This window comes from Lathyrus oleraceus, chromosome 1, assembly GCF_024323335.1.
Source record: "Lathyrus oleraceus cultivar Zhongwan6 chromosome 1, CAAS_Psat_ZW6_1.0, whole genome shotgun sequence".
NCBI lineage: Eukaryota > Viridiplantae > Streptophyta > Magnoliopsida > Fabales > Fabaceae > Lathyrus > Lathyrus oleraceus.
Window position 1 is genome coordinate 124,610,942 of NC_066579.1, and position 72,089 is coordinate 124,683,030.

At 40.0% G+C, this 72,089-nt stretch overlaps 1 protein-coding gene and 1 long non-coding RNA gene across 2 annotated transcripts; both read left to right on the plus strand.

The window, feature by feature from the left end:
- Positions 1-23,374: 23,374 nt before the first annotated feature.
- LOC127121510 (uncharacterized) lies at positions 23,375-25,539 on the plus strand. The gene is made up of 2 exons (XR_007803474.1): positions 23,375-24,288; positions 25,001-25,539. It is a non-coding gene; the product is annotated as an uncharacterized LOC127121510 (long non-coding RNA).
- Positions 25,540-29,921: 4,382 nt separating this feature from the next.
- On the plus strand, positions 29,922-31,911 carry LOC127121517 (7-deoxyloganetin glucosyltransferase). Its single transcript, XM_051052001.1, has 2 exons — positions 29,922-30,610; positions 30,737-31,911. The coding sequence occupies exons 1-2, from the start codon at positions 30,091-30,093 to the stop codon at positions 31,672-31,674; spliced, it is 1,458 nt and encodes a 485-aa protein (XP_050907958.1). The 5' UTR covers positions 29,922-30,090; the 3' UTR covers positions 31,675-31,911.
- The last annotated feature ends 40,178 nt before the right edge of the window (positions 31,912-72,089 follow it).

The following is a 72,089-nucleotide window of genomic DNA, read 5'->3' on the forward strand; positions in this document are numbered from 1 at the left end:
TGTCATCACTGCACCTATGCCTAACCATGACAAGGCTGTTAATGCTATCGATGACAATTCTCACATCACTACTGTAGCGGACTTAACATCTCCTCTCCTGACCATCAAGAAGAATCTATTGCAAGCTGGTTTATTTCCAGGTTGTGCTGAAAATTGCGATCGCTGTATACTCCGACCCAATGAGTGCTTGAAGTTGAGGAATGGTATTCAACGGCTGATGGATGATCGCACAATCCTCTTCGAAAAGGTTCCTAAGGTGGAAAACCCTACTGAAGAAATATCTGTGATTGCTAGGTCCAAAGTTCCAGTGAAGATTACCGCTACTAGAGTACCTGTGAAGATTATTGCTGAGCCCAGGGTAGCTCACCTAATCATTATTGCACCTGGCCCAGTACCGTATTCTTCAAGCAAAGCCATTCCGTGGAATTATGGAGGTGATGTTTACATCCATGGCGTAAAGCAAGTTAGTAATTCTGCTAATCCTAATGACATTGTTGGGACTAGTAAAGTTACTCGAAGTGGAAGGATCTTCTCTCCAGAAATCTCACCTCTCGCCCCTGAAATTCGAGGAAAGGAACCAGTAACCAACCCTTCTCAGTCAAAGACACCGGTCGAAGTTACTACTGAAGATGTTGCCAAGCAGGAAGTGGAGGAAATGCTGAAAATCATCCGTAAGAGTGATTTTGATGTGGTAGAACAGCTGGGGCATACTCCGTCTAAAATTTCGATGTTATCCTTGTTGTTATCTTCTGAATCTCATGCCAATGCCTTGATCAAATTCTTGAAGACCGCTCATGTACCTCAGGAGACATCTGTCGATCAGTTCGAAAACTATGTTGCTAACCTGACTGTTGACAATGGCCTAGGCTTTTCCGACGCTGATCTGACACCGGCAGGAAAGAATCATAACAAAGCTCTGCACATCTCCATTGAGTGTAAGGGGATCACCTTGGCTCATGTGTTGATCGATAATGGCTCTTCTTTGAACGTGCTACCGAAAGCGGTACTCGATAAGCTTGACTGTAAGAGCATCGAATTAAAACCTAGTGATACTGTGGTGCGTGCGTACGACGGTGCAAAAAGTGTTGTCCATGGTGAAGTGGTTCTCCCTATCAAGATAGGACCTCAAGTCTTCAACACTACCTTTCACGTGATGAACATCCGTCCTGCCTATTCATGCTTGCTGGGACGCCCTTGGATTCATGGGGCAAGTGCCGTAGCTTCATCTCTCCATCAAAAGCTGAAGTATCCAATAGAGGGTAAGATTGTCACTGTGTGTGGAGAAGAAGAGTATATTGTCAGTAGTGTGCAGGCCCTCAGATACGTCGAGATGGATGGCGAATTCTTTGAGACTCCCACTCAGTCATTTGAAATGGTTCACCCGCCCAGTCCTGTCCTTAAGCCGACTCCCCTTGTGCCCAAGGTTATTCGCGCTCCTCCTGCCATGATTTCTCTGAAGGACGCTCAATCCGTGGTTGAAAATGGTGGTCGTACTGGTTGGGGTCAACTGATCAACGTACCATACAAGTCTGACAAGTCTGGTTTAGGATTTAACTCTGAAAGGATGGTCAAAGATCAGATTAATGCTGTAAAGGATGCTGATAGCGATTGCGACCTGGATAGCTGGATTTTCCCAACAATTGGTGACGGACTCAATAATTGGAAGGCTGAAGACACTATCCCGATTTCCTTTAGTCAGGAGTAATTGTTATTGTCTATTTTAGTGTTGCAATTTTTTTTTTTTTACAATTGAACTTCTTAAAGCATTGTGTCTATGCCCGGGGCACAATAGCTAATTTGTTAAGGGTTTTGTCATTTTCATAAGCATATTCACATTCAATATATCAATGGACTTTTTGCATTCAAATATTGCGCTCTTTATCTTTCCTGTCATCTTCCGAAAAAGCTATGTTTTCTTACACACACTCACGTAACGAATTGCAGATCCATACCCACTCTGGATCCTGTTGATAATAGTTCTACTACTGTTCATTATGACTTTGAAAATCCGATCTACCAAGCTGAGGATGGAAGTGAGGAAGATTGTGAAGTACCTGGAGAACTTGCCAGACTGTTACTGCAAGAAGAAAGGACTATACAGCCGCATGAAGAGTCAATCGAAATTGTAAACCTGGGTACTGAAATGGACAAGAAAGAAGTCAAAATAGGAGCAGGTTTGGAAAACAGTGTCAAAGGAAGATTGATTCAGATGTTACAGGACTATATTGAGATTTTTGCTTGGTCTTACGAAGACATGCCAGGACTGGATACTGATATAGTAGTGCATCGTTTGCCGATGAAGGAAGATTGTCATCCTGTTAAGCAAAAGGTTCGTCGCATGCGTCCTGAGATGTCCGAGAAAATCAAAGCCGAAGTTATGAAACAATTTAACACCGGTTTCCTAGCCGTTACTTCTTATCCTCAATGGGTTGCTAATGTGGTACCAGTACCGAAGAAGGATGGTAAGGTACGAATGTGCGTCGATTACAGAGATCTGAATAAAGCGAGTCCCAAAGATGACTTTCCACTTCCGCACATTGATGTTCTGGTAGATAACACCGCTCAACACAAAGTATTCTCCTTCATGGATGGATTCTCGGGTTATAACCAGATTAAGATGGTACCTGAAGACATGGAGAAAACTACGTTTGTGACGCAATGGGGCACTTTCTGTTACAAAGTAATGCCATTCGGTTTAAAGAACGCCGGGGCAACGTACCAGCGTGCTATGGTGGTTTTGTTCCATGATATGATTCATCATGAAATAGAGGTATATGTGGATGACATGATAGCCAGATCTCATACTGAAGAAGAACATCTCGACCACTTGTATAAATTGTTTGAGAGGTTGAAGAAATACAAGCTGAGATTGAACCCGAACAAATGCACATTTGGAGTAAGATCCGGTAAACTTTTGGGCTTTATTGTCAGTGATAAAGGAATTGAGGTTGACCCGGCTAAGGTGAGAGCTATTCAAGAAATGCCAGTTCCCCGTACAGATAAGGAAGTCAGAGGTTTCTTGGGACGTTTGAATTACATCGCCCGATTTATCTCCCATTTAACTGCTACCTGCAAACCCATCTTCAAACTACTGAGGAAAAATCAAGAGATGATATGGAATGACGAATGTCAAGAAGCTTTTGACAAAATCAAGAAGTATCTCCAGGAACCTCCGATCCTGATACCACCAGTTGAAGGAAGACCTCTAATCATGTATTTGACCGTGTTAGAAAATTCAATGGGGTGCGTGTTGGGGCAACATGACGAGTCTGGTCGAAAAGAGCATGCCATATACTACCTTAGCAAAAAGTTTACCGACTGTGAAACAAGATACTCACTGCTCGAGAAAACTTGATGTGCTTTGGCCTGGGCTGCTCGCCGACTAAGACAGTATATGTTGAATCATACCACTTTATTGATTTCTAAGATGGATCCTATCAAATATATATTTGAGAAACCTGCTCTCTCCGGGAGAATGGCAAGATGGCAGATGATCTTAACAGAGTATGATATCCAGTATACTACCTAGAAAGCAATCAAAGAAAGCGTGTTGGCCGATCATTTGGCTCATCAAGCAGTGGATGATTACCAATCTATGAATTTTGAGTTCCCAGATGAGGATGTCATGCTTGTTACTGATTACGAAGAACCTGGACCGGATGAAGGACCCGAACTGGGATCCCGATGGACTATGGTTTTTGATGGATCTTCTAATGCATTGGGCAATGGTGTTGGTGTTGTAATCGTTTCCCCCAAGGGTGGCCATACTCCTTTCACTGCTAGACTATGTTTTGATTGTACCAATAATATGGCCGAGTACGAAGCATGTATTTTGGGACTCAGAGCTGCTATAGACCTGAGAATCAAGTTTTTAAGCGTGTATGGAGACTCAGCTTTGGTAATCAGTCAGATCAAAGGAGCATAAGACACTAAACATCCGAATCTCATCCCTTATCGAGAGCGGGTGTTGACATTAATCCCATACTTTGAAGAGATTACATTCGAACATATTCCACGAGAGGAGAATCAGTTGGCAGACGCCTTGGCCACCATGTCATCTATGTTCAGAGTCAGATGGGATAATGAAGCTCCCAGGATCACCATTGAACGACTAGATGAACCAGCATATTGTTATGAACTTAATACTGAGGGAGTAGAACAGAAACCTTGGTTCCATGAAGTAAAAAGATATTTAGAAGCTCAGGAATATCCTGAAGGGGCATCCATCAATGACAGAAAATTCCTGAGGAAGTTCTCCGCTAAATTCTTTTTGAGTAATGGAATATTATACAAGCGTAATCATGATTCGACTTTGCTTCGTTGTGTGGATAAAAAGGAAGCAGAAAAGATTATGGAAGACATGCATGACGGTATTTTTGGGACTCACTCTAGTGGACATACAATGGCCAAGAAGATTCTGAGATCAGGGTATTATTGGTCTACCATGGAAGCTGATTGCCACCATCACTCCAGAACTTGTCACAAGTGCCAGATCTATGCGGACAAAGTACATGTGCCTCCTGCTCCATTAAACGTGTTGACAGCCCCTTGGCCTTTTGCAATGTGGGGCATTGATATGATTGGGGAGATTAAACCTACTGCTTCCAACGGACATCGTTTCATCCTCGTGGCTATTGATTACTTTACAAAGTGGGTAGAGGCAGCCTCATTTGCTTCTGTCACCAAGAATGTGGTGGCACGGTTCATCAAGAATAGTCTTATTTGTCGATATGGCGTCCCTGAAAGAGTTATCACTGATAACGGCACTAATTTGAACAACAAGATGATTACTGAACTCTGCACGCAGTTCAAGATAAAACACCATAACTCTTCTCCATACCGGCCAAAGATGAACGGCGCCGTGGAGGCTGCTAATAAGAATATCAAGAAGATCATACAAAAGATGACAGTAACATACAAAGACTGGCATGAGATGTTACCCTTTGCTCTCCATGGTTATCGCACTTCAGTACGCACTTCAACAGGGGCAACTCCTTTCTCTTTAGTCTACGGAATGGAAGTCGTCCTACCGGTAGAGGTTCAGATTCCCTCTCTAAGAATCATGAAAGAGACAGGTGTAGACGAGGATGAATGGATTCAGACTCGACTCGATCAGATAAATTTGATTGATGAAAAGAGACTGGCGGCTGTTTATCATGGGCAGATATATCAGAAGCGCATGACCCAGGCATTCAACAGAAAGGTCAAGAGACGGGTGTATCGAATCGGCGACTTAGTTATCAAGCGTATCATTCTACCACAAGGTGATCCCAGGGGCAAATGGACTCCCACATACGAAGGGCCATTTGTAGTTAAGAAGGTATTCTCTGGTGGAGCCATGATACTTGCTACGATGGACGGCGAAGACTTCCCACATCCCGTGAATGCAGACATAGTCAAAAAATACTACGCATAAAAGAGACCCGCTAGGTCGATATACCTAGGCAAAAGTAAGGGCATCCCGGCGAACCAAAAGGGTTCGGGCAAAAATTAGGGATAAACATATAAAAATGTACACCCGGCAAGTCGAAAACCTGAAAAGGCGGCTTGGGCAAAAAAGGGTATCCTGGTGGACTGAAAACCTGAAAAGGCGGTCCAAGCAAAAATTAGGGATTAAAAGCGTATGACTATGTCCCGTTCTCAGTCAGCTTCACCCAAGTCAAAGGGACTGAACAAGCCAATCGCTTCTGTTCGACAGCAGGAGATGAGATGCTTGAAGACATAATGACAGTAGCAGAATTAGAATTGATAGGACTTTTCCTTCATAGCTTTTTCTTTATGTCCTCGACAATTTCCTCTTACTAGGATTTCTGTCTCTTTGTACACCAATTGCCTGTTTATAGGCCCTCTTTCAAAATCAATACAATTTTATTTCCAAAAAGATGCTTTTGTTTTACTTTTTCTGTTTTGTTTGCATAAACGTCCATTGATTTAATTTGAATTGATATGTGCATTTGAATATGATCGTTGTGTACCAAAAATGCATAAGATAGAAATAGCGATTACTACAAGACTTCAGGATCGAGAAGAAGGTCTAACCATGCTTTCCAATGAATCCGTTGCTGATTCTATTCCCCAGCAAAGCCAGTTATTCCCCAGAAGCAATTGGCATTACTAGACAAATTGGTCATCTATTCCACCCCCAGCCAGGCTTCTGTTAAATATTTCTACCATCAGACGGAAATCAAGTATCCCTAGCTAAGAAAGGGTCATCAATACAAGTATCTCCAACCAGAAGATGGGGATTTATTTTCCTCAGGGAGTCGCCAGGAAAAACTTTTCAAACGCATAATTCATTCATTACATCATTTCACAGCATACGCATGCATACATTGTTTGCATTCATTTTCGCAAGCATAAAACATCTCATGCATCATGACATGGCATGAAGCTAACTTTTCTTTTCAGGTTAATTATCCTCCCGGTATTGTCAAATTAAGAAATTCATTCAGACAGACACCGTTATCAATCACATCCAAGATTCAGATACATCTTTCAGATATAATCTACATGAACGTCCATTCCGACAAGCACATCCCAGACATTTGCTGCAAATACAACATATACGAATAATATCAGATGCAGCCTAACGTACGGTTCATTCCGATTCAGCCCGACATATGATTGCCTCAACTACTCCAATATGGCCTAACGTACGACCCATTTGGATCTTCATTCCTCAGATACTACCTAGCGTACGGTACATTCCGAGGTGTAGTCTAGCGTACGACTACTTTCTTCAGATACAGCCTAATGGACAGCTCATTCTACGATTCAGATGCGATCTGGCATACGATCCATTCTGATCCTTATTCCTTCAGATACAGCCTAATGGACGGCTCATTCTACGATTCAGACACAATCTGGCATACGATCCATTCTGATCCTTATTCCTTCGAATACAGCCTAATAGACGGCTCCTTTTGCAACTCCAATACGGCCTAGCGTACGACCCATTTGGATGTTCATCCCCTCAAATATGATCTAGCGTACGATCCATTCTGATCTCTCATCCCCAGTGAAGTCACCCGCCTAATGGACAACTCATTCTACTATTCAGATGCGGTCTAGCGTATGATCCATCCTGATCCTTTATCCCCAGCAGTATATAACACACTCCGACTCCCCAGCGAAGTCGACAGCCTAATGGGCGACTCACTATCCGGTCTAACGTACGACCCGGTATGACACCCATGTCTTCAGATATCGTCTAACGTACGACACAATCTGAAGCCCTCATCATCAAACTTCCTGGATGGCATCTTTAAGCTCATCTCCATCAAGACTAATTGACAAGTGCAAATTTTTGGGGCATTCTAGTGTTCAATAATCTTCCACCTCCAGACCACGAATGGCATACTTGCCATCCTAACTCTCTCGGTTCAAGAATATTGAACAGGGGCAGCTGTCATACCCCAAAATTTGCCCATTAATCTTGCAAAACATTTCTCGAAGCACTCCAACTTATTCTGCAAGGCACTGACCTTAAAGGAACAAAAGCCCAGCTCACAACAGACCCAATCCAGAAAAAGGCCCAAACTAGCTTGCTCGCTAGGCGAGCAATTCCTTCACCTAGCGAACCCTTCGCTACAATACTCGCCTAGCGAAGCTTGCGAATACCAGAAAATTCTGGGCTTCATTCTGAGCCCATTAGGTCACCATAATCACTATAAATACCGACACTTTAGTCACGAAAATGGACAGACGAAGACGGACAGAAACCCTGGCATAGAAACCCTGGAGACTAACTCAGAGAATTCCGAGTAAAGAAACCCTGAAGGCCGCTCATCCGCATCGAAGTTACCTCCGCCCCAACACCATCCGATACCAAGAGTGGTCAGTCCCTTCAACATCGCAGCTCAGTTGCAAACAGGTTTGCACATCACTACTGTTTTATGCTTTTAATCGGTAATCTCTACATACATAAAGCATCATGATTAAATTTTCGGATATGTAATTTGATTTCACATGTGAATTTAAGTATGCCTGAATATCCTGAATGTTTGTCCATGCTATTCCTGTAATTAAATGCCATAAAGTTCAGGGTTCCGGAGATCATGCTGCTATCAAACTCAAAACCCGTAGCCGCTCGCTAGCACATCGCTAAGCGAGCCTGTAGCGAGCACTCGCTAAGCCTTCGCTAGGCGAAGCAGGAGCGAACGGGACAGTGGCTGTTTTGTTTCTTTTCTGTTCTGCCTTATGTTTATCTAATCAAGATTTATTATAATTCTGCATTATTTGGCCTGACCTTATGACTGTTGTGTTTATTTTGTGGTGCAATTTTCAATTGTACTTTATCTCGATGTTCTAACCCGTGTGCTGAATTGTGTAAAGGCTTACATATTCCCGAAGAAACGGCCGACTAGGTATTCCACTTTATTTGTGGGATACCCTTATGGAGATGGATTCTGAATTACTTAATTTTAATGTGGAGATTCATCCTAATTGCCTAATTAATTTTAACGTGGAGATTCATCCAAATTACTTAGTTAATTTTAATGTGGAGATTCATCCTAATTATTTAATTAATTATAATGCAGACCTAATTACCTAATTGATTACAACTACCTAATTGATTGTAAAACATTGTCTTTGAATACGTGATCTTGGACCTCTCTTTGTTGCCTTACGATATTACGGTACTACGGTCATGTCCCACGAATGTGGGGATACGCTTAGCAAAGACCCTTCGGTTAAATCATCATGTCCCTATAAAATAAATCATAGTCCCTCGGGTGTTGCCTTCGAATATATGATTTTGTCCCTCGATGACCCTTCGGTGTAGCCTACGGTTAAATGATGATCGTCCCTTCGAATGCTAAGGTATCCTTACAAATGTTGCCTTTAATGACCAATCGATGACCCTACGATGACCCTTTTACATCCAAAGGGATAAAACTACTTACTTCTCAATAGTAAGGACAGTTTTACCCTCATAAGGATAGGAAATACCCATAAAGACCTTGGGTAGGTATAACTCTTAATTGCTTACTCACAACTTAAAATACTTTTCATACCTCACACTTTGCAAATACTAGAAAATCACCACTTGGTATACATTCGTACTAGAATCATTGCCAAGTTATATTTTTCTAAACTGCTTTCAAAATTAAACGAGATAAATACTTTGTATACATTCGTACAAGAATCATTACAAAGTTAAACTCTCTTTTCAAAACATTTTTTAAGCAATTCACAGACACTTTTTTTCAGACAAACATAAGTGATCAAGCAATTAAGAGCCCATGGATAACCATGGATACAAAGGGTGCTAACACCTTCCCTTTGTATAATATACCTCCCGAACCCAAAATCTAATTAAGGTCTTTCCTGTTCTTTTCCACCTTTCCTTATTGGATAAAAGAAAAGTCGGTGGCGACTCTTGCTAACCGCGACATTTGCTTTCCAAAGCAAAACACACAAAGTCAGTTCACCGTATGACACAATCGCTGGACTTACATCCAACTCCTAACACACACAAAAAAGGTTAGCAAACAGGCAAGCTAATAGGGAGTCTGGAACTCGAGCCTGATAGCTGTCAGGCAAACACACACAAAAAAGAAGAGGTTGCAAAAGAAAAAGGGTGCCCGGAGAGATCTCGCGCGATCTCCTGCCTACGTACCTCATCTGGTATGAGGATCAGGGCGACGTAGTTCCCCTTAACAGGGGAGAAACCCTCTCCTAACCAGAGACCGGGAAATAACAAACTAATAAGGAGACTGACTCGAGCCTAAAAGTTGTCATGCAATCCACAATAGTCCTAGGTTGAGGTTTCTAACATAACCTAACTCGCACAGGAAGCAAGCTAGCCTAAACATCAAGTAAGCAAACACAAGCACAGGAGAGCAAGCACACACACTATATGCAAACAAGTGGCTCATACAAGGCTGGGCTTTAGTCAAGGGGTCAAATCAACCTCGACAAACAAACCGGTTCTGTTATGGGTGTTTTGAGCTCTTAACCCTAACATTGAGAGTTAAGGTGAAGCAGATGAAAAGGTAATGAGGGTAAGACCTCATAGCTCTTAACCCGGTCCTGGGTGAGCTTCAATCAATGAAAACATGGGAGTCCAGAATATAGGACTCTGCTCCACTTGACCGACTCTATACACAAGGATCTTGGGTGTTTATTCAAAATGCATCAGCACATAGTGCGAGCAAGATGAAAGACTCAACTGAATAGCAGGGGATGGATTGCACATCCCTTCTATCTGCCAATGCCTCTTCACTTAGGAGGTCTTTACATGTACAAGGCACAAATATAAACAATCAAGAACATTGCCTCTTAAGGAGGGCTTCAGACAGGTGCCTGCCAAAAGAACATGACAGGTCTTCCAGACTACATGGAGAGTAGGAAGTTACCTAGGTGGTATGCCAACCACAAGCAAAGCAAAGCAACTCAAGCAATGAGTTAAAGCTACTAAAGCACCTGTGTAAACAACCAATCAATCAGTATGGTATTCAGACAAACTATTAACATACACACAGACAATGGTTCCAATAGACACAACAAGTCAAGCCAACAAGTAAACAACTCAAATGATTTCATCTCCAAGGAACCTACAAAACAACAAATGTTAGTGGAACACATCATTTTGCATCTCAATTTATGAGATCAACATCATCCATCAAGACTAGAAGCTTGAACCTGAAATGCACAACTCAAATGTGAGTACAAACCCCTAGGGCAAAGCCTAGGGTCAAAGGTGAATCAAAAAGTCAAAACAGAACTCAATATTCAACATGAAGCAACTACATTCAATCAAGAACATGTCCTAAAAAGGACCAAATCAAAATCATCAAGCAAAGTCATCATTCAACTAAGAGAAGGCAAGGCAAGCAAAAGGTGCATACAATTGGTCATCAAGAATGAAAATTTCATATCAAAACAGAAATGACTCAAACAATTCTGGAAATTTTTATGTGCACACAACATGTCAAATATAATCATCATGCCAAAAATCATAAATAGAGGAGCTCATTTGACCTAGAAATGAAAATGCACAAGTATGACATCAAATTGTGTGACACACATTGTCACACCAAAAGTTTATGTGTCTAAAACAGGAATGAAAAATGAGAAAAATACCAAACCAAGCCTCAAAGGTCAATCATCATGTTAGGAATCATCACACAAAATTTCATGGCAATTGGATCATTTTTAATCATTTCATGATAGAAAGAATGGAGCAATGTCACAAATGGATACATATTCAATTAGTCTAACACAATTCAAATTCCAGCCAGGCACAATTCCAGAAATCCACATCAAAAAATAGAAGACATTCATATGATCATTTTTCAAAAAATTTGGATTGAATTGGATTAATTTTCAAATTGATACGAATTTTTGAAGTTGGCAAAAATATTTGAAATGAAAATGATCAATGTACATAAAAATGGAGGGAAAGGTAAATGGAGGAATTAATTTGAAAACATGTTGCCAGGCGAAATCGAAGCGTGGCAAGGCGCTGGAAACAAATAATAACCAGAAATGATGGAGCTGGGAATCGAACTGAGGGAAAGGCAAAACGCATAGCTTCATTTAATATGTTGGCGCGCTTACATCAACGTTCAAATGCCACACAGATTGGTCAAAAGAGCGCTGGCCAATGGAATAGCCAACAATGCGCTCAAGTGGCATCTACAGGGACAAAGCCCTAGCGCCAGCAAGGCCTGAACCAGACGGCGGTTCACACGGCCAGGCAGGGAAGAAACAACCGTCTTCTTCGCGAAGACGGCGGAGTGAACAGTGACCGCACACTAATTTTTTTCCAGAATTGCACAAATTTCATATCATTCGAAAGGTCATGGCATGAGGAACTCAAATCTATCATTATTTCACATTAATTCATCACATCTCATGCAAATCGAAGAGAAAATCATCATGCATCCAAAACTTCAAACACATATATCTCACTCAATAATCATCCAAATCACATGAAATTTAGATCAGAATTTTCAGCGTGCAAAGATCTACTTAAACATGGCAATATAATGGAGAATTAAGAGATGCGAAAATTTGACCTCTTGAAGCTCCAACAATGGCAGTAGTGGATTCAAGTGTCTAGCAGCATCCAAATCTCTTCTATCAACCTTGTTATCACTTCTGAAGCACAAATCAACTCTTGGAATGGCTTGGATCTAGCTAGATCTTCAAAACTCCATGTTCATGTTCATGTATGGAATTGCTTGATTCTTCACCAATTTCTTCAATCAATGGCTTGAATTCTACTAATTGAGGATCAAGAAAGCAGAATATGCAATAAAAATCAAGTGTTCTTTGAAGAATTTTTGAATTTGGAAGAAGAGAAAATTTGGAGGGAAAATGAGATCTAGATCTAGAATGATGAATAATGAACAATTCTGTTATGATTTACCTTATATACCATGTGTTAATTATATCCAAATCACAATTAGTCATGAATTAATTAGGATTAGGCAAAAATAAGGTGTATGACAAATTTTGGAAAATTGGTGGTGCCATGAAAATGCATACGTGAACAGTACCAAATGGGAGCTCAAATTCACTTAAAATCTTCTAATGAACACAATGGCAATGGTGATTTGTTCCCATGATGCACCAATTTCAAATTTGCAATTTTCCCTCCAAAATAAGCATGAATATGCAAATGGTCATGTGATGAAATTTCATGCAATGTGATGAATGATTTGGAAATTATAGGTTATGAGGAGCAAAGTGCAAAAAGAGCCACTCAATTTGGAGTTTTGGTTCAAAAGTTATGGCCTTTTGAAGTTTCAAGCACACTTGGCAATGATTTGATCATATCTCCTCAACCATTCATCATAAACTTATGATCTTGGACTTTTTGGAAATGGGAGAAAAATATCTTCAACTTTCATGTTGGACAAAAATTCATTTGAAGCTTTTTTGATGATCAAAGATCAAGTTGAATTTGGACCAAAATCTTTCCATTTTTGGAAACTTTCAATTATAGGTCACTTTCCATTTTTAGAAACTTTTGATCTGACCTCAAATTCTTCAAGATATGTGTTTATAATGACAAATGAACCTCTTTTGAATATGAATGAGATGTTGAAACTCATTTTTCCACCTCACAACCCTCAGTTGACTTTCTGTTGACTTTCTGGTTGATAGATGACTTAGAAGTGCTCTGATCAGCTTGAGCCTTAACCACTTGAGGAATTGGCTTCAAAATGAACCTTGGCTCATATAAACTCAATAATATAACCAGATGATCTCCATCCAAGAAATAAACCCCATCTCCTTGAGAAACCCTGACTGGTAGAATGACACTGATTAGGGTTGACCAGAGGTCAAAACCCTAATCCCAAGGCACCTGAGCATGAACAATGAGCCCCCTAGAGGATGACATAACCATGATGATGATGATGTACTCTTGCAAACAAGATAATGCTCAACCTTTTGAAGAATCAAGAAAACCCTAATTGAAGCACAAACCCTCAGATGGTTGGTGATCAATTCAATAAGACCCTCAGGCTTGAATCTCTTAACCTCTCTATCTCTAACAAGACCTTAGAGGATGACTTGCTTGTTCTCACATGATATGCAATATGCAATGACTAATGCCCTAAATATGAAATGCAATACGCTAAGCTAGTCCCAAGAAGAGGAGGGCAAATTTTGAGGTGTTACACCACCCTTCGACCTGAAACCACTATGGACCCTAGATGTAGAGTCGAGTGCCTTGTTGCTGATCAAACGTTGTCCGTAACTGGATGACCATAAAGACGGTTGATGGGTGCTCCACGAAGCATGCTAAGGGACATGAGTGACCTAGATGGAATTTGCCCATCCTGCGTAACAGGATAAATGTCTATGGCCCAATATTGAACTGGACAAGGATGACACGGTCTATGCCTTGTGTTCAATATAGACATAAGGGCAAAAGGGTAATTATACGCATAAGTATTATCACAGAAGGATTTGTCAGATCACATGACATTTTTGTGTCTTGGGTAGCAGTGATGTGTTGCTAGATACCGCTCATTGTTTATTATGTTAAATGCGTGATTTAATATAATTGCCAATGCCGTGAAAACCTACAGGGTCACAACAAAAGGACGGATTGATGAGAGATAGAGTAACTAAGGAACACCGTAAGGTACGGTGCACTTAAGTGAATTGTAGAACATCGTAAGGTACGGTGTACTTAAGTAGAATACGAAATATGGTAAGGTACCACGCGCTTAAGTGATTTTGGCATATTATAAAGTATGGGCCACATACACTTAAGTGGATTTTTTAGCTTGCAGCCCACACAAATGGTTCTATAAATAGAACCCTTGTGCAGAAGCATTTTATACAGTTGCAATTTTGTTTTTCTCTCTCTCTCTCTCACTCAAAGCCTTCATTCGTAGCAGCTAGAACTGAGATTGAAGGAATCCGTTCGTGTGGACTGAGTAGAGGCGTTGTCGTCATTCAACGTTCGTGATCGCTCCGTAGATCTGCATCAAAGGTTTCAATCGTCACAAGAGGTAACGATTCTATCACTGATCATGCCCATTCGTAAGGATCACTAAAGGAGAAATTTTTAAATTCCGCTGCGTTTTAGATCGCCATTCTCCTTCAGTGGTATCAGAGCCACTTACGAAACCATGCATCTGATAGCTGTTTATTTTCTGTATTAATATGATTAAAATACAGAATGAATCAAAGAATAAACGAGTAATTAAATTTGGCATCATGTGTCTATGATTTGGATGATTGATGTTGACTATGCTTCGGAATCCGACATTAGTATGGTGAAGCAGCGATACATCGATCGTCCATAGGTTACGCAATTGAGATCGATCAAGTTATATATATGATATAAGTAATCCTAATGCAAAATACGGTATATATGATATACTGTTTCTATTTCGTTCATTCAAACACTTAATGATTGTTTTCCTTTGAGCAATCAATGGTCATTTGCTTCGGAATCCGACATTAGTATGGTGAAGCAATAACCTGTTGATCAATCATACTTAATCAACAATCGAGGTGTGTTTGACGGTCTGAAATTGGTGCATTAGGGTAGTGACGGCACAAGGGTTGTGCTGTTAAAGAGTTGTGAATTGAGGGCTTGTTGGATCACGTCTGTTAACTGTTTCAAAGCGCTGATTTTGGCCGCATGACATTCGTCATGGGCCTGTGACGGTTGTAACAAGCAAGATGTGACGGTCGTAACATGCTTTGTGACGGTCGTCACATTCACAGAGTCAGAATCCTCGGCGTTTCTGTTTTGTGACCGGGCAGCGGACCCCGGCTAACTCTGCATAGTGTGATCGATCGCCGAAATTTAATTTGGTTTTAATAAATTTAAGGAATTAAAATTAATAATAATAATGTGTTTATTATTATTGTCTTGTGGTGATCGATTCTGGCCTTAGTTTTCCTTCATTTTGTCTTGGGTTTTTTAAAATACGACCTGCGTGTCATGCCTCTCTTTTAATCTCTTAATGTAACTTCTTCTCTCATCTCACTCCCTCGTATGTAAAACGAGTTTCTTTTATGTAATGTAATGTTATGAAGAAAGAGAAGAATTCAATATCAAAGGAGGACAACCTTGAAGATCTTGCTTGGAGAAGCTTAGCTCGTTATTAGGTTAGCTTAGGTTCTTTCATTGGCTTGGGAGAACAATTGCGCTAGGGGCCATAACTGTTTCATTATGAATGTATGTTGATGCATGTGAATGTATATTGATGCATATGAGAGACGATTTATATGATAAATAAGCTGGTGAGATCAGAACAATTGCAATTCCCTCAAATTAAATATTAAGTTTATGCTTTCCAAGTTTTAGCCCTCATCAAGACTAGTATCGGATAATGTAGGTTTCGCCTACGCGAGGTGCATGTTTTATATTAGTAAGGTGCGATGGGATAATTGTAATATCCAATTGCTAAAAAAATGGGTCAAACTTAACTAAACAAATTATAATAAGATTATATGTGTTTAGAAGCAAGAGTTGGAAATGATCCATGTGATGGATTGGAATAAGGAGTTATTCATCCAACTAAAATATTCGAGAGTGGTATTAGATACAATTGGAAGGAGTTCCTACCTAAATAACCTAGTTTTGTGTAATCCGCCTACGCGGACTTAAAACAAAGTGAAATGTGGATCTCGACCCACTAGAAAATCTTCCAACGGGATTTTCAGAATTAAATGGTGAGGGTCATTTGTTTTGAGTAAAATAGTGGGAGCATATTTAATTAAAGGCCTAATTAAATATGTTATTGATACTTATATTTTAATTAATTTCATATAGATTACCATGACAACAAACACCTCTAACAACATTTTGCGATCAATCCTTGACAAGGAAAAATTGTCTGGGATAAATTTTCTGGATTGACACCGAAATCTGAGGATTGTCCTCAAACATGATAGAAAGCTGTATGTCTTGGAGAAACCTGTTCCTGAAGAGGAACCTCCTAGTTTTGCACCTAAGGCAGAAAGAGATGCTTATAAGAAGCATGTCGATGATGCCAATGAAACTGCTTGTCTCATGCTAGCTACCATGAACTCAGAGTTGCAAAAGCAACATGAGAACATGGCAGCATTCGATATGATCGAACACCTGAAGATGCTCTATCAAGAGCAAGCAAGGCATGAAAGGTTTGAAGTTTCAAAAGCCCCTTTTCAAGGCAAGTTAGCTGAGGGAGCCCCTATAGGTCCCCATGTGCTTAAGATGATTGGGTATGTGGAAAACCTTGAAAGGTTGGGTTTTCCCCTCAGAAAGGAACTTGCGACTGATTTGATCTTGCAATCGTTGCCAGATAGATTCAGTCAATTTGTCCTAAATTTCAATATGAATGATATGGACAAATCTCTTCCTGAACTGCTAGCCATGTTAAGAACTGCTGAGCAGAATCTGAAGTCAAAAGGGAAGTCCATTCTGATGATCGGAAATGGAAAGAGACAGAACAAAAGACCCACCAAGCAGGGTGATAAAGGGAAAGGAAAGGAATTTGCCAAACCCAGACCCACTGTTGCTGCTTTGAAGCCTAGTGGAGGCATAGCAAAGGCAGGCACCTGCTTCCATTGCGGTAAGACCGGACACTAGAAGAGAAACTGCCCAAAGTACCTGGAAGATATGAAGAATGGAGTAGAGACTTCAACTTCAGGTATTTTTGTTATTGAAATTAATTTATCTACTTTTGCATCATGGGTATTAGATACTGGATGCGGTTCTCACATTTGTACAAATGTGCAGGGGCTAAAAAGGAGTAGAGATTTGGCAAAAGGTGAAGTTGACCTACGAGTTGGCAATGGAGCAAAGGTTGTTGCTTTAGCCGTAGGAACTTATGTATTGACTTTAACTAGTGGTTTAATAATTCAGTTAGAGAACTGTTATTATGTACCTGCAATTAGCAGGAATATTATTTTTGTTTCTTGTTTGGATAAGTTTGGTTTTTCATTTATAATAAAGAATAATTGTTGCTCAATTTATTTGAATGATATATTATATGCTACTGCACAAATGAACAATGGACTATATGTCCTTGATCTTGAAATGCCTATTTATAACATTAATACTAAAAGAATGAAACCTAATTAGTTAAATCCAACTTACCTTTGACATTGTCGATTAGGCCACATAAATGAGAAACGCATTTCCAAACTCCATAAAGATGGACTCTTGGACTCTTTTGATTATGAATCATATGAGACATGCGGATCTTGTTTAATTGGAAAGATGACAAAGTCTCCATTCACAGGAAAAGGTGAAAGAGCTAATGATCTTTTGGCCCTCATACATACTGATGTATGTGGACCACTGAACATACCAGCCAGAGGAGGTTTTCAGTACTTCATCACATTTACTGATGATTTCAGCATATATGGTTATGTGTATTTAATGAAACACAAATCAGAGTCCTTTGAAAAGTTCAAGGAATTCAAGAATGAAGTACAAAACCAACTAGGTAAGAATATTAAAACTCTTCGATTAGATCAAGGTGGTGAGTATTTAAGCCTAGAGTTTGATGACCATCTGAAAGAGTGTGGGATTCTATCCCAACTTACTCCTCCTGGAACGCCCCAATGAAATGGTGTATCTGAGAGAAGAAATCGAACCCTGTTAGACATGGTCCGATCCATGATGAGTCACGCCGATCTTCCAAACTCCTTTTGGGGACATGCACTATTGACAGCAACTTACACACTTAACTGTGTTCCATCCAAAAAGGTTGAGAAGACACCATATGAGATATGGAGTGGTAAGAAACCACATATGTCTTACATGAAGATTTGGGGTTGAGAAGTTTATGTGAAACGACAAATTTCAACTAAGCTTGAGCCCAAATCTGACAAATGCTTATTTGTGGGGTATCCTAAAGAAACAAGAGGGTATTACTTCTACAATCCTTTTGAGGGCAAAGTGTTTGTCGCTCGAACTGGAGTTTTCCTAGAAAAGGATTTTATTTCTAAAGGAATCAGTGGGAGGAAAGTAGAGCTTGAAGAAATTCAAGAATCACAAAGCATTGATACACCTATGGAGGAATTAGAGCAGGAAACACAAGTAGTTGTGGAAGAGCAACTTGCTCAAGTAGAACAAGACCAGCGTAGGTCAGGAAGGATACATCACCTACCTGAGAGATATGGATATCTCATAACTGATTAAGGTGATGTATTACTCATGGATCAAGATGGGCCTGTGACCTACCAAGAGGCCATAACTGGTCCCGAGTATGAGAAGTGGCTAGAAGCCATGAAATCTGAAATGGATTCCATGTACACAAACCAGGTTTGGACCTTGGTAGAGCCTCTTGTAGGAGTTAACCTAATAGGATGCAAGTGGGTCTTCAAAAAGAAGACTGACATGGATGGTAAGGTATATACCTATAAGGCAAGTCTGGTTGCAAAAGGATATAAACAAATTCATGGGGTTGACTTTGATGAAACCTTTTCACCAGTTGCAATGCTTAAATCTGTTCGGATTTTACTTGCTATCGCTGCATATCATGATTATGAAATATGGCAGATGGATGTCAAAACTGCTTTCCTTAATGGGAATCTTCTTGAGGATGTGTACATGACACAACCTGAAGGATTTGACATACCTGAAGAAGCCAAAAAGATATGTAAGTTACAAAGATCAATCTAGGGATTGAAGCAAGCTTCCAGAAGCTGGAATCTTCATTTTGATGAAACAGTAAAACAATATGGATTCATCAAGAACGAAGATGAGCCTTGTGTCTACAAGAAGGTTAGTGGGAGCATGATCGTTTTCCTGGTATTATATGTAGATGACATATTACTCATTGGAAACGATGTCCCTACCCTACAACAAGTAAAGTCTTGGTTGGGGAAATGCTTTTCTATGAAGGACCTAGGTGAAGCAGCCTATATATTAGGAATTAGAATCTATAGAGATAGATCACAAAAACTGTTTGGCCTAAGTCAGAGTACATACATAGACAAAGTGTTGAGACGCTTTAATATGCATGATTCCAAGAAAGGATTCATACATATGCAACATGGCATGTGTCTATCAAAAACACAATCCCCTTCAACTAAGGAAGAAAGGGATCACATGAATAAGATTTCATATGCATCTGCAATAGGATCTATCATGTATGCCATGTTATGTACTCGACCAGATATCTCGTATGCTTTGAGTGCAACGAGTAGGTACCAATCTGATCCTGGTGATGCTCATTGGGTAGCTGTCAAGAATATCCTTAAGTATTTGAGAAGGACTAAGGACTCATTCTTGATATATGGAGGTCAGGAAGAGTTGGTTGTAATTGGATACACCGATGCTAGCTTCCAAACAGATAAGGATGACTTTAGATCGCAATCTGGTTAAGTGTTTTGCTTAAACGGTAGCGCTGTGAGCTGGAAAAGTTCAAAGCAAGATACAGTTGCTGACTCTACAACTGAGGTCGAGTATATTGCTGCCTCAAGTGCAATAAAGGAAGCTATTTGGATCAAAAAGTTCATTAGTGAACTTGGCATGGTTCCTAGCATTGTGGATCCCATTGGTCTCTATTGTGATAACAATGGTGCTATCGCACAAGCTAAGGAACCTAGATCTCACCAACAATCCAAACACATACTTAGGCATTATCACCTCATTCGAGAGATAAGAGATAGAGGAGATGTGAAAATATCCAGAGTACCTACACTTGACAATATTGCTGACCCACTGACAAAGCCTCTTGCGCAGCAGAAGCATGATGGCCACACTAGATCTATGGGCATTAGGGGTATGCCTGATTGGCTCTAGTGCTAGTGGGAGATTGTTGGTGTAAGCCCTAGAGGCCAATACTTTTGGTACTTGTATCGAATTATTTATTAATAATAAAAGGCTTTTTCTTTATTATGTTTGTTTAATAAAGTCCCTAGAATAGCTAGTCCGTCTAATGTATCAAGTGTGAGTTAATCATGAGATCACATTAAACATAAGGACACTATTCTTAAAGTATCTGTAGTCGAGCTTTATTGTGAAGTGGGATAACATTAAAGCATAAAGACTATTATGTATATAGATTGATGATCACATCTCATGGATCATGGATAAGGAGTTATCAAGTCTTAAACATAGGTATGAATATTAAGAGTAATATTCATACTGGATTGACCCGCTATGAGAATACTATATAGAATGTTATGCAAAGTGTCATAAGTTATTCTCATGGTGATAATGGTGTATACCACCCTTCGACCTGAAACCACTATGGACCCTAGATGTAGAGTCGAGTGCCTTGTTACTGATCAAACATTGTCCGTAACTGGATGACCATAAAGACAGTTGATGGGTACTCCACGAAGCATGCTAAGGGACATGAGTGACCTAGATGGAATTTTCCCATCCTACGTAACAGGATAAATATCTATGGGCCCAATATTGAACTGGACAAGGATGACACGGTCTATGCCTTGTGTTCAATATAGACATAAGGGCAAAAGGGTAATTATATGCATAAGTATTATCACAGAAGGATTTGTCAGATCACATGACATTTTCGTGTCTTGGGTAGCAGTGATGTGTTGCTAGATACCGCTTACTGTTTATTATGTTAAATACATGATTTAATATAATTGCCAATGTCGCGAAAACCTACAAGGTCACACACAAAAGGACGGATTGATGAGAGATAGAGTAACTAAGGAACACCGTAAGGTACAGTGCACTTAAGTAAATTGTAGAACATCGTAAGGTACAGTGTACTTAAGTAGAATATGAAATATGGTAAGGTACCACGCGCTTAAGTGATTTTGCCATATTATAAAATATGGGCCACATACACTTAAGTGGGCTTTTTAGCTTGCAGCCCACACAAGTGGTTCTATAAATAGAACCCTTGTGCAGAAGCATTTTATGCAGTTGCAATTTCGTTTCTCTCTCTCTCTCACACTCAAAGCCTTCATTCGTAGCAACTAGCACTGAGATTAAAGGAATCCGTTCGTGTGGACTGAGTAGAGGCGTTGTCGTCATTCAACGTTCGTGATCGCTCCGTAGATCCGCATCAAAGGTTTCAATCGTCACAAGAGGTAACAATTCTATCACTGATCATGCCCATTCGTAAGGATCACTAAAGGAGAAATTTTTTAAATTCCGCTGCGTTTTAGATCTCCATTCTCCTTCATGGGAAGCATCCACAAGACAATAATGTCAGATAGAAACCTATTTCCTTTGGATTGTCGAGCAAACAACAAAGACATAATCATCCAAGCAATTAATAATAAACCCAATGGTATCAACTAAAGATAACCAAATATCTAAGCTAGCACTTCAAAGCAAGCAATCTTCAATTTCTTTTATGTGTATCAGATGAAAAAATCCCTTGAAGCATACTCAAAGAGAAAACATAAAATAATAACAATAAGATAATAATTTAGACAAAGAGAAAAAATGTATCAGATAAACCCAAGAGAGTCTCTCAAGCTTGTGTCAGATGAATGGCATTGGCCATGTATTTGGTCTCAAATAATGGCATTGGCCAAGTTTTTCTTCCATAGCTCAGGGATGTTGCCTACTATAAGTCCATAGGTCCAAATCAAGTCACGGACAAAGATCCAAAAGTCCACCAATGTGTTTTTTATTATTTTTGTTTTTATTAAGTGTTTTAAGGTCCTAAGACCACAAATAAAATATGATCACAAACACAAATATATCACAAGCACAAAATATAATGGCTCAAGTGAGCAAAAATGAAAATGACTGAAGCATGAACATAGACCCAAGTGGGAAAAGAGCAAATGACTGGCGCATAAACAATTGCATGAATGTAAATGACAAGGAATGATAAAGTGCAAGAATTTAAATTGAATTAAAGTAAATGACAAGAAAATTAAATGTTAGTTGTCAAGTTATTATGTTAATTGGTGCCTTGAGGCAAATTTAGCGTTATGTTAAGCAAACGTAATTGGACTTATGTAGAAGTCACAACTATCTGAGGTCAGTCAGTAATGATGTTGGTGTTAATGCATGCTAGAGACAAGGTATCCAAGACCAAGCTCCTAAAGCATACCACACAAAAAAACAAGAGGGGATGGGTCTATCTCAGTCAAGCTTATATTGGTTCATCTGACACAAGATCATTGATGAATCAACTAGCTAATGATCCATGAGAATTCATTGGCCAAGAGAGGCTCTTGAATCCATGATTTTTAGCTTTTCAATGTAAGTGGAATATACTGTGATATTATGGATATGTAGATGAGATGAATGCTTATCAGGTTATGCAAGTGATTAGGGTTAGTGACCTAGATGATCATTGTGAAGGGTAGGGTGAATTTTGGGATATGACAATTGTCCCTATTTAATATTCTCAAACCTGAATGTATGGATAGTAACAACTTACAGGCATTCAAGGTAGGAGGGGATTAAATACTAAAATATCGAAAAAAAATTCCCACCAAAAACAAATGAAATGTGAAGATAGGTCATAAAGAAATTCTCTTCTAGGATATAGGATGAACAAATTGGTTGTTGTACAGGGAAACTGCTGAGGATGAGAAGTTATTTGGGTGAAATGGATAACAATGGAAATGTTAGATATGCATGACGTATGCAATATGTTAATGCAATATGGGATCTTTTTTTTTTGTTTTATCTCGACTAACAAGTTTTAGCAGGCACTGAGAAAGAAGTTTTTCCGCTGGGGGATATATTGTGAGATATTTCTAGGAAATATTTTTCCAGACAAAACCTGGGCTTTTAGGTGATAGATGACTTCACTGGGGAAGACAATAGGGGAATTCGAAAGTAAATAGTTGGTCGTAAACTCTGAGGTTGGGGACAGAAACATGACCAACACTTATTGCAGGGGATTGAAATATTTTGACCTCAATATTGTGAATGGGTTAAAACTAGACATTCTCAACTCTGCGGTTGAAAACAAATTATGATCAACATCGACTCTAAGGCTGGAAAAAGGATAGACGTCAACTCTGGGGTTGGGTATAATAGGATGGACATCGACTCTGAGGTCGGGAACAAAATGGTAAGCGTCAACTCTGAGGTTAGATTTATAGATATCAGCTCTGGGGTCGGGGGATAAGAAAAGATACAACAACTCGAAAGTTGGGAAAAAGGTAGACATTCAGCTCTGAGGCTAGGGGGGAAAAGGTACATCAACTCCAAAGTTGGAAACAGATAGACGTTTAGCTCTGAGGCCGAAGGTAGAAAAGGTACATCAACTCCTAAGTTGGAAAAAGGTAGGCGTTCAACTCTGAGGCTGGAAGTAAAAGAGAAACACCAATTCTAAAGTTGGAAAAATGTAGTTGCACAACTCTGAAGTTGGGAGAAAAGATGGTAAACGCCTACTCCGAAGTTGAAAAAAGATGATGAACATGAACTTTAAGGGTTGGAAGCAAACACATGGGCCATGAGCCCAATCCGCTTCACCAAAAAACAAACCAAAGGGAAAGCACTCTTCCCTCATGTGCCAGAACAACACTAACACAGTTTAAAAACTATTCCCTCCAACCTCAGCCGAAGAACAAACCTCCGCCGCGCAAGAGCTCATCGTCGGCGGTGGCAGAGCTCTAAACACGAGAAGACAGTCACCGAAATGACCGCCTCTACCTCACCAATCCAAATCCATACTCCAAATGTCCTAAAACTAAATCCAACATCCGAATCACAATCAAAATCTCAAGAACCCTAAACTATAACATCACAAATTAAATCCTCTGGTGGAGGAATCAGAGTCCCTAGGCGTAGGGATTTGATTCCTCAAGTGCTAATCTACGTCCTAGTAACCGATTCGATACAGGGTGAGGCAGAAATCGAACTACCTCTTGAAGACCGGTGCGATGACGACGATGAAAGTCAAATCTCAGGTGAGCTTCGGTTATCCTTTGTTGCTTCTTGCACAATATTTTCCTTCTTCTCTTCTTCTCTCCTTTTTCTAAGAATTGCTTCTGTTGAACTCTTGTCGATTCGATGTGTGAGTGTGAGATTGAGAGTTTGAATGGATGTGCAGCGCCTCAAGAGATATAGCCTTCAACACAATCGACGACGCGTCTCTTGAGGATGGGGGAATGATTTCAAATTGAAGGATTTTTGGATACCAGAAGAGAGAGAAAAATGGAAGAAGAGAAATGTGAGGGATTAGCTGGGATTCATTGTAGTTTGAAGGTGAAGATGAACTGGAAATCCATAGCCAGTAAGCTGAGTCGTGGCGTTCGTTTACATATTGATTGAAGAGGGTGCATTAGGAACGAAAATTAGTGAGGTCGAAATTCTGTCAAAGGCTTTTATTGAATCTGCAAATTCTGTTAATTGTTGGGGTCAGCTTGTTAACTTATGAGCTTGAATCAGTCATTTAAACTCTGTTAAACAATGCTAGGTTCTACTGTTAGTTAAAAAAAGAAGTTGGAGTTTTGTGGACTCATAACCGAATGCTTGCTTGATGTGTTTGGTTTTGAACTGTATTGAATCATTGTATTGGTATGTGAAGCTAAATTTGTTGGTGACCTGTTAAAATGAAATTTGAAATTGAAAATAGTTAACTGATTTTGTTAATGAGCTGTTATTGTTATGGTATTGCAGGTGGACCCTACTGAGCTAGGTGTGCTCATTCTGTTATCCTTTTTTTGCAGGGCTTTGGTTTAGACTCTATTTGGAATTTGCGGATTGAAAATGATGTCGGTGATTTGCGATGTGGTGTTGTTTTGAGAAAAATGCAGGAGAATGAAATTGATGGTTGTCGGCTAATGGACCTACTATTGTTAATGTATTTTTGTGTCAATGCAAATGATGAAATTAGTTTAGCATGTTGTGATGATAGCAGTTATGGAAATTAGTTGGAATAAAATCTGTTTTGGTTGGTTAGGGTGAATGAATGTTTAGTTTCGGTTTTCTGTTAGTGGTTATGTGATGGTTATGGGTAATATTAGGTAGGTTTTATTTGCTTTGCCTTAGGACTGTTTTCATTGTTTGTAATGGTGAATGGTATGTGTTGTAATGGTTATGAATATGTATGTAATGAATGTCATTCGGTTGTAAATAGGGAATGGGTCTCATGCTAAATGTATGGCAAGTTGATTTTGGAATTGTATTAAATGTAATAAAATTTGGGAATTGGTTTATGAATGGATTTTTAGAATGAAAGTGGTTTGAAAAGTTTAGAATGAAAGTGGTTTGAAAATTTTAGAATGAAAATGGTTATTGATTTAAGTTGAATTGAATGAAATTTGGGATTATTTTGTAGTATGAATTTGGTTTACGTAGGAATGTTTGGAAATTTGAATTTGAATGTATGTGTGTTCATGTATGGGAATTGTAATTGAAATTGAATTGAATCAAATGGTTTGTGAAATTAAATGTTGAGTGGAACGTGTAATTGGTTTAAAATGGAGAAAGGATGGGAAAAAAAAGTTGTACAGTGAACATGGTTAAAAATGGTCAAAATGAACATGAACATGGATTATGACTTGAAAATGACTTTGGTTAGATGCTTGACTTTTGTCAAGTGGTTGATTAAAAATTCAATAGTTGATCAAAAGTCAACTTAGGTAAAAATGTGTATTTTCTTATGGACAATTGAATGTGGACCACAATGCTTCTGAACCAAATGAAATATGTCATGCTATTGACTAATCTTGAACCAGAGAATACCAACCAAGCAACAGATCATGACCATGTAAAGCCTTGAATGAATCCTAATCAATAAATCAGGACCATGAATCTCTCAAGTACATGAACCATCCATAATGGGTCAGATGAATCAGATGAAACCTCCATCTTGAATGTACACACCACAAGATGATGATACAACCAACAACTAGGGTTATAGGAATTTGAATGATCATGATGATACTTGCAATCCAACCTCCCTGAACTAGGGTTTCCGTTATGCCCCATGATGAATACCTTCAAGATGGAAAGTTCCAATACAACCATGGCTATCACATGAACCCTAGCCTAGAGACTCAACTTCCTTCCATGTCTTGTGTGATCGAGGCCCTTGAATCCATGATTTTGAGCTTTCCAATGCAAGTGGAATGTACTATGCTACTATGGATATGTAGATGAGATGAATGCATATCAGGATATGCAAATGATTAAGGCTAGTGACCTAGATGATCATTGTGAATGGTAGGATGAATTTTGGGGTATGACAATACCTCACTCTTATTCCTATAAAAGTAGTGCCTCTCATTCATTTAAAATACATGAACACACCATTTTCTCTTGCTAAAGCTCTATAGAGATTTCAATTAAGCCTGATTCGCTTATAGATTAGTTCATATATGAACTAATTAACCTGAGTTTTAGGGAAATATTTTCTGTTGAATCTGATTCATTCTAAACCTATAATCCTACTACCCACACTCAAAGCTCGATTTCTCTGCTAATTCTACTCTGAATTTCACATTGAAATTCAGATATAGAAGAGCTTAACCCCTAAGTCCTAGCACAATAGAATCAGTGTTCCACAAAAGAAAGAAGAAAGAGAAGAAAGAGAGAATTAAAGAGCCAAGAAAGTAGAGAAAGAAAACTTATCTGAATCTCACCAGAAGTGACGCCAGACTAGATTTAATTTGGTACTCAACCTTCTCCTTTGTGCATTTACTTGTTACCATGGTGTTCGCCTTGCTTTGCGGAGTAAAAACCCATTGACTATTGCATGAAAACTTGTTTGTGTGTGATTTAATTTGGCTTTAGGTTTTTTAGGGTTTTGAACTGTGATGTATGATTTATGGTTTTTTAGTAGTTTGTTGCAATTTTTGTGGCCAGATTCGTACTCAGAGGGTTTGGTTTAGGTATGGTAAGAAGTTTGAACGGTTTTTGGGTTGGGGCACGGCGGCACCGCCGTGATGTTCTTGGGTTTCACCTTGGTGTTCTTCCCTCTCCACCTTGTTTGATCTTTTTTCTAGGGTGTTGTTCATATTGTTGTTGGTTTTGTTTGAATGTGGAGAGAGAGATTGAAATCTAGAGAGAGAGAGAGAGAGTAGTTAAAGGTTGAACTAGGGAGGTTGAGTCCCACTTGAGACTGCCTCAACCTTGTCATTTTCATCTGTCCCCCTGGCTGGCGGCATGTGGCAGCGTTGGTGGTCATTCCCTGGCCCCATGTCAAGCGTTGATCTAACCATTGGCTAATTAATTCAACGTGTGTGTCCCTATGAGACTTATTTTGTACCTCTACTAATTACCCTTTTATCATGAAAGCTGACTTGGTAAGCTGATCACATGGAGAAGGTTGAGTCAACTAAGTTGACTCCCTTATCCTCTCCTTGTCTCTCCTTGTGGATCCAGCGCATTGGACCTAGAGTGACTCACGTTTATATGCTACAATTGACGACTCTGCTGGAGACTCGTGCTCCAAGCAAGAGAGAGTCAAGTCTAACTTAGTTAACCTTGCGATGAATTTTGGCTTTGCTTAATTGTTTCGTTCATGCTTGTTTGTTTATTCTCTTTACACTTTCTCTTTTATATGCTCATTATAGTGCTTATCTTGAATCCTGAGTTGATATCATAAGTAAAGCTCTATACCCGAGCTTTGAACAAAGAAGAGAGAACACATAGTTTAGAATTGGAAATGTTATATTGTTAGTCTCCAAGGACCACTCTTGTGTGCCTAGCATGAAGATTTCCCCTAGAGTAGATTTTTTCATAGATCTCGTTATAAGATAGTTAATATGTCGCATGACGTTAATTCATGAAGGATCCATAACTCTATGTCATACCCTAATTTTATCAGGATATTTTACTATCATATTTGGTTTTAATGACATTCTATTTTGAATAAATAAGATATCTTATTTGATAGAAGAGTGAGTGAAATGATATAAAAACATGAGATCTCGAGGTCAAATCTCAATTTTTCCTTTTTTTAAGTACATTTCCCCCCTTTCTCCACCAAGTCATTACCATCATATGCGAACTAGACTAATTAGAAACCAATTCATTTAATTGTCCTAAACTAATTAGAAACCAATTCATTTAATTGTTCGTACTACATAAAAATCACTTAGCTGTTCGTAATAGTTTAAAGGGTAATATTAACTTGTGCCATAAGGGCACATGTTAAAAAATCCATAAATAAAAAAAATTATTAAAAAAAATAATAAAAGCATTAATTATAAAATTGTATTAAATTTAAGACACAATTTCTAATATTTTTTTATTATATTTATCTCTTAATTTATACCCTTGAAACACAAGTTAACATTATCCTAATTTAAATTAAAGATTTCTAATTTATACTAGATTTATAATGGTACAAATTTCATATCTTAGTGAACCAAGTAAAATATAATAATTTAGTATCACATTAATTATTTTGTTGTTAGTAGTTTTTAATTGATGATGATAGGGACAAATAATATAATAATTTAGTATCACATTAATTATTTTGTTAGTTAGTAGTTTTTAGATTTGGCTTTATAATTGATGATGATAGGGACAACACATTTGGCTTTATAATTAATGATGATAGGGACAACACATCTATCCCTAGAGGTGCACAATAAATGTGAACTTTGATTTTCTCAATGAGGTTTTGGACATAATCTTGAGTCTTTTTTGAAAGGGACCGATAATTTTGTAGACTTCTTGTTTTTTTTTTCTGACTAGAATCTTTGATGTGGGAAATACCTTATTTGAAATAGAGTAAAAATGTCTTCTAGTTCAACTAGAAAAGTGAAACTTATGGAAGTGGTCCACAATTATACGATGATAATGTTTGATAAAATCTTGAATTGAGTGTTTGCAATTCAATGCAAGTAATTATTAGATATAGATTTTGGTAAGATTTTAAGATTTTAAAAGAACATATAGAATTATCTTAAAATTAATTTTATAAGAATAAATTAAATCAAATTTTAATATGGTATCAAATTATATATATATATATATATATATATATATATATATATATATATATATATATATATATATATATATATATATATATATATATATATATATATATATATATATATATATATATATATATATATATATATATATATATACCACTTACTCTACAAATCGATTATATAAGAATGAGTTAAGATAATCTCTAATAATAAATTATTATTTTTGTTAGTTTCATATTTTTATTAGATTTTTAAATAATAAGAAATGTTTATAATAATAATAATTTTACTATTCTTTCATTTTTCATCACAGGTGAGAGTAAAAATCAATTACACTTCAATTATTTATTTTATTTTCTTAATTATAGTTTTAAAAAGTTAAAAAAATAACTTAAATTTATCTGATATGTCGATGAATATAATTTGTTGTATAACAAGTTACTTGTCAAACGATAAATTGAGGGGAAAAAAAGAGTGATTGTGGAAAAGGGGTTAATGGATTGTTGTGTATTTCAATTATAACCAAAGATGATATTTATACACATTAGACACACAAATAAAATTTAAAACAAATGGTCTAAAACAATTGGATATATATATATATATATATATATGAAATACTAGTATATTCTCAACGCAAACTGAATTAACTGAATTTACAATAAGTCCAAAGTTTTAATAGTATCAAATATTATTTGTTAGAGACATAGAAATTAGATTATCACCTAACTCCAAATCATACGTCCTAAATTGACTTTAATCATATTAAACCACTGGGCAAACCCCTTTGCTCTACATTCAAACACAAACTCAGAAATGGGTGATAAGAAACCACATGCTGTGTTGATTCCATATCCAGCTCAAGGCCATATCAATCCAATGTTGAAACTAGCAAAGCTTCTTCACCTTAGAGGCTTTCACATAACCTTTGTAAACACCGAATACAATCACAAACGCTTGATCAAATCAAGAGGTTCCAACGCCTTTGATGGTTTCACCGGTTTTAGCTTTGAGACTATTCCAGATGGTTTAACTCCAACAGATGGAAATGCTGAGGGTGATGTTAGCCAAGACATATTCTTACTTTGTAAATCAATTAGAAAGAACTTCATCAAACCGTTCCGCGAACTTCTTGCTAGACTTGATGACTCTGCAACTTCTGGTCTTGTCCCTCCAGTTACTTGCATAGTTTCTGATAATAGCATGTCTTTTACTGTACAAGCTGCTGAAGAACTTTCACTCCCTGTTGTTTTCTTTAGTCCAGCCAGTGCATGTACATTCTTGTCTGGTTTGCATTTACCAACATTATTTGAGAAAGGTCTCATACCACTAAAAGGTAACAAATTAATTAATATTCTTTCTTTTTTCATATGTGTAGTGTAGTTAAAGTGTTCATATCTGATATATTAGGATTATGGAGATTCAATTTCAAGCTAACACCTTTTATAAACTTGATATGCAGATGAGAGTTATTTGACAAACGGATATTTGGACAATAAAGTAGATTGTATTCCAGGTCTGCAGGACTTTCGATTGAAAGATCTGCCAGACTTTATAAGAATTACAGATCCAAATGATTCATTGGTAGAATTCATCAACGAAGCGGTAGAAAGGGCTCACCGAGCCTCTGCAATAATTTTTAATACTTCCAATGAACTTGAAAGTGATGTACTGAATGTTCTCTCGACTATGTTCCCTTGCGTTTACGCCATTGGTCCTTTATCTTCGCTTTTATATCAAAGTCCAGAAAACCACTTGGCATCTTTAAGTACTAATCTTTGGAAAGAAGATATTAAGTGTCTTGATTGGCTTGAATCCAAGGAACCGGGATCGGTTGTTTATGTGAATTTTGGGAGCATGACAGTTATGACTCCGGAAAAATTGTTAGAGTTTGCTTGGGGTTTAGCCAATAGCAAGCAATCGTTTTTGTGGATCATTAGGCCTGACCTTGTCATCGGTGGCTCAGTGGTTTTGTCATTTGAGTTTATGAATGACATATCAGATAGAGGCGTAATCGCAGGCTGGTGTCCGCAGGAGCAAGTGTTAAGCCACCCTTCAATTGGTGGATTCCTAACTCATTGTGGATGGAACTCAACCACCGAAAGCATATGCGCAGGAGTTCCAATGTTGTGTTGGCCATTTTTTACTGATCAGTCAGCTAACTGTAGATATATCTGCAATACATGGGAGATTGGAATTGAAATCGATACTAATGTTAAGAGAGAGGAGGTGGAGAAGTTGGTCAATGAATTGATGGTGGGAGAGAAAGGAAAGAAGATGAGGCAAAAGACAATTGAATTGAAGAAGAAGGTAGAGGAGGATACAAGACCCGGGGGGTTTTCACACATGAACTTGGAAAAAGTGATTAAGGAGGTTATGCTAAAACAAAATCATACTTAGTGACTTTTAATTTCTAGATGTTATCCTATTGCAGTGTATATGTATGGATGCTGAGAAATAATGAGTTCATGGTGATGGAAGTGAACTCATCTTCAGCAAGAGAACCTATTTTAAAATAGTGGTTCTTGCTACATTTAAATGGTTTTAATATATGCATATTGTATAATTAATGGGAAACATTATAAGTTGAATCTTACAACTTAGAATAATTTAAGGATTTTTTCACAGTATCTTGAATTCCAATATCATGTGAATAATCCTTTTTGCCAAAAATTCCTTTACCTGACATTCTCTAATACCATACAATAAGTATACTTTTGTTAAAAACAATTAACTTGTATTTAATTTCAATCTATGTTTTTTAAGTGTGAACATCACATTTTAGTCGGGATCAATATGATGATGCATTCAACTTCATCAAGTTCATTCTAACTAAAGATCACATACCTCTATTTTCCCCTCCAGTAATGTTTAATTGACTCCACATCTACTATATTCACATGCTTCTTTAGATCTCTTGTAAAAATTATTTTCTCTACATTGTCAGCTTCTTGATGCAGAGATTGATTTGAAAGCATTTGAGTTTAAAGGTTTTTTCCTTTAACATTAAAAAAAAATTCACTTATGTTGAGTAGGCAATTATATTTTTGATTTTCTATATCATCAAAGAACAACCTTACAGGATGCAAATGGAATGATTAAAAATTTAAAATCTAAATATATCGGTCATAAGAGCATAATATCAGTTACTTTAAAGAACATGTTACTCTTTTACTCTGCCTATATGGGCCCTTCTTCCCTCGGTTCTCAATCATGGCCCCATATATATCAAACCAAAAAGAGAATTCTTAATACTAGAGAAAAGAAATACTATCTTAATTTGTTTATTGATGATCTCATTCATCCTCTATGAGAACTTAGATAATCTGTAATCAAAATTTCTACACATCTATGCATTTAGCAGCCGAGAGCCGTTCGATCAAGATTGAACAACTCCAATTTTATCTATATATTTAATAGAGTATATCATTAAAACAATCCAGTTCATAGCTCTGGAGCTCTGCAGGGACAACAACATATAGACCAGTGCGGGTTCGAACCCACGACATCTCAACTGTTCACTTTTAAAGGGTGAATTCAAGCAACTAACTTGAACAAAAAAAGTAAGATAAGTAAGGACCTTATTAGCTTAAAGAACAAGTCATCATCGAATATCGATCAAATGGCTCCGTCACTCGGAGCTTATGATTGCATGACCTATAAATTCCACGCACGCACGCACGCTCGCGCGCGCACACACAAACACGCACGCACGCACGCACGCACTCACGCACGCACGCACACACACAATAAATTCTTTGTTCGAAAATTCGAGAAGACCTTAGCATGTTGTCGAAGTCTGTTCACATGTTGTAGTCGAAGTATGATAGGATTGTTAACATGTCGAATTGAGCCTAATTGTTATGCCCAATTGTTTAAGTTAGTTTATTCTCTAAGTTAACTTTTGCAATGGACATGTATCTTAAAACCCATTATTTTAGTGTATTAGTTTTCTTATAAATATCATAACAAATTATACTTTGTAATTCCTAATTAGGGTGAGATAGGTTATTTGCTATTTTATAACACTTGTAATCTTGTTTCAAAGAGAAAGTAAAGAATAACAGTTTTAACCAATTTCATTGTGTTCTTATTGTTTTCTTATTTTCTACCCTTGTGGATTTCTTACCGATCAAGAAACAAATTATACTTTGTAATTCCAACATCGTTTTCACAACAAATTGGTGCGGTGAGCGTGGAGAAGATGCTGTCAACAAATTATGAGATTGAAAAGTTACCGGAGTGAACAATTTCAGTCTGTGGCGCTTGAAGATGAAAGCCTTACTAGTTCATCAGGGTTGTTTAGAAGCGTTGAAGGGAGACACATCCATGGACGCTACGTTAAAGGATAAAGAAAAAATGATTATGGTAGAGAAAGCCCACAACGCAATCTTATTGAGCGTTGGTGATATGGTCCTTCGACAGGTTTTGAAGGAGACGACAACGTCGGGTCTTTGGGAGAAACTCAAAAGTTTGTACATGACCAAATCATTGGTCAATCGCCTCTACCTAAAGCAATCTCTGCATTCATTCAAGATGAGTGAAGATAAAGTTCTGGATGAGCAATTGGATATGTTCAACAAGCTGATTCTTGATCTTGAAAATATCGATGTAAAAATCGAGGATGAAGATCAAGCTTTGTTATTGTTGTGAGCTTTGCCCATAACACATGCACACCTCAAAGAAACTCTCTTGTATGGAAGAGATTCTCTGACCTTTGAAGAAGTTCAATCAGCCTTTACTCTAAGGATTTGAACAAACGCAAGGAGCACATGCCATATTCGAATGGTGAAGGTCTGTCAATTAAGGAAAATTTCATAGAGAGAGATGGGCAGTTCGACAAGAAGAAGGGTAAAAGTCAGCAGAAGTCTTATAGTGGTGATGCATTTAGTATTCTATTTTATCACTATAAGAAGAAGGGTTATATAAGAAAAGTGTGCCATGAGCGCCTGGAAGATCATGAAGGTAAGGATAATGACAATGCAACCATTGTTCAAGATGATTTCGACTCATCTGATGTTCTTCTGGTTTCAAGCGGCGACTCAAGTAAATAGTGGATTATGGATTCAGGTCGAACTTGGTACATGACCCCAAACAAAGACTTATTTGAGGAACTATGTGACCAAGAATGTGGATTTGTATTTCTTGGAAACTGTAAGATCCCAATTTTGACCCTAAGATCCCTCATGCCATCTCATTATATGCATTGGCTTTGGGATCACACCTTGACATCCTCCTTACCCCTTATTCACTGGGTTTGCATTGGGTGAGATCACCAAGCACATTTGATTGTATCATACTTTATTTTTCATTATTTAGTAACCAAAATTCCAAAAATATGTCAATGTATAGTTTATTTCTTTTGTAGGTAGTGTGTGTGTTCACCTATGCTCCATCAAAGCTCATATATAGGGTTTGAGACCCTCAATGCAAAAAGAATAATCAATATATGGTGCAAATTGGTTCTAGACATCATATATGGGACCCCATGATCTTCACATATCATTTTGATCAAGAATTCATCAAGAGTTTGAAGCTTGTTTGCCTTGGAAGCCCTAATTCATCTAGGTATCTTGTGTGACTTCCTCAACAAGTTTCTTCACCATTTGATCAAATATTTCAAGGGATAATTTATATTAGATCATCTTACACATATATTATCCTCCATGAGTCACAAATATCAAGAGAATGTGAAGTTTGCAAGATGGTTCATGGTGGTTGCCAGAGAAAGTCAACTGGTCAAAACTAGGGTTTCCTAGACCCTATCTCCTACAATTTTTATCATATGAAAATTAGTCCAAGAGAAATATTACTCTTTATGACATTCCAAAAAACTTTTATGTTAAGGTCAAGATCTAGTTTTGCTTGGAAAGTCATTTTTTATGGTGAAAGATTATATGTCATTTTGTTTGAACCCTAGTTAAGAGGTCAACTTCCAAGGACCATAACTTGTTCAATTTTTATGAGATAAAAGCAATTAAAGTTCCATTATCCAATTCAAGATGTCCTCTCCAACTTTGGTTCTTGGAAGAAGTTAAAATTCAACTTGCAAATGCATGTTCCAAGAGGAAAGATTATAGGTCATTTTGGGTCATTACCATTAAACAAGTGATTTTCCTCAACTTCTAAAATGCATAACTCCTTCATGCCTAATCCAAATGAGGTCAAATTTGTGACCAAATTGAAAAGGTTTGAAACAGATACAACGTTTATGAAATAACTTTTTCCATTTGAATCCCATAGAAAAAGTTATTCAAGGTGGAAGAAGTGAACATTTGACTTGGTACTTAGAAAATTTTCAAATATGTTTGATTTTCCAAACTTCCACCTTAAAATTCATCATGATACAAGCTTCAAATAGAAACGTGTTCAACATGAAAGTTCTTCCCCTTGATCTCACCTTTCCAAAAAGTCTAAGATCATCTTATTTGGCCAAAAACGAAGGACTTGCGCATGGGTTCTTTTCAAAGGATCATTTGGATGGATTTCACATTCACTTTTCAATCTCCATTGCATGAGTACATGACATGATTTCTGCATTGCACATTGGTGATTTTGGACCTGATAGCATCATTTGATGGGCCTATCACACACCCATGCAAGCATGCAAGAAGATTACTAATTTTGGAAAAATTTAGAAGTGTGTGAAAATCAAATGCAATGCCTATAAATACAACCATCTTGGCTCAGAATTAAGAACCTCATGCCCGAGCTTTGAACCTGCAATCCAAACCCTCACCATTAAAGGATAATCCTGAAGGTTTTCATTTGAAAATCTAGCTTCAAATCTCATTATGTTTTGAGATTGAAACTTCAAGAGTCCAAGTTTTTCCTTGATCCAATTCATCTTCTACAAGCTTCTGAAGTCAAGCCAAGGTCAATTGGAAGCAAGATCAAGCATGTTTGAAGCTCACTCGAAGGGAATTTTCTAGAATTTTCATCTCTTTGATTCTCTCTCAATTCTTCACTATTCTTTGTGATTTTTGGTTGACTGAAGTCTACCAATGTAGGCAAAAAGATTGAGTTGCTTTGAGGTCAAATCGAAGCAACTCAGTTCATGATCCTCAAAATTCAAATCCATGTATCTTTTTATATACTTGGAATTGGAGAAAATTGAGGCCAGATTCGTGGTCCTGAGCATTTTCTCTTTGAAATAGTGTCCTTGTTTTTCATTTTCCATTTAAATGAAGTTGGACCAGTCCGGTGGAGGTCACCAGAGAAGATGACCGAAACCCTAGCACCGGTGGTGTATTGGCACACCTCCTGGCCGTCTGATCATGTTGAAATGTTTTAATCTTGGCCCTTGGTTCTGATTACCATTGGTGTGACGCATTGACTCAGGTCTTTGGTGGAACGTGCGCACTTGCCCATCAGATCTACCACCTCAATTAATGAGGGAGATCTAATGGCCGTTGTTTTTTTTTGTATTTTCTAAATTTCCATTTAATCCACTTATTTTATTTTATTCATAAAAATTTCATTTTTAATCCAAAAAATATGGGACTTTCACCAAAAATCTTTAAATATGTTTATATTTCATATTATGAATTAAAATTACTTTTTGGATTAATTTTGATTTTTTCATGATTTAAATGTTTTTGTGCATATTTTTAATTGTTTTACTTTTGACTTTTCAAAAATCATGAAAAAAAGTTATAAGGTCCTTTGACCTTGTTTGACCTAGGATAAATCTCTTGGCCATTTATTTGGTGTTTTGAAGAGATTTTAGGTTTTGACCAAATTAAATTGTATTTTATGCATATTTAATTTGATTTTTAATTGATTCAATGTATAAAAATTATGTTGAGCCATTATTGTGGTCTTGTGATGTTTGACTATTTGTTTGGTCCTTGGTCAAGGTTGATTTGACTTTTGTTGGATCAAAACGATTGGATTTAGGGGATTGATGAAATGTAAATTTTATCTCCCAAAATGAATGGATGATTTTGATTTGATGAAAATCCTCATTGGTCAATTTATGATAAAAATCCTCCCTTGATCAATGATCTTGTGTCAGATAAACCAGTACACGTATGACTGAGATAGGTCCATCCCTCTTGATCTTTTCTTTTAGCATGTGGTATGTTTTAGGAGTTTGGTTAATTATACCAAATCTCTAACATGCATTAACACCTAAATTTTTATTGTCCGACCTTAGATAGTTGTGACTTCTACTAAGTCCAATTACGATTGCTTAACATAGAGCTAAATTTGACCCTAAAGGCATATCATTCTAGTAAGTGAGATTGTAAGTCTCCCATTCTTCATGGTATTGTGTGGAAACTTGACCTTTTTTTCCTTTCATGAGAGCTAGTGGCATACTTGTTGAATTATCCAAGTTGGAGCCCTACTCATGGAAGATGTCTTTATTTAAGGCTCCATGTTTGTGAATGGATGATCGAGTGTTCTCCAAAGAATGACTTAATCAATTAAAAAATACCACTAACATTTGATTAACTTTTGACTAACATTTGAATAACTCTTGTTAATATTGCTTTACTCTCAAGTCATTTACTTTATGCAATTTAAATTTCAGTCATTTATCATTCATTTCCATTTACATTTCATTTAGCTTGTTTATGTTTATGTCATTTTTACTTTGCTCATTTGAGCCACATCTTGTGATTGTATATATTGTTTGTGTACTTTGATTCTTGTTCGTGGTCTTAGGATCTTAAGATATATAATAACAACAAAAGCCATAAAAATGTTTGGTGGACTGTTGATCTTGATCTGAACTATTGGACTTAGGATTAGGCAACATTCCTTATGCAAAAAGGACTTGGTCAATTCCAATATTTTGAGACCAAGCTATTGTGAACTAAGCCTTCACCTGGTGCAAGCCTTGGACTCTATTTGAATTCATTTGTTACTTTGTCATAGTGCTAATTGTTATTTTGATCTTGTGTCTGATGCTTTGTTCTGAGTTGATCAAGGAATATTTCATCTGGTACATAAGAAGACAAAGAAGACTGCTAGCTATGGGATTCGCTTGCTTGAATGTGGCTATTTTTATTTGATGCCTTGATCTTCATGATGTATGGATATTGCTAATTCCTTGTTGATCATTTCTTGATTCAAAGTCCAAAGGGAAAATGGGTTTTCTATATGACATTCTTGTCTGTTGGATTCCATCCCATTTGTCAGATCTTTTCAACTCTTAACTTTTAATTTGTGCTTAGGATAGCCTCTTCATCTCCTCTCACTTCTTAAATTTCAAAATCTCCCCCCCTTTTCAAAAACCTTCTTTGCTTATGATTTTAAACTTAGACTTTGTTTAAACAATTAGAAACCTTGGCCTTATGCCAATGAATTTTCAAATTCTTTTCTTAATCAAATTTGTAAATAAACTTAATTATATTGACTTAAATTTCAAAAGACAAAAAGAACTAACAACTTCATTCAAACTTTTGGCCTTTGTGCATTTCTTATTAAACTTTTGTTAAAAGCAATCCACCCACTCATTTGAAATTTTTACCACGAACTATGAGGTTTTTGATCCCTCATTTTTATTTTGGTACGTAGGCACAAGTCCGAAGGTCTTGTCAAACATAAAAATATAATCAATGAATTATTTTTTCATCCCCACACTCTATTTTTATCAAACATCATTTATACCAAAAACACATACACACATAAAAAAGGGCTCCCTAGGAGTACCTAGGGCACTTTGGGTGCTAATACCTTCCCTCTGTGTGACCAACCCCCTTACCTGTAATCTCTGGCATTTTATTAGTTTTGATTTAAAAACTTCTTATCTTTGGGTTTTGTTCGTGCTTTTCCCTTTTCCTTTGTAAACAATAAAAGCGCGATGGCGACTCTAGTTTTATTGACGTTAAACTTATCCATAACTTGATGGTCATGAATTTACCGCTACAGAAATTAAGTGGCGACTTTGTTGGGGAAAATCCTCAGTGGGTTTAGCTTACTTTTTATGTGTATGTATTTGTATATTTGATGTTTGTATATTTGATTGTGCGATATAATATGTCTGTTGTGCTTGGTGATCTTTGAGTGGTGAGATAAGTTCTAACCCGAACTTGAGTGCAATTAAGATATTATGATGGTATAGTCATGTTCAACTTGTGTGGAGTATTCCTTAACAAGTTAGCTTGAGACCCATTTTCTCAGTGGAAACCCTTTTGGAGTTACTAATGTCACACGAGTTATTTGTGGTTAGGCATTACTTTCTCTGATTTGGGGTATGGGAAGCTAAAGACCGTAGAACATTTAACCCAACTTGGCCTATTTAGGACGTAATGCGGAGGCTGTTCAAGTGTAGACCTGATAACAGTTGTTACACGATACTACACTGAAACGAGTTTCTCTTGAGAATATTATGGGTTGATGAGTCAGTCATCCTAACCTATAATATCCAATAGATGAGATTAAGACTCTGAGAACTTTTTAGAACATGCTCTACATGTTTTTATCCTTAGTACACTCCTTTGGGATGGTTCCTAAACTAACTCTATGCTCGTGACTCACAACAAATCCTTTGATTCTTGGTTGATCCGATTAAGTCTCACCAATATCAATGGAACTTGGGTGTTGATGAGGTGAAAACTATAATCCACCAAAATGGATGATTTATCTTGATGATGAATTGATCCATCCCTTGACCTTTGTTTGTGTTTTCCTTGTGTGATACCTTGTTTGTGGTTGTTGCATTCATGCATACATGCGCATCATAACATTCATCATAGAAAAATAAATTTCAAGGAAACTAAGGTCTTATTTGCAAATATTTTCAGACCATGGATTATGGACGAAGGAACACTAAGAAGTACAGTTTCAGATGTCCTGATTTGAAAGAGCTAAGGAAGTTATCATCTTTTGTATTATATCCTTTGGACTTCAACCAACATCATGGGAAGCTCTTGTCTGTGTTATCTGCTGATGTGGTTGAAAGACTGTCGCATCCGCGAAAAACAACCGGCGGGCTAAAACAAAAATAACACAGAGCCGCCACCGTGCGTTATTTATCCCAAAGAGGGAAAGGAAACGCTCGAAGTAAACCTGGGAAAAGCATGGTCTCGCGACCAAAGAGAATGGGATCGGGAGTCGGTTACGCAAGGGGAAGGTATTAGCACCCCTCACGTCCGTCGTACTCGACGGGATCCACGTTCTAAAAGAAAGAAAGGGTTGCTAAAACAAACATCACACACACAAGAAACACAGGTGGGAAAAGGGGAAAGGGCTCGCTAGGATATCGCATCCTATGCCTACGTATCTCGTCTGGAACGAGAATCAGAGCTGCCGTAGTTCGGCTCACGCACGCCAAACTAGACACACACAAACACAGGCAAACATGGAACCCGAACGCCAATCGCTGGACTTACATCGGCTTCCGAACCAAACAAACACACTCAGGATACGGACAGCCAATCGCTGGTCTTACATCCATATCCTGGCACACAAGAGGGCTAACAAGCAAACACACACAAAAGGAAAAAAAGTGCCCGGAGAGACCTCGCACGGTCTCCTGCCTACGTACCTCATCTGGTATGAGGATCAGGGCGACGTAGTTCCCCTGAAAGGGAAAGAAATTCTAGCCAGAAACCAAGGGAAGACACACTACCAGGGAGCTGTACTCGAGCCTAGTGTTATCATGCATCATTGCCCTATGTTGTGGTTTCTACCTACTTGCACAACATCAAGCTAATCCTATCCAGGAAGAAAGCAAGCATGCAAGCATCAATCAAAATAAAACAAACATTTCACATAGCACACACTATATCCAGTCAAGTGAGGCTCAAACAAGGGTGGACTGCCGAGGCAAGTCATCTGTACAAGGGTAGAGTTAGCTCTTAACCTTGCCATTGAGAGGCTAAGGTGAAGCTGATGAAAGGTGAGTGAAGATGAGACTTCACAACTCTTATCCCTGGCCAGGGAGAGCTTCAGACAAAGGAGCGTGGGTCCAGAATGGAGGGACCCTTCTACGCTCAAGGACTCTGACACAACTGTATAAAGTACAAGATCTTGGGTTTGTGTCCCAATGCATCAACACAGTGGTGTGAGCAGAGGGACGACTCAACAGAATAGCGGGGGATAGATTGCATATCCCTTGGGTTCCGCCCATTGCCTCATAGAGGTCTTTACCTGCTTGGCACAAAAGTAAACAATCACAAACATCGCCTTTTAAGGAGGACTTCAGACAGTTGCCTGACCAAGTAACAGGCCAGGTCTTCCAGACTACATGGAGACAAGAGAGTCTACCTCAACTGGTTTATAAAACCAAGCAGCAGCAAGCGAGTTCTTAAAGAACTGTAAGCGACTAAATGTACCTGAAATCAATCAAGTATCATCAGTACTCAGACAAATCAACAGTAAACAGCAAAAGTCAAACAGTTAATTTGTACAGTCAACACAAGTTAATGCACATAAGTGCAAGCCATGAGCTCAAACTCAAGCATCAAACCCTACAACACAAAGTCAATGTTAGTTTACAACATCAAACAAACTCAAATTACAACTTGCATTGTTCTCCTTAAGCCTTTTGCATTTCAACCTGAAAATCCAAACCAAACATGAGAAACTAGACCACTAGGCCAAGCCTTGGGTCCAAAGGGGATGAAAAAATCCAAAACAGCAAGTGAAAATTATCCAAAATCACATTCAAACAAATCAAAAGCAAATGCAATTGGTCCCATGCTCATATCAATCACCATTATCATTTCATGCACAATTTATCACAAACTAGGTCATTTGCAACACCAAAAGTCCAAACAGAACTACCTCAACCAAAAGCATACCAAAACAATTCAATTAATTCCACAAACATTCACACCTAAACAGGACACATTCAAGGCATAGCATGTCAATTTTCAGCTCAATTGGACAAAAGGAAGTAGGTCAATGAAAATCAAGAAGTTTAGACAATTTCGAACAAGCCAACACATGGTATCCAAACAAGCATCAACTTCAATAAATCATAAAACAGTGACAACAATTGAGAAATTAATGGGATCAAAACCATAATATCCTATAATGTGTCTACAATCCTCATGTCAAATTTCATCTTCATCCAATACACCATGAGAATTTCACAAATGAATTACCAACATGTGTCACACAATGTTACAAATGAGCACACAGGGAAGAAAATTATCAATCAATTAGAAAATGCAACCAATAAATCCAGCAAAATTCACATGTAATCTTGACATATCAATGATCATCCACACAAAATTTCAGCTCAAATCAACATCCCTAAGCATTTTAAATAAAATCATGAAGTTGACCTAGCTTGGTGTGACACAAATTGTCACACCTCTAATCAAAAAATCATATCTCAACAACCAAGTATCCAAAAATCACAAACCACACATGAAAATCACCAGCAATGAGTCCAGAACAAGCACAAAAATTTTCATCCATTTCTTTGCAAGCATCACTATTTCATGAAGGATATGGCATGGTATACACAAATGTGACAACATCAAGCAAACCCTAGGCCAATTAATTTTCTACACATGCAAAAATTCCACAAAAATCATGATAAAATTCTACACATTACAAGAAGAACAATGCAAAAAATCTCACCAATTTTGGACAAGAAATGAAGTCTCTATGATTTTTCTAAGTCATGGCATCAAAATGAAATAACCAAAAGAAAAAGAAATGAAATAATAATAAATAAATTCAGATAATGGCACGATGGTAATATTAAAGGTACTGAGCAAAACGACGTAGTTTCGCTTAGAAGCAATGGCGCTTCCTGATTGGTCAGCGATGGCGCCAAACAACATTCAAACTTTGGCCATGGCTAATGAGGATCTACACGCGATTCTGTTCATGTTCTTCCTCATGAACCAACCAGAAAATTCCAGAAAATCAAGAACAACGAATCTTCACCAAAATCAACAAATTCATAATCAAAAGAACCGTCTCTCAACCTAGATCACGAACATGCTAATGATTTCTCCTAACTCTCACTGTAGCGACGGGATCGAGCAAAACAAGTTATGAACATCAAACTTCAAAACACGATTTCTCATCCTATACTCAACCAATTCGAAAACTAAACACATCATGATGTTCTACATTCAAAGATCTTTCAAACGCATATCATGATTTAAGCAAAGGAGAGTTTCGAATTTTTGCACCTTGGAGATGGCAGCGCTCCATTTGGTCGTTTCCACGTGTAATTTGCCAAAACAGATGAAGCTAAGTGATGAGGAAGATGATTGGAAAGATTAGGTTAGCTCAAGGTTGCTCCAGATGTGAGAATTCTCAAAACTCCATTGATGTGCACCACATGAACAGTCACGATTCTTGATGTTTTTGGCAATGGCTTCGCAAAACAGATGTAGATCTTGGCTTGTGGAAGATGAATAAAAAAGAATCAAGCCAATTGATGGAGAATTCGTGGAGAAATCTTGAAAAAAAACTTGATGAAATTTGAGAGAAAATGGAGAAAATGGAGGGAAAGTTGGTTACAAATCTTGAGAACTGTGATTATGATTAACAAATTCTGTTATACTTAACCATTTATACCAATGCTAATCCACTCCTTAATCTCAATTAGCAAAATTTGGAAGATTAGTGTTAATGCAATTTCAATGAAAGTCCAAAAATGCCCTTGCCAAATTGTGCACTATGACAGCTCATGACAGTTCACACAACTTCTAAATGATATTTGGAGTGTGTTGGAATGGTTCTCATGTCCATAGGCCTTGTATTGCTCAAATTCACCTGTTCACACCAAAAATGCACTTAAGTCCACTTGAAAAATGACTTTTTGCCTTGACTATTTTTGATGAATTTGGACCATACACCATAAAAGTACATGTGAAATGGAGTTTGCTCATAAAAAGATCACTCATTTTGGACATTCCATGTGAAAGTTATGCCACTTTGATTATAGGCCTTTTTTGAAAATGAATGGACCATAACTTGTCAACCATACATGGGAATTTCAAGTTCTTGGACTTTTTGGAAAGGTGAGATCAAGATCTACAACTTTCATGTTGAACAAAATTTCATTTGAAGCTTTTTTGGACATGTAATTTTGTGGTGAAAAACTTTCCATTTTTGGAAACTTCCATTACAAGTCACTTTCTATTTTTGGCAACTTTTCTCCTGATTTTATTTTCTTCATTCTTGAGCTTTGACATGTCAAATGAAACTTGTTTTAACATGAATGAAGTGTATCCAACTCTCTCCCACCTCCAAATCCATAAAATCAAGCACAGTTGACCACAGTTGACTTTTTCAACTGATAGATGAATTTGGCAATACACTGATCAAGTTGAGCCCCAATTCTCTGATGAAATGGCTCAATGGTGAAACCCTAGCCTCAATAAGCTCAATATAGTCATGAAATGACCCCCTATCCATTGTAGACCTCATCTCCTTGCCATGCCATGACTGGCCCAATGCAGATGATTAGGGTTAACCAGTGGTCAAAACCCTAATCTCAAGGTATCTGATCAGTCTCTCGAATCTTCTGGATGATAACAAGACCAGGATGATGATGATGTACCATTTCACCCAAGATCAAGCTCAATCTCCTTGAGAAACCATGAAACCCTAATTTGTACCACACATCCTCAGATGATTAGTGATCCAGTCAATTCAATGAACCCTCAGCTTGAATCTTAACCTTTCTTATCTTCTGATCAAAACCTATGAGGATGACTTGCACAATGTTTCCACATGATATGCAAATATGTAATGCCTGATGACCTAAGAAATGCAATGCAATATGTTAAGCTAGTCCCAAGAGAGGAGGGCAAATTTTGAGGTGTTACAGCTGCCCCTATTCAATCCACTGTGAACCTATCGATATGAATAGCCTCGGCTTTCAGATGATCAGGATGAAGAGTGATTGAATACCAAGAACAGACGAACAATTTGCACTCTGATGGGAAATAATTAACAACGCCTGTCAGAACCGGCAAAGAAACAACCTCTGAAAGAAAAACCTGTCTGGTACGGAGAAAGTCGGCCTGATCACCGAAACAGAAACGTCGACCTGGATACCAAAATAAATGGTAACGCAGGGATAACCATGGCCTGAACACCACCCTTCAGTCTGAATACTGAACACCGGAATATGAGAATATTGACGTCGGTCTGAATACCGGAAGATTAGCCTGAACGCCACTTTGGTCTGAACACCACTTTGGTCTGAACACCACTTCGGTCTGGATACCGGAAAACTGGCCTGACTGCCACAAGCTGCATCGATCTAATTGTCGGAAGCTTCTTCGATCTGAAAATCGGAAACTTGGCCTGAGCGCCACATCGGTCTGAATACCCGCCTCGGTCTGGACACTGGAAAACTGGTCTGGATACCATAAGTACTTCAACCTGATCGTCGGAAACTTCTTCGATCTGAAAATCGGAAACTTGGCCTGAGCGCCACATCGGTCTGGATACCGCCTCGGTCTGAACACCGGAAAACTGGTCTGAATACCATCTCGGTCTGGATACCGCCTCGGTCTGAACACCGGAAAATTCTTCATGCCTATCAGCATCGGCGAAGATAACAAAACAGTGATAAGTGAGTCGGCACGCATGCCAAAGACCCATGCTGGGGATAACACGCCACGAACCGGCTATTCTTTATTCCGCCCTAGCACACGAACACTTCGCGTTTAGCTGGGGATTATTCTTTCTTGTTTTTCTTTTTTTGAACCCCGAAATTTTCTTTCGCGCCAATGATCCCGGATCACTGCATTCGAACCCCGACATCTTGTTTCCTTGTGATAATTCCGCTGACAACGTCGGAAATAACACCAATCAGCACTCTGAGGGCGACATATCAGAGGGTACACCTTCCACCAGACACTGACTGATGACTGGGAAGAAACTCGACGTTTACGTGACATCGAACGATGATGTTTACTGACACCAAAGAAAACTCGACCAGACACTTACTGATGACTGGGAGAAAACTCGACGTTTACTGGACATCGAACGATGATGTTTACAGGCACCAAAGAAAACTCGACCAGACACTAACTGATGACTGGGAAATAACTCGACGTTTACTGGACATCGAATGATGATGTTTACAGGCATCAAACAATGATGTTTACAGGCATCAAACAATGATGTTTACAGGCATCAAACAATGATGTTGACAGGACAAACAATGATCGACCAATGACGTTGACAGGACATCGAACAATGATGTTTACAGGCATCAAACAATGATGTTTACAGGCATCAAACAATGATGTTGCCAGGACATCGAACAATGATGTTGACAGGACATCAAACAATGATGTTGACAGGACATCGAACAATGATGTTGACAGGACATCGAACAATGATGTTGACAGGACATCGAACAATGATGTTGACAGGACATCAAACAATGATGTTGACAGGACATCGAACAATGATGTTGACAAGCATCAAACAATGATCGACCAGACATTAAACAATGACTGGGAAATAACTCGACGTTTACTGGACATCGAATGATGATGTTTACTGACACCAAAGAAAGCTCGACCAGACACTTACTGATGACTGGGAAATACTGTTGCTCCAAACTCACAATGCTGAACTCCTCGGAGTATCGTCTTCACTGTCCGGCAAAACCAAATCTCAAGCGGTAACCACGGCTCGAGTCGCGCTGATCGCGTAACATTTCTATCTCTGTCCGACGGAAAAGTTTCCTCCAGCATCGCACTACTGGGGAATATTGCTGATCTGACGTCATGATGCTAAACCCATCAGAGTAACATCTTCCAACTTCTGTCGAAACCACCTCTCAAACAATAACCACAGCTTGAGACTAGCCTATGCTTGCAATGATGCATGCCTTTTTCTGCGTAATGCTCCATAATTATGGAAACGCTACGCGATTTATTATGCAATATGCTATGCTTACTCTACATGATGAATGCATAAAAAGTATCCCCCTCCAGGGACTCTTCTGGGGAGCTCAAGGCACTCTGTTGAGGAACTCGTCAATTCTCCGATCTCCACCCCGCTGGGGAATAGCACTGCTGCTGGGAAAAGGTAACCCTTGCTAGGGAAAACCTCCTTTGCACCCAATCCGCTGCAGGGGATAAGAACCACCAACACTCTGTGGGGATACAACAGTCTTCGACTTGCTGGGGATATCAATCCCGACTCTGCTTTGGGGAACCCTCCCAGATACCTGTCGACTTCACTGGGGAAATGCTCACAGATAGCTCCACTGGGAAACAGCAACCTCCAGACCTGGAGACTGGAGAAGCATCGATCTGACACCTGCTAGGAATAACCATCCTAACCCTGCCAGGGAAACGAATGCTACTCCGTTGGGGACGACCCATCCAATCCATACGTAGGATACACTGCTGGAGATATATTTCATTGAAACCCGCTCCACTCGGGGAATAACAACCTTCAGGCCTGGCTGCTGAGGAAACACCGTTTTAAACCCGCCGGGGATAACCATCCTGACTCAGCTAGGGGATCCACAGACCTTGGATCTGCTGGGGAGTTAGTCCTCACAACTCCGCTTGGGGACTTAGCTGGGGAAATGAGAAAAGTTGGTACAGAACACCCGTCGACTCGTCGAACCATGGTATCCACCTCCCAATCTCGTATCGGCTTTCCACTTTTGAGAATTCCCAGACTCGTCTGGACCTTTTCTGCTCCATCATTTTGTATTCCCAATCGCTCCGCGCTCGACGGAATGCGAACTCCTAGGGATTATACAGACTTTCAATTTTCCGACTTTGAAGAGTCTTCTTGATTAATTTCAAGGGTCGTCGGACGTCCTGCCGTCTCTCTACCCATTCATTTGTCCCTGATTGGACTCTGCGGGGAATTTCTACAGACTTTCCAATCTTCCGATTTTGAAGAGTCTTCTTGATTATCATCAAGGATCGTCGTACGTCTCAACATCTCTTCGTCATCCCTTCACATTCATTCACTCATCCCTGATCGGACTCCATGGGGATTTGTTTTGTCAACAGCTTCCACATCACCACCTGCAAGTGAGTGAAAACATCTAACAGTTCCTGCAAAAGAAATCGTTAGATAAAACCATGCCCCAGGCGTGTCAAGATTTCAACACTTGGGTCACTCAACCTTCCGAATAAGATTTCAAATCTTCAATCTTATATACATGCCTTGGAAGGGACCTGTATGTCTTTAAAATGCAAGATTCGTTATCAAAAATATCTGGATGTTTTTGCAATCAAAGCGGTAATGAAAAACAAAAACAAAATTATTTGACTGAATATGCATTTTTATTGATTTGAAAAAGTGTGGCTCAAATGAGCAATACAAAGGAAGCAATTCCTGAAAAGAGGTAATCGCGCACAAAAAGGAAAAATCTATCCTAATGGCAATGTGAAACCCGTGATCTCATCGAGTTCCAACTCGGTTACACCCCATATGTCCTCAGACTCTCCGTGCTTTCTGCCTTCTGAACAAGACGCTTCTGATCGATCCCTACCGGGTATTATCCATGATGCCTTAACCAAAGCGCAAACGATCATGCGGGACGCAGTTGTTCGTTTCAATCCCTCTTTTGCCTGGACCGCCCTTTCGGGTTTTCAGTCCACCGGGATACCCCTTTTTACCCAAGCCGCCTTTTTAGGTTCTCGACTTGCCGGGTGTACATTTTTTCATTTTATCCCTAATTTTTGCCCGAACCTTTCTTTCTGTTTTTTTTTGGTTCGTCGGGATGCCCATTTTTGCCTGGACTATTTTATTCTTTTCGTCCAGCGGGTCTATTTACACGAAGTATTTTTTAACTGCGTCCGCATTCACAGGGGATGGAAAATCCTCGCCATCCATGGTCGTTAACAACAAGGCTCCGCCAGAGAAAACCTTCTTGACCACGAATGGACCTTCATAATTGGGTGTCCATTTGCCCCTTCGATCGTTTTGAGGAGGAAGGATCCTTTTCAGCACCATATCACCTACGTGATATACCCGAGGTCGTACCTTTCTGTCAAAAGCACGCTTCATCCTCTGCTGGTACAACTGCCCATGACAGATAGCCGCCAACCTCTTTTCTTCAATTAGGCTCAGCTCCTCATACCGGGTCCTTACCCATTCAGCCTCTTGCAACTTCACGTCCATCAGGACTCTCAAAGAGGGAATTTGAACCTCAACCGGTAGCACCACTTCTATCCCATACATGAGTGAGAAAGGAGTTGCCCCAGTAGATGTGCGCACCGACGTTCGATATCCAGGATACAGACTTCGTACTCAACCACCATTGTTGGTGTATTCAAATGCTGGTCAGGAAACAAAGCTTATTCACCTTAACCTCCCCATCAGACATCAGAATCCGTTCGGATTCAGGGTCAGGCCCCTCCTCCGGGATCGGTTACTCTCAATCTTTCGATTAGAGCACCTCGAGATGTCCTCATCAGGGAACTCAAACTTCATCGGTTGATAATCCTCAAGGGGTTGCAGAGCGATGTAATCAGACAATACACCCCTTGATTGCTTCCTGAGAGCGTCACAAATCAGCCAACATTCTTTTGCACTTTCACAACCCGTCCAGTCAGTACTAGATCCTCAAACCCCTACTTGATCGGATCCATCTTGGAAATCCACAAAGTGGTATGAACCAGCATATACTGTCTCAACCGGCGAGCAGCCTATGCCAAAGTACATCATGTTTTCTCGAACAGTGAATGTATTGTTTCACAGTCGGTAAACTTTTTGCTAAGGTAAATTGCATGCTCTTTTCGACAAGACTAGTCGTGCTGCCCCAGTACACACCCCATAGACCCCTCGAGGGCTGTCAAGTACCAGATTAACAGTCTCTCTCCATAGGGAGGCATCCGAATCGGAGGTTCTTGCAACTTTTTCTTTCATTCTTTCAATGCCCCTTGACAATCATTATTCCACCTAACCGTTTGATTTTTTTTTCCACAGCTTGAATGGGTTCACACATGGCTGTTAGGTGAGATGTGAACCATGACATGTAGTTCAATCTACCCAATAGACCACGAACCTCTCTTTCCATTCTCGGTTCATGCATTTCTTATTTATTTTTTTTTATTTTTTTTATTTTTTTATTTTTTTATTATTTTTTTTTTGCAGGATCGACCTCGATTCCTCTCTTACAATGAACCCCAAAATCTTACCGGACCGCACTCTGGTAGTGCACTTATTCGAACTCAACCTCAGTTTGAACTGTCTCAACCAGTTAACCAACTTGGCCCGGTCTGCCGGATGCCCCTCCTCTGTCTGGGACTTTGCTAACATGTCATCACCATAGCATTTGATTCCATGATGAATCATATCGTGAAACAAAGTCACTCTGATACGTGGCACCAGAGTTCTGCTTCTCTAGAGGACAGTCTCCTCTCCATGGTAGCTTGTGCACAACGACACCAGTATCCGACTCTGGCATATCCTGACACGACCAGGCGAAGGTATCCACATGTCCCTTCAACAGGACTACCATTCTGCTCTCGACTCGCCTCTGAAGCGGCCCCAATTTTTTTCCTTCCTGACCTCGGCGGTGCTTGGAATATCAACCTCAACCCGCTCCTCGTGCGGCTGAATCACTTTCTCCTCTTGTTTTGACAACCTGGCTAATTCCAGCAGATCACAATCTTCTTCGCCTTCTTCTTCGGCATGATAGATCGGTTTGTCGAAGTCATATGAGGTGTAACCAAATTGTTATCAACGAGATCCGGAGAATTATTTTTGAATTCGGAACGAGACAAATAAAAAAAAAAGAGAAAAATGAAAATAAACATTGCCATTTTTATTTGTTTTTAAACTGCCAAAATAACTGAAAAACAGGGAACACCGCTTTTTGACTGAAAAACATCCATTTATTAATGATGCAGAAATGTTGCAAATTATGAACATGAGGTGGCCCTTACAATGAACCATTACGTGTCGGGCAACACGTATGGCTTTCATGCAAATAAAACTGAAAACAAAAATTGTTACTCTTCAAGTAGAGTGACCGTGATGATCTTTTTAGGCCTTCCAGTTCTGGACTTCCATCCCTGGTACGCACGGCTTTATCCAACCATCAAACTTGCAGTCACTGTCAGTCTCTTCACCCATCGCACAAGCGTGATCCAAATCTTCAGCAATTGCACTCACCATTGCCTGACCATGTGCCGGCATGGGATTAGCATTAACATTCGGTGATGGCGCAAAATTGATAGCCTTGGAGTCTACCAGATCCTGGACAACATTCTTGAATGCTCTACAGCCCTCAATGTTATGCCCCGGTGTTCCAGAATGAAATTCGCACTGGGCGTTCTCATCATAGTTAGGAGGCCTCTGATCTGATCTCATCTCATCGGAACCATCGCCCTCGGCTGAACCAACCCAAGACCCATCAGCTTTTTGAACATAACAGCGTATGTCACAGGCGGCTTGTCAAAATGGCGATCAACCCCTTTTCCCCTCACTTGATACCCGGCTCTCGGTTGAGGTGGCTGACGTTGCTGTCGTACTGACTGATTACCAGCAGGGGTGGTTACCGCAGCAGTGTGCTGGTAGTAACAATCCCTACCGTGTCCTCTCTGGGCATACACAGTACTCGATTCACCCTCATTCTTGCGCTGACCGTTCCCGAATGGCTTCTTCGATCCTGATGACAGAGCACTTCCTTGTATTTTCCCCATTTTCAACCAACTTTCAATTCTCTCCCCTGCCACCACAATGTCAGCAAAGTTGGTAACCGGGCATCCAACCATTCTTTCAGCAAAAACCCCTTGCAGGGTACCCATGAAGAGATCAGACATCTCTCTGTCCACCAGTGGAGGTTGCACTCTGGCAGCCAACTCCCTCCATCTCTGAGCATATTCTTTAAACCCCTCATTTGACTTCTGAGACATACCTTGCAGCTGGGTACGAGTCGGAGCCATATCAGCGTTGAACTGATACTGTTTAAAGAAAGCATCGCCAAGATCCTGCCAGCTTTTAATATCAGACAACTTAAGCTTGGTGTACCATTCCAAGGATCCTCCAGACAGACTGTCTTGGAAGAAGTACATCCAGAGCTTCTGATCTATTGTGTATGCAGAGATTTTTCGGACAAAGGCTTGAAGGTGAGTTTCTGGGCAAGAACTCCCATTATATTTGTCAAATGCGGGCGCCTTGAACTTTTGTGGGATCACAATCCCCTCGACCAGCCCCATGCTGGACATGTTGACAAATCCCGGAGTAGCATGGCTTTCCAGAGCCCTGATTTTCTCAGCCAGCAGGTGAATCTCCTTGTTCTGTGGCGGAGCACTGTACTGACCAAATGGCTCATTATGCATTGAAAACTGATCAGCCTCCCTATCCTCTTCTCTGTCGTCCTCAACCCCGAAGAAAGGCGGGAACAGACTATCCTTCAGATTATGCCCCAGACCGGGCCCACCACCAGTAGCAGCACCAAATCCACCAGCCTTGTTGTTCACCATACCTACGGTTGCTCTTTTTTCACCGTCTCTGGATCCACCCAGCCCCTGGTTGGAGACACCATCCAGGTTAACAACACTGTTAGCAGCTGAAGCCCGCTCGAGCTTCTCAACCTTGTCGGCCAAATCTTTCTGACCAACTGCAAACCCTTGCATGATGTTGATCAGTTCGCTCATCTTATCCTTCAGCTCGAGGATATCCGTGTTTGGGAGATCCATTAGTCTGGGAGTATTGCGTCTGGTGAAGTATCTATGAGGACGGGTTGAGTTCAAAGGTATAGTTCTGCGAGCACGAGCAATGATTCATGCAAAACAGCAAACAGGTTAATATGCATGAATGCAATGTCTATCCATACGAGGAAGATTCTGTCCTTTGATTCTGGTTTCATCGAGACAGATAATAATCCGGCATCCACATTCTGAAATTCATGATGTCTCTCAACCAGAATCTCAATCAATAATTCTCCCCATATGGCTAGACATAGGTTCGATGCAGATGAATGCAAAATATGGAATGATGCAGATGTATGAATGCGATGCACTGTGCCATCCTCCCAGTCATCTGATCATCTGTTGTACTGAGTTACGACCTCTGAATTGATCACAACCATCTGAGGGAATATGTAACCACAAACCCAACTCAAGGGTTCCGAAATAAACGGAACCGACAGATACATCATCATCATCATCATCATCACCAAACAATCTCTGATCAGACAAACATAACCCTCTGAATCGGCCCGGGGAATCCTGAAATAAACGGATCCCCACTGATAAATAACTCGAACAGCACTTCGGCGTCTCGGCAATAAATGACCATAAATCCGACTCATAAATAGGACCCTGATCAACGGAACCAAAAGTCACCATCTGAACATGCATCTGTAAGAATCACCCTCCCCTCACAGGTAAATTCTAAACAGGTCATCCTAAGGCGGATAATAGTCTCGACAATCGGACAGAGATACTCAATGGGTTTGCCCTTTCGGGTGTGCCATTGTAGCTCTCTTAGGATCGTCTAAACCAAAGATTCGGGAAATGATCGGTCACCAGAGTCAACGGCTCAAATGAAGTAACTCAACCAATGTGGAGTACCCCACAGAGGAAAGCACTATCAAATGAACCTCGTCCGGCTTGTGGTACATCACGTTGCCAGGCACATGTTGACCTAACATGAAGGAGGCAACATGAGACCACACTAATCCTAGGTGTATACTCGGGCCTGGGTTTTAGCCCCACTCAGAACACCCACCCCAAAACAGAGGAACCACCTGCACAGAGGACGGCAACATGACAGTATGATGCATGCAAACATTTATGCAAATATATACACAATCAGAATAATAAATGCAATAAATAAAGCGACACAAACAACCTAAACTATCCTAGAACGCTAGGAGAGACTCGCTTAGGGAAGATGGACCAGCAATAGGTCAACTTCTATAATTCCCCAGCAGAGTCGCCAGCTGTCGCATCCGCGAAAAACAACCGGCGGGCTAAAACAAAAATAACACAGAGCCGCCACCGTGCGTTATTTATCCCAAAGAGGGAAAGGAAACGCTCGAAGTAAACCTGGGAAAAGCATGGTCTCGCGACCAAAGAGAATGGGATCGGGAGTCGGTTACGCAAGGGGAAGGTATTAGCACCCCTCACGTCCGTCGTACTCGACGGGATCCACGTTCTAAAAGAAAGAAAAGGTTGCTAAAACAAACATCACACACACAAGAAACACAGGTGGGAAAAGGGGAAAGGGCTCGCTAGGATATCGCATCCTATGCCTACGTATCTCGTCTGGAACGAGAATCAGAGCTGCCGTAGTTCGGCTCACGCACGCCAAACTAGACACACACAAACACAGGCAAACATGGAACCCGAACGCCAATCGCTGGACTTACATCGGCTTCCGAACCAAACAAACACACTCAGGATACGGACAGCCAATCGCTGGTCTTACATCCATATCCTGGCACACAAGAGGGCTAACAAGCAAACACACACAAAAAGGAAAAAAAGTGCCCGGAGAGACCTCGCACGGTCTCCTGCCTACGTACCTCATCTGGTATGAGGATCAGGGCGACGTAGTTCCCCTGAAAGGGAAAGAAATTCTAGCCAGAAACCAAGGGAAGACACACTACCAGGGAGCTGTACTCGAGCCTAGTGTTATCATGCATCATTGCCCTATGTTGTGGTTTCTACCTACTTGCACAACAGCAAGCTAATCCTATCCAGGAAGAAAGCAAGCATGCAAGCATCAATCAAAATAAAACAAACATTTCACATAGCACACACTATATCCAGTCAAGTGAGGCTCAAACAAGGGTGGACTGCCGAGGCAAGTCATCTGTACAAGGGTAGAGTTAGCTCTTAACCTTGCCATTGAGAGGCTAAGGTGAAGCTGATGAAAGGTGAGTGAAGATGAGACTTCACAACTCTTATCCCTGGCCAGGGAGAGCTTCAGACAAAGGAGCGTGGGTCCAGAATGGAGGGACCCTTCTACGCTCAAGGACTCTGACACAACTGTATAAAGTACAAGATCTTGGGTTTGTGTCCCAATGCATCAACACAGTGGTGTGAGCAGAGGGACGACTCAACAGAATAGCGGGGGATAGATTGCATATCCCTTGGGTTCCGCCCATTGCCTCATAGAGGTCTTTACCTGCTTGGCACAAAAGTAAACAATCACAAACATCGCCTTTTAAGGAGGACTTCAGACAGTTGCCTGGCCAAGTAACAGGCCAGGTCTTCCAGACTACATGGAGACAAGAGAGTCTACCTCAACTGGTTTATAAAACCAAGCAGCAGCAAGCGAGTTCTTAAAGAACTGTAAGCGACTAAATGTACCTGAAATCAATCAAGTATCATCAGTACTCAGACAAATCAACAGTAAACAGCAAAAGTCAAACAGTTAATTTGTACAGTCAACACAAGTTAATGCACATAAGTGCAAGCCATGAGCTCAAACTCAAGCATCAAACCCTACAACACAAAGTCAATGTTAGTTTACAACATCAAACAAACTCAAATTACAACTTGCATTGTTCTCCTTAAGCCTTTTGCATTTCAACCTGAAAATCCAAACCAAACATGAGAAACTAGACCACTAGGCCAAGCCTTGGGTCCAAAGGGGATGAAAAAATCCAAAACAGCAAGTGAAAATTATCCAAAATCACATTCAAACAAATCAAAAGCAAATGCAATTGGTCCCATGCTCATATCAATCACCATTATCATTTCATGCACAATTTATCACAAACTAGGTCATTTGCAACACCAAAAGTCCAAACAGAACTACCTCAACCAAAAGCATACCAAAACAATTCAATTAATTCCACAAACATTCACACCTAAACAGGACACATTCAAGGCATAGCATGTCAATTTTCAGCTCAATTGGACAAAAGGAAGTAGGTCAATGAAAATCAAGAAGTTTAGACAATTTCGAACAAGCCAACACATGGTATCCAAACAAGCATCAACTTCAATAAATCATAAAACAGTGACAACAATTGAGAAATTAATGGGATCAAAACCATAATATCCTATAATGTGTCTACAATCCTCATGTCAAATTTCATCTTCATCCAATACACCATGAGAATTTCACAAATGAATTACCAACATGTGTCACACAATGTTACAAATGAGCACACAGGGAAGAAAATTATCAATCAATTAGAAAATGCAACCAATAAATCCAGCAAAATTCACATGTAATCTTGACATATCAATGATCATCCACACAAAATTTCAGCTCAAATCAACATCCCTAAGCATTTTAAATAAAATCATGAAGTTGACCTAGCTTGGTGTGACACAAATTGTCACACCTCTAATCAAAAAATCATATCTCAACAACCAAGTATCCAAAAATCACAAACCACACATGAAAATCACCAGCAATGAGTCCAGAACAAGCACAAAATTTTTCATCCATTTCTTTGCAAGCATCACTATTTCATGAAGGATATGGCATGGTATACACAAATGTGACAACATCAAGCAAACCCTAGGCCAATTAATTTTCTACACATGCAAAAATTCCACAAAAATCATGATAAAATTCTACACATTACAAGAAGAACAATGCAAAAAATCTCACCAATTTTGGACAAGAAATGAAGTCTCTATGATTTTTCTAAGTCATGGCATCAAAATGAAATAACCAAAAGAAAAAGAAATGAAATAATAATAAATAAATTCAGATAATGGCACGATGGTAATATTAAAGGTACTGAGCAAAACGACGTAGTTTCGCTTAGAAGCAATGGCGCTTCCTGATTGGTCAGCGGTGGCGCCAAACAACATTCAAACTTTGGCCATGGCTAATGAGGATCTACACGCGATTCTGTTCATGTTCTTCCTCATGAACCAACCAGAAAATTCCAGAAAATCAAGAACAACGAATCTTCACCAAAATCAACAAATTCATAATCAAAAGAACCGTCTCTCAACCTAGATCACGAACATGCTAATGATTTCTCCTAACTCTCACTGTAGCGACGGGATCGAGCAAAACAAGTTATGAACATCAAACTTCAAAACACGATTTCTCATCCTATACTCAACCAATTCGAAAACTAAACACATCATGATGTTCTACATTCAAAGATCTTTCAAACGCATATCATGATTTAAGCAAAGGAGAGTTTCGAATTTTTGCACCTTGGAGATGGCAGCGCTCCATTTGGTCGTTTCCACGTGTAATTTGCCAAAACAGATGAAGCTAAGTGATGAGGAAGATGATTGGAAAGATTAGGTTAGCTCAAGGTTGCTCCAGATGTGAGAATTCTCAAAACTCCATTGATGTGCACCACATGAACAGTCACGATTCTTGATGTTTTTGGCAATGGCTTCGCAAAACAGATGTAGATCTTGGCTTGTGGAAGATGAATAAAAAAGAATCAAGCCAATTGATGGAGAATTCGTGGAGAAATCTTGAAAAAAAACTTGATGAAATTTGAGAGAAAATGGAGAAAATGGAGGGAAAGTTGGTTACAAATCTTGAGAACTGTGATTATGATTAACAAATTCTGTTATACTTAACCATTTATACCAATGCTAATCCACTCCTTAATCTCAATTAGCAAAATTTGGAAGATTAGTGTTAATGCAATTTCAATGAAAGTCCAAAAATGCCCTTGCCAAATTGTGCACTATGACAGCTCATGACAGTTCACACAACTTCTAAATGATATTTGGAGTGTGTTGGAATGGTTCTCATGTCCATAGGCCTTGTATTGCTCAAATTCACCTGTTCACACCAAAAATGCACTTAAGTCCACTTGAAAAATGACTTTTTGCCTTGACTATTTTTGATGAATTTGGACCATACACCATAAAAGTACATGTGAAATGGAGTTTGCTCATAAAAAGATCACTCATTTTGGACATTCCATGTGAAAGTTATGCCACTTTGATTATAGGCCTTTTTTGAAAATGAATGGACCATAACTTGTCAACCATACATGGGAATTTCAAGTTCTTGGACTTTTTGGAAAGGTGAGATCAAGATCTACAACTTTCATGTTGAACAAAATTTCATTTGAAGCTTTTTTGGACATGTAATTTTGTGGTGAAAAACTTTCCATTTTTGGAAACTTCCATTACAAGTCACTTTCTATTTTTGGCAACTTTTCTCCTGATTTTATTTTCTTCATTCTTGAGCTTTGACATGTCAAATGAAACTTGTTTTAACATGAATGAAGTGTATCCAACTCTCTCCCACCTCCAAATCCATAAAATCAAGCACAGTTGACCACAGTTGACTTTTTCAACTGATAGATGAATTTGGCAATACACTGATCAAGTTGAGCCCCAATTCTCTGATGAAATGGCTCAATGGTGAAACCCTAGCCTCAATAAGCTCAATATAGTCATGAAATGACCCCCTATCCATTGTAGACCTCATCTCCTTGCCATGCCATGACTGGCCCAATGCAGATGATTAGGGTTAACCAGTGGTCAAAACCCTAATCTCAAGGTATCTGATCAGTCTCTCGAATCTTCTGGATGATAACAAGACCAGGATGATGATGATGTACCATTTCACCCAAGATCAAGCTCAATCTCCTTGAGAAACCATGAAACCCTAATTTGTACCACACATCCTCAGATGATTAGTGATCCAGTCAATTCAATGAACCCTCAGCTTGAATCTTAACCTTTCTTATCTTCTGATCAAAACCTATGAGGATGACTTGCACAATGTTTCCACATGATATGCAAATATGTAATGCCTGATGACCTAAGAAATGCAATGCAATATGTTAAGCTAGTCCCAAGAGAGGAGGGCAAATTTTGAGGTGTTACAGCTGCCCCTATTCAATCCACTGTGAACCTATCGATATGAATAGCCTCGGCTTTCAGATGATCAGGATGAAGAGTGATTGAATACCAAGAACAGACGAACAATTTGCACTCTGATGGGAAATAATTAACAACGCCTGTCAGAACCGGCAAAGAAACAACCTCTGAAAGAAAAACCTGTCTGGTACGGAGAAAGTCGGCCTAATCACCGAAACAGAAACGTCGACCTGGATACCAAAATAAATGGTAACGCAGGGATAACCATGGCCTGAACACCACCCTTCAGTCTGAATACTGAACACCGGAATATGAGAATATTGACGTCGGTCTGAATACCGGAAGATTAGCCTGAACGCCACTTTGGTCTGAACACCACTTTGGTCTGAACACCACTTCGGTCTGGATACCGGAAAACTGGCCTGACTGCCACAAGCTGCATCGATCTAATTGTCGGAAGCTTCTTCGATCTGAAAATCGGAAACTTGGCCTGAGCGCCACATCGGTCTGAATACCCGCCTCGGTCTGGACACTGGAAAACTGGTCTGGATACCATAAGTACTTCAACCTGATCGTCGGAAACTTCTTCGATCTGAAAATCGGAAACTTGGCCTGAGCGCCACATCGGTCTGGATACCGCCTCGGTCTGAACACCGGAAAACTGGTCTGAATACCATCTCGGTCTGGATACCGCCTCGGTCTGAACACCGGAAAATTCTTCATGCCTATCAGCATCGGCGAAGATAACAAAACAGTGATAAGTGAGTCGGCACGCATGCCAAAGACCCATGCTGGGGATAACACGCCACGAACCGGCTATTCTTTATTCCGCCCTAGCACACGAACACTTCGCGTTTAGCTGGGGATTATTCTTTCTTGTTTTTCTTTTTTTGAACCCCGAAATTTTCTTTCGCGCCAATGATCCCGGATCACTGCATTCGAACCCCGACATCTTGTTTCCTTGTGATAATTCCGCTGACAACGTCGGAAATAACACCAATCAGCACTCTGAGGGCGACATATCAGAGGGTACACCTTCCACCAGACACTGACTGATGACTGGGAAGAAACTCGACGTTTACGTGACATCGAACGATGATGTTTACTGACACCAAAGAAAACTCGACCAGACACTTACTGATGACTGGGAGAAAACTCGACGTTTACTGGACATCGAACGATGATGTTTACAGGCACCAAAGAAAACTCGACCAGACACTAACTGATGACTGGGAAATAACTCGACGTTTACTGGACATCGAATGATGATGTTTACAGGCATCAAACAATGATGTTTACAGGCATCAAACAATGATGTTTACAGGCATCAAACAATGATGTTGACAGGACAAACAATGATCGACCAATGACGTTGACAGGACATCGAACAATGATGTTTACAGGCATCAAACAATGATGTTTACAGGCATCAAACAATGATGTTGCCAGGACATCGAACAATGATGTTGACAGGACATCAAACAATGATGTTGACAGGACATCGAACAATGATGTTGACAGGACATCGAACAATGATGTTGACAGGACATCGAACAATGATGTTGACAGGACATCAAACAATGATGTTGACAGGACATCGAACAATGATGTTGACAAGCATCAAACAATGATCGACCAGACATTAAACAATGACTGGGAAATAACTCGACGTTTACTGGACATCGAATGATGATGTTTACTGACACCAAAGAAAGCTCGACCAGACACTTACTGATGACTGGGAAATACTGTTGCTCCAAACTCACAATGCTGAACTCCTCGGAGTATCGTCTTCACTGTCCGGCAAAACCAAATCTCAAGCGGTAACCACGGCTCGAGTCGCGCTGATCGCGTAACATTTCTATCTCTGTCCGACGGAAAAGTTTCCTCCAGCATCGCACTACTGGGGAATATTGCTGATCTGACGTCATGATGCTAAACCCATCAGAGTAACATCTTCCAACTTCTGTCGAAACCACCTCTCAAACAATAACCACAGCTTGAGACTAGCCTATGCTTGCAATGATGCATGCCTTTTTCTGCGTAATGCTCCATAATTATGGAAACGCTACGCGATTTATTATGCAATATGCTATGCTTACTCTACATGATGAATGCATAAAAAGTATCCCCCTCCAGGGACTCTTCTGGGGAGCTCAAGGCACTCTGTTGAGGAACTCGTCAATTCTCCGATCTCCACCCCGCTGGGGAATAGCACTGCTGCTGGGAAAAGGTAACCCTTGCTAGGGAAAACCTCCTTTGCACCCAATCCGCTGCAGGGGATAAGAACCACCAACACTCTGTGGGGATACAACAGTCTTCGACTTGCTGGGGATATCGATCCCGACTCTGCTTTGGGGAACCCTCCCAGATACCTGTCGACTTCACTGGGGAAATGCTCACAGATAGCTCCACTGGGAAACAGCAACCTCCAGACCTGGAGACTGGAGAAGCATCGATCTGACACCTGCTAGGAATAACCATCCTAACCCTGCCAGGGAAACGAATGCTACTCCGTTGGGGACGACCCATCCAATCCATACGTAGGATACACTGCTGGAGATATATTTCATTGAAACCCGCTCCACTCGGGGAATAACAACCTTCAGGCCTGGCTGCTGAGGAAACACCGTTTTAAACCCGCCGGGGATAACCATCCTGACTCAGCTAGGGGATCCACAGACCTTGGATCTGCTGGGGAGTTAGTCCTCACAACTCCGCTTGGGGACTTAGCTGGGGAAATGAGAAAAGTTGGTACAGAACACCCGTCGACTCGTCGAACCATGGTATCCACCTCCCAATCTCGTATCGGCTTTCCACTTTTGAGAATTCCCAGACTCGTCTGGACCTTTTCTGCTCCATCATTTTGTATTCCCAATCGCTCCGCGCTCGACGGAATGCGAACTCCTAGGGATTATACAGACTTTCAATTTTCCGACTTTGAAGAGTCTTCTTGATTAATTTCAAGGGTCGTCGGACGTCCTGCCGTCTCTCTACCCATTCATTTGTCCCTGATTGGACTCTGCGGGGAATTTCTACAGACTTTCCAATCTTCCGATTTTGAAGAGTCTTCTTGATTATCATCAAGGATCGTCGTACGTCTCAACATCTCTTCGTCATCCCTTCACATTCATTCACTCATCCTTGATCGGACTCCATGGGGATTTGTTTTGTCAACAGCTTCCACATCACCACCTGCAAGTGAGTGAAAACATCTAACAGTTCCTGCAAAAGAAATCGTTAGATAAAACCATGCCCCAGGCGTGTCAAGATTTCAACACTTGGGTCACTCAACCTTCCGAATAAGATTTCAAATCTTCAATCTTATATACATGCCTTGGAAGGGACCTGTATGTCTTTAAAATGCAAGATTCGTTATCAAAAATATCTGGATGTTTTTGCAATCAAAGCGGTAATGAAAAACAAAAACAAAATTATTTGACTGAATATGCATTTTTATTGATTTGAAAAAGTGTGGCTCAAATGAGCAATACAAAGGAAGCAATTCCTGAAAAGAGGTAATCGCGCACAAAAAGGAAAAATCTATCCTAATGGCAATGTGAAACCCGTGATCTCATCGAGTTCCAACTCGGTTACACCCCATATGTCCTCAGACTCTCCGTGCTTTCTGCCTTCTGAACAAGACGCTTCTGATCGATCCCTACCGGGTATTATCCATGATGCCTTAACCAAAGCGCAAACGATCATGCGGGACGCAGTTGTTCGTTTCAATCCCTCTTTTGCCTGGACCGCCCTTTCGGGTTTTCAGTCCACCGGGATACCCCTTTTTGCCCAAGCCGCCTTTTTAGGTTCTCGACTTGCCGGGTGTACATTTTTTCATTTTATCCCTAATTTTTGCCCGAACCTTTCTTTCTGTTTTTTTTTGGTTCGTCGGGATGCCCATTTTTGCCTGGACTATTTTATTCTTTTCGTCCAGCGGGTCTATTTACACGAAGTATTTTTTAACTGCGTCCGCATTCACAGGGGATGGAAAATCCTCGCCATCCATGGTCGTTAACAACAAGGCTCCGCCAGAGAAAACCTTCTTGACCACGAATGGACCTTCATAATTGGGTGTCCATTTGCCCCTTCGATCGTTTTGAGGAGGAAGGATCCTTTTCAGCACCATATCACCTACGTGATATACCCGAGGTCGTACCTTTCTGTCAAAAGCACGCTTCATCCTCTGCTGGTACAACTGCCCATGACAGATAGCCGCCAACCTCTTTTCTTCAATTAGGCTCAGCTCCTCATACCGGGTCCTTACCCATTCAGCCTCTTGCAACTTCACGTCCATCAGGACTCTCAAAGAGGGAATTTGAACCTCAACCGGTAGCACCACTTCTATCCCATACATGAGTGAGAAAGGAGTTGCCCCAGTAGATGTGCGCACCGACGTTCGATATCCAGGATACAGACTTCGTACTCAACCACCATTGTTGGTGTATTCAAATGCTGGTCAGGAAACAAAGCTTATTCACCTTAACCTCCCCATCAGACATCAGAATCCGTTCGGATTCAGGGTCAGGCCCCTCCTCCGGGATCGGTTACTCTCAATCTTTCGATTAGAGCACCTCGAGATGTCCTCATCAGGGAACTCAAACTTCATCGGTTGATAATCCTCAAGGGGTTGCAGAGCGATGTAATCAGACAATACACCCCTTGATTGCTTCCTGAGAGCGTCACAAATCAGCCAACATTCTTTTGCACTTTCACAACCCGTCCAGTCAGTACTAGATCCTCAAACCCCTACTTGATCGGATCCATCTTGGAAATCCACAAAGTGGTATGAACCAGCATATACTGTCTCAACCGGCGAGCAGCCTATGCCAAAGTACATCATGTTTTCTCGAACAGTGAATGTATTGTTTCACAGTCGGTAAACTTTTTGCTAAGGTAAATTGCATGCTCTTTTCGACAAGACTAGTCGTGCTGCCCCAGTACACACCCCATAGACCCCTCGAGGGCTGTCAAGTACCAGATTAACAGTCTCTCTCCATAAGGAGGCATCCGAATCGGAGGTTCTTGCAACTTTTTCTTTCATTCTTTCAATGCCCCTTGACAATCATTATTCCACCTAACCGTTTGATTTTTTTTTCCACAGCTTGAATGGGTTCACACATGGCTGTTAGGTGAGATGTGAACCATGACATGTAGTTCAATCTACCCAATAGACCACGAACCTCTCTTTCCATTCTCGGTTCATGCATTTCTTATTTATTTTTTTTTATTATTTTTTTTATTTTTTTATTTTTTTATTATTTTTTTTTTGCAGGATCGACCTCGATTCCTCTCTTACAATGAACCCCAACATCTTACCGGACCGCACTCTGGTAGTGCACTTATTCGAACTCAACCTCAGTTTGAACTGTCTCAACCAGTTAACCAACTTGGCCCGGTCTGCCGGATGCCCCTCCTCTGTCTGGGACTTTGCTAACATGTCATCACCATAGCATTTGATTCCATGATGAATCATATCGTGAAACAAAGTCACTCTGATACGTGGCACCAGAGTTCTGCTTCTCTAGAGGACAGTCTCCTCTCCATGGTAGCTTGTGCACAACGACACCAGTATCCGACTCTGGCATATCCTGACACGACCAGGCGAAGGTATCCACATGTCCCTTCAACAGGACTACCATTCTGCTCTCGACTCGCCTCTGAAGCGGCCCCAATTTTTTTCCTTCCTGACCTCGGCGGTGCTTGGAATATCAACCTCAACCCGCTCCTCGTGCGGCTGAATCACTTTCTCCTCTTGTTTTGACAACCTGGCTAATTCCAGCAGATCACAATCTTCTTCGCCTTCTTCTTCGGCATGATAGATCGGTTTGTCGAAGTCATATGAGGTGTAACCAAATTGTTATCAACGAGATCCGGAGAATTATTTTTGAATTCGGAACGAGACAAATAAAAAAAAAAGAGAAAAATGAAAATAAACATTGCCATTTTTATTTGTTTTTAAACTGCCAAAATAACTGAAAAACAGGGAACACCGCTTTTTGACTGAAAAACATCCATTTATTAATGATGCAGAAATGTTGCAAATTATGAACATGAGGTGGCCCTTACAATGAACCATTACGTGTCGGGCAACACGTATGGCTTTCATGCAAATAAAACTGAAAACAAAAATTGTTACTCTTCAAGTAGAGTGACCGTGATGATCTTTTTAGGCCTTCCAGTTCTGGACTTCCATCCCTGGTACGCACGGCTTTATCCAACCATCAAACTTGCAGTCACTGTCAGTCTCTTCACCCATCGCACAAGCGTGATCCAAATCTTCAGCAATTGCACTCACCATTGCCTGACCATGTGCCGGCATGGGATTAGCATTAACATTCGGTGATGGCGCAAAATTGATAGCCTTGGAGTCTACCAGATCCTGGACAACATTCTTGAATGCTCTACAGCCCTCAATGTTATGCCCCGGTGTTCCAGAATGAAATTCGCACTGGGCGTTCTCATCATAGTTAGGAGGCCTCTGATCTGATCTCATCTCATCGGAACCATCTCCCTCGGCTGAACCAACCCAAGACCCATCAGCTTTTTGAACATAACAGCGTATGTCACAGGCGGCTTGTCAAAATGGCGATCAACCCCTTTTCCCCTCACTTGATACCCGGCTCTCGGTTGAGGTGGCTGACGTTGCTGTCGTACTGACTGATTACCAGCAGGGGTGGTTACCGCAGCAGTGTGCTGGTAGTAACAATCCCTACCGTGTCCTCTCTGGGCATACACAGTACTCGATTCACCCTCATTCTTGCGCTGACCGTTCCCGAATGGCTTCTTCGATCCTGATGACAGAGCACTTCCTTGTATTTTCCCCATTTTCAACCAACTTTCAATTCTCTCCCCTGCCACCACAATGTCAGCAAAGTTGGTAACCGGGCATCCAACCATTCTTTCAGCAAAAACCCCTTGCAGGGTACCCATGAAGAGATCAGACATCTCTCTGTCCACCAGTGGAGGTTGCACTCTGGCAGCCAACTCCCTCCATCTCTGAGCATATTCTTTAAACCCCTCATTTGACTTCTGAGACATACCTTGCAGCTGGGTACGAGTCGGAGCCATATCAGCGTTGAACTGATACTGTTTAAAGAAAGCATCGCCAAGATCCTGCCAGCTTTTAATATCAGACAACTTAAGCTTGGTGTACCATTCCAAGGATCCTCCAGACAGACTGTCTTGGAAGAAGTACATCCAGAGCTTCTGATCTATTGTGTATGCAGAGATTTTTCGGACAAAGGCTTGAAGGTGAGTTTCTGGGCAAGAACTCCCATTATATTTGTCAAATGCGGGCGCCTTGAACTTTTGTGGGATCACAATCCCCTCGACCAGCCCCATGCTGGACATGTTGACAAATCCCGGAGTAGCATGGCTTTCCAGAGCCCTGATTTTCTCAGCCAGCAGGTGAATCTCCTTGTTCTGTGGCGGAGCACTGTACTGACCAAATGGCTCATTATGCATTGAAAACTGATCAGCCTCCCTATCCTCTTCTCTGTCGTCCTCAACCCCGAAGAAAGGCGGGAACAGACTATCCTTCAGATTATGCCCCAGACCGGGCCCACCACCAGTAGCAGCACCAAATCCACCAGCCTTGTTGTTCACCATACCTACGGTTGCTCTTTTTTCACCGTCTCTGGATCCACCCAGCCCCTGGTTGGAGACACCATCCAGGTTAACAACACTGTTAGCAGCTGAAGCCCGCTCGAGCTTCTCAACCTTGTCGGCCAAATCTTTCTGACCAACTGCAAACCCTTGCATGATGTTGATCAGTTCGCTCATCTTATCCTTCAGCTCGAGGATATCCGTGTTTGGGAGATCCATTAGTCTGGGAGTATTGCGTCTGGTGAAGTATCTATGAGGACGGGTTGAGTGCAAAGGTATAGTTCTGCGAGCACGAGCAATGATTCATGCAAAACAGCAAACAGGTTAATATGCATGAATGCAATGTCTATCCATACGAGGAAGATTCTGTCCTTTGATTCTGGTTTCATCGAGACAGATAATAATCCGGCATCCACATTCTGAAATTCATGATGTCTCTCAACCAGAATCTCAATCAATAATTCTCCCCATATGGCTAGACATAGGTTCGATGCAGATGAATGCAAAATATGGAATGATGCAGATGTATGAATGCGATGCACTGTGCCATCCTCCCAGTCATCTGATCATCTGTTGTACTGAGTTACGACCTCTGAATTGATCACAACCATCTGAGGGAATATGTAACCACAAACCCAACTCAAGGGTTCCGAAATAAACGGAACCGACAGATACATCATCATCATCATCATCATCACCAAACAATCTCTGATCAGACAAACATAACCCTCTGAATCGGCCCGGGGAATCCTGAAATAAACGGATCCCCACTGATAAATAACTCGAACAGCACTTCGGCGTCTCGGCAATAAATGACCATAAATCCGACTCATAAATAGGACCCTGATCAACGGAACCAAAAGTCACCATCTGAACATGCATCTGTAAGAATCACCCTCCCCTCACAGGTAAATTCTAAACAGGTCATCCTAAGGCGGATAATAGTCTCGACAATCGGACAGAGATACTCAATGGGTTTGCCCTTTCGGGTGTGCCATTGTAGCTCTCTTAGGATCGTCTAAACCAAAGATTCGGGAAATGATCGGTCACCAGAGTCAACGGCTCAAATGAAGTAACTCAACCAATGTGGAGTACCCCACAGAGGAAAGCACTATCAAATGAACCTCGTCCGGCTTGTGGTACATCACGTTGCCAGGCACATGTTGACCTAACATGAAGGAGGCAACATGAGACCACACTAATCCTAGGTGTATACTCGGGCCTGGGTTTTAGCCCCACTCAGAACACCCACCCCAAAACAGAGGAACCACCTGCACAGAGGACGGCAACATGACAGTATGATGCATGCAAACATTTATGCAAATATATACACAATCAGAATAATAAATGCAATAAATAAAGCGACACAAACAACCTAAACTATCCTAGAACGCTAGGAGAGACTCGCTTAGGGAAGATGGACCAGCAATAGGTCAACTTCTATAATTCCCCAGCAGAGTCGCCAGCTGTCGCATCCGCGAAAAACAACCGGCGGGCTAAAACAAAAACAACACAGAGCCGCCACCGTGCGTTATTTATCCCAAAGAGGGAAAGGAAACGCTCGAAGTAAACCTGGGAAAAGCATGGTCTCGCGACCAAAGAGAATGGGATCGGGAGTCGGTTACGCAAGGGGAAGGTATTAGCACCCCTCACGTCCGTCGTACTCGACGGGATCCACGTTCTAAAAGAAAGAAAAGGTTGCTAAAACAAACATCACACACACAAGAAACACAGGTGGGAAAAGGGGAAAGGGCTCGCTAGGATATCGCATCCTATGCCTACGTATCTCGTCTGGAACGAGAATCAGAGCTGCCGTAGTTCGGCTCACGCACGCCAAACTAGACACACACAAACACAGGCAAACATGGAACCCGAACGCCAATCGCTGGACTTACATCGGCTTCCGAACCAAACAAACACACTCAGGATACGGACAGCCAATCGCTGGTCTTACATCCATATCCTGGCACACAAGAGGGCTAACAAGCAAACACACACAAAAAGGAAAAAAAGTGCCCGGAGAGACCTCGCACGGTCTCCTGCCTACGTACCTCATCTGGTATGAGGATCAGGGCGACGTAGTTCCCCTGAAAGGGAAAGAAATTCTAGCCAGAAACCAAGGGAAGACACACTACCAGGGAGCTGTACTCGAGCCTAGTGTTATCATGCATCATTGCCCTATGTTGTGGTTTCTACCTACTTGCACAACAGCAAGCTAATCCTATCCAGGAAGAAAGCAAGCATGCAAGCATCAATCAAAATAAAACAAACATTTCACATAGCACACACTATATCCAGTCAAGTGAGGCTCAAACAAGGGTGGACTGCCGAGGCAAGTCATCTGTACAAGGGTAGAGTTAGCTCTTAACCTTGCCATTGAGAGGCTAAGGTGAAGCTGATGAAAGGTGAGTGAAGATGAGACTTCACAACTCTTATCCCTGGCCAGGGAGAGCTTCAGACAAAGGAGCGTGGGTCCAGAATGGAGGGACCCTTCTACGCTCAAGGACTCTGACACAACTGTACAAAGTACAAGATCTTGGGTTTGTGTCCCAATGCATCAACACAGTGGTGTGAGCAGAGGGACGACTCAACAGAATAGCGGGGGATAGATTGCATATCCCTTGGGTTCCGCCCATTGCCTCATAGAGGTCTTTACCTACTTGGCACAAAAGTAAACAATCACAAACATCGCCTTTTAAGGAGGACTTCAGACAGTTGCCTGGCCAAGTAACAGGCCAGGTCTTCCAGACTACATGGAGACAAGAGAGTCTACCTCAACTGGTTTATAAAACCAAGCAGCAGCAAGCGAGTTCTTAAAGAACTGTAAGCGACTAAATGTACCTGAAATCAATCAAGTATCATCAGTACTCAGACAAATCAACAGTAAACAGCAAAAGTCAAACAATTAATTTGTACAGTCAACACAAGTTAATGCACATAAGTGCAAGCCATGAGCTCAAACTCAAGCATCAAACCCTACAACACAAAGTCAATGTTAGTTTACAACATCAAACAAACTCAAATTACAACTTGCATTGTTCTCCTTAAGCCTTTTGCATTTCAACCTGAAAATCCAAACCAAACATGAGAAACTAGACCACTAGGCCAAGCCTTGGGTCCAAAGGGGATGAAAAAATCCAAAACAGCAAGTGAAAATTATCCAAAATCACATTCAAACAAATCAAAAGCAAATGCAATTGGTCCCATGCTCATATCAATCACCATTATCATTTCATGCACAATTTATCACAAACTAGGTCATTTGCAACACCAAAAGTCCAAACAGAACTACCTCAACCAAAAGCATACCAAAACAATTCAATTAATTCCACAAACATTCACACCTAAACAGGACACATTCAAGGCATAGCATGTCAATTTTCAGCTCAATTGGACAAAAGGAAGTAGGTCAATGAAAATCAAGAAGTTTAGACAATTTCGAACAAGCCAACACATGGTATCCAAACAAGCATCAACTTCAATAAATCATAAAACAGTGACAACAATTGAGAAATTAATGGGATCAAAACCATAATATCCTATAATGTGTCTACAATCCTCATGTCAAATTTCATCTTCATCCAATACACCATGAGAATTTCACAAATGAATTACCAACATGTGTCACACAATGTTACAAATGAGCACACAGGGAAGAAAATTATCAATCAATTAGAAAATGCAACCAATAAATCCAGCAAAATTCACATGTAATCTTGACATATCAATGATCATCCACACAAAATTTCAGCTCAAATCAACATCCCTAAGCATTTTAAATAAAATCATGAAGTTGACCTAGCTTGGTGTGACACAAATTGTCACACCTCTAATCAAAAAATCATATCTCAACAACCAAGTATCCAAAAATCACAAACCACACATGAAAATCACCAGCAATGAGTCCAGAACAAGCACAAAAATTTTCATCCATTTCTTTGCAAGCATCACTATTTCATGAAGGATATGGCATGGTATACACAAATGTGACAACATCAAGCAAACCCTAGGCCAATTAATTTTCTACACATGCAAAAATTCCACAAAAATCATGATAAAATTCTACACATTACAAGAAGAACAATGCAAAAAATCTCACCAATTTTGGACAAGAAATGAAGTCTCTATGATTTTTCTAAGTCATGGCATCAAAATGAAATAACCAAAAGAAAAAGAAATGAAATAATAATAAATAAATTCAGATAATGGCACGATGGTAATATTAAAGGTACTGAGCAAAACGACGTAGTTTCGCTTAGAAGCAATGGCGCTTCCTGATTGGTCAGCGGTGGCGCCAAACAACATTCAAACTTTGGCCATGGCTAATGAGGATCTACACGCGATTCTGTTCATGTTCTTCCTCATGAACCAACCAGAAAATTCCAGAAAATCAAGAACAACGAATCTTCACCAAAATCAACAAATTCATAATCAAAAGAACCGTCTCTCAACCTAGATCACGAACATGCTAATGATTTCTCCTAACTCTCACTGTAGCGACGGGATCGAGCAAAACAAGTTATGAACATCAAACTTCAAAACACGATTTCTCATCCTATACTCAACCAATTCGAAAACTAAACACATCATGATGTTCTACATTCAAAGATCTTTCAAACGCATATCATGATTTAAGCAAAGGAGAGTTTCGAATTTTTGCACCTTGGAGATGGCAGCGCTCCATTTGGTCGTTTCCACGTGTAATTTGCCAAAACAGATGAAGCTAAGTGATGAGGAAGATGATTGGAAAGATTAGGTTAGCTCAAGGTTGCTCCAGATGTGAGAATTCTCAAAACTCCATTGATGTGCACCACATGAACAGTCACGATTCTTGATGTTTTTGGCAATGGCTTCGCAAAACAGATGTAGATCTTGGCTTGTGGAAGATGAATAAAAAAGAATCAAGCCAATTGATGGAGAATTCGTGGAGAAATCTTGAAAAAAAACTTGATGAAATTTGAGAGAAAATGGAGAAAATGGAGGGAAAGTTGGTTACAAATCTTGAGAACTGTGATTATGATTAACAAATTCTGTTATACTTAACCATTTATACCAATGCTAATCCACTCCTTAATCTCAATTAGCAAAATTTGGAAGATTAGTGTTAATGCAATTTCAATGAAAGTCCAAAAATGCCCTTGCCAAATTGTGCACTATGACAGCTCATGACAGTTCACACAACTTCTAAATGATATTTGGAGTGTGTTGGAATGGTTCTCATGTCCATAGGCCTTGTATTGCTCAAATTCACCTGTTCACACCAAAAATGCACTTAAGTCCACTTGAAAAATGACTTTTTGCCTTGACTATTTTTGATGAATTTGGACCATACACCATAAAAGTACATGTGAAATGGAGTTTGCTCATAAAAAGATCACTCATTTTGGACATTCCATGTGAAAGTTATGCCACTTTGATTATAGGCCTTTTTTGAAAATGAATGGACCATAACTTGTCAACCATACATGGGAATTTCAAGTTCTTGGACTTTTTGGAAAGGTGAGATCAAGATCTACAACTTTCATGTTGAACAAAATTTCATTTGAAGCT

Coding starts and splice junctions, on each gene's coding strand:
- LOC127121517 (XM_051052001.1), top strand. CDS start 30,091: ATGGGTGATAAGAAACCACATGCTGTGTTGATTCCATATCCAGCTCAA. Junction 30,611..30,736: donor AGGTCTCATACCACTAAAAG/GTAACAAATTAA, acceptor CTTGATATGCAG/ATGAGAGTTATTTGACAAAC.